Source organism: Mobula birostris, chromosome 3 (genome assembly GCF_030028105.1).
Source record: "Mobula birostris isolate sMobBir1 chromosome 3, sMobBir1.hap1, whole genome shotgun sequence".
In the NCBI taxonomy this organism is placed as follows: Eukaryota; Metazoa; Chordata; class Chondrichthyes; order Myliobatiformes; family Myliobatidae; genus Mobula; species Mobula birostris.
In genome coordinates, this window is record NC_092372.1 from 45082287 (window position 1) to 45154375 (window position 72089).

At 41.9% G+C, this 72089-nt stretch overlaps 1 protein-coding gene across 1 annotated transcript; it reads right to left on the reverse strand.

Moving 5' to 3' along the window:
- Positions 1 to 41562: 41562 nt before the first annotated feature.
- Positions 41563 to 46385, reverse strand: plk2b (polo-like kinase 2b (Drosophila)). The gene is made up of 15 exons (XM_072252555.1): positions 46146 to 46385; positions 45632 to 45739; positions 45341 to 45457; positions 45104 to 45233; positions 44902 to 44989; positions 44721 to 44816; positions 44290 to 44488; positions 44039 to 44186; positions 43767 to 43867; positions 43512 to 43656; positions 43314 to 43394; positions 43050 to 43209; positions 42835 to 42964; positions 42602 to 42712; positions 41563 to 42329 (listed from the first exon to the last, which is right to left on the reverse strand). Exons 1-15 carry the CDS (start codon positions 46332 to 46334, stop codon positions 42138 to 42140), a joined length of 1995 nt encoding a protein of 664 aa, XP_072108656.1. The 5' UTR covers positions 46335 to 46385; the 3' UTR covers positions 41563 to 42137.
- Between the last annotated feature and the right edge of the window lie 25704 nt (positions 46386 to 72089).

Below are 72089 nucleotides of genomic sequence, written 5' to 3' on the forward strand. Positions count from 1 at the left end.
AAGCAGCAGGAAGACTTCCTAACTCCAAGTTATGAAATATTTCCAGAACAGTCATACTGCAAATCTCCAGACTTCAAGGAACAAGCTCCACAACTGTGTCTTTGGGGTCATGTCGTATTGATTGTCTTAATGTTCTGAGCTGATGTCTGGCTGCAGACGAACAATAAAGGTACACCTCAGGGATGTTAGCTCCATCTACTTGCTCTACACCCATGACTGTGTGGCTAAAAAGAGCTCAAATCTATCTCTAAATTTGCAGATGACACCACTGGTGTTTGTAAAATCTCTCAGGAGGACTACAGGAGTGAGATAGTTCAGCTGGTTGGCTAGTGTCCCACCAGCAACCTCACATTCAACGTCAACATGATCAAGGAATTGATTGTAGACTTCAGGAAGGCAGAGCCAGCTCTCATTGAGAGGTTTGTGGTAGAAAGGTTGAGGCAACTTGAGTTCCTGAGCATCAACATCTTGGAGGATCTACTCTGGACCCCACACATTGATGCAGCAATGGAAAAGGCATACCAGTGGCACTATTTCATTAGGAGTTTGAGGAGATTCGGTGTGTCAGCAAAGACTGTTGCAAATTTCTATAGATAGATAGTGGAGAGCATTTATTACTGGTTGCATTGTTGCCTAGAATTGACCCTCTATTGCATAGGATTGCAAGAGGTTGGAGAGGGTTGTGGACTCTGCCTGCACCATCATGGGCACAATCTCCCCTCCATTGAGGACATCTTGGAAAGGTGGTGCCTCAACACAGTTGCATGTATCAGTAAAGACCCTCACCATCTGGAACAAGCCCTCCTCTTGTCACTACCATCAACGGGAGGTACCAGTGCCTGAAGACCCACACTTAATGACTTAGTAACAACTTCTTCCATCCTCTGTTAGATTTCCGAATGGTCCATGAACCCACGAACACAACCCCAATATTCTTTTTTTCTACTATTTATTTATTTTGCAATTTATACTTTTTATGTCTTTGCACTCCACTGCTGCCATGAAATAATAAATTTCACATCATATAAGTCAGTGGTAATAAACCTGATTCTGTTTCAGTACAAAAGGAAATCCTTCTGCCTGTCAAATCTGTGTCAGTTCACTTAAACACCAACTTCCAATAGCCAATAGGTACTTTCATCATTACCTTATCAACCTGCCATTCCATTTGCTTTTTATGAATTACAATGGATGTGGTTTTTGACAGGCATTCTTTAATTCGGACTTTTCTATCAAAACAAACTGACATTAAAAAGATTAGCATTGGAATTTATTGACTCAGCTATCATATTTTTTTCACGTTAAGGGAAAATTTATTGCTAGCTGTTTATAATTTACCAACAGCTTGTAGTCAGCTTGTAAGATGTAATAGTAAAAGAATCTTGCACATAGAAATTTCAATTCAATGGAAACAAAAAGAAATATGTAAATAATACAACATTTTGCAAAAGCAGTTATTAATATTTCCCTTCCACAGCAGTTGTTTACTGAATTATGAATATAACTTCCCTACAAAGTGACAGATAGTAAATGAAACTTTTAATCAATCTGAATTATATTTCTAATAAGCCGAGCTACTATTTCCCGAGGGTATTGCTAGATTTTCACATATATGATGTTATAAGCCTTGCATATGATGCTGCTCTCCTTGGGGAAGGGTATTCATCTCCGGTGGATACTAGCATCTGCTTGGGTTGAGTGAACAGGTGGTGAATGGGGCAGGCAATTTGTCTTCATAAAGGATATGAGAAGAGACAGAAAACGTGACATTGTATGCTGTTACATATGTACAAAATCATTTTGGCTTATGACTCTAGTTTAGTACTGAAAGTTAGTTGAAAAATTCAGTCCAAGGTTTTTTTTAAAATTCAGAGTTTGAAAATTGGTCTGAGAAGCCAGTCATGATCATCTGATTCCACAACACCACAGTAAAGCCCCTTTAAAGCCTCCACCACTCAGGCCTTTAAGATGCTGTTCCTTAAGTTCAGGTCCAGCCTCCCTGGAACAATAGCAGAGACTAAAGGTAAATAAAGTATCTAAATGGGACTAGGAGGGAGAGTTAAAGTGATGGGCAATGGGAAGCTTAAGATCACCCCAAGATTGATATCTTGTCTGTGTTTGGCTTCTCCATAGCAGAAGTCACAGCGTCACGGGCACTGAAGTTAAAACATTAAATCAGAAGAGGTGCGAGTGAAGCGCCTACTTCACCTGGGAAAACTGTTTGGAGCCCTGGATGGCAGGAAGGGAAGAGGGAAAAGAATAGGTGCTACATCTCCTGAGGTTGCATGAGGAGTGGCTGTGAGATGAATAGCTGTTGAGAAGCTACAAGAGTGGACCGAGGAGAACAGTCCCTTTGGAATGTAAGAAAGAGAGGGTAGATGTGTCTGGCAGAACCTCATTGAGTTTGGTGGAAACCTTGAAACTTGATCCATTAATGTTGAGACTAGTAATGTGGAAAATGAGGTTCAGAGTAACTTTATTTGGTTTCAACTCTTCATGACACTTAGGCCCTAATTTTCATAACTTTTATATATCCTTTTTGTTTCCATTTTATCTAACTCCCTTCGTAAACCTATCGAGAAAGCACCTCTGTAAATGGTGGAGAAGCCTCACCAACTTCATCGGATGACATTTCTCTCCCACTCTCTTTAAAAGTTGCAAGCAATATGTCATGTTTCTTATTTTGATGAAGGGTCTGCAACCTGAAACATTGACTTTGTTTCTTTTTCAACAGATCCTGCCTGACCTACCATGTCCTTCCAGCATTTCTGCCTTTATTCCAACATTCATTTGTCAGAAGGCTGACTGAGCCATTCAAACAGAACAACAAATTATGTAATGTTAAGGTCTTCAGAGTGGTATTCTTAATGATTCTCACTGTACACACTAAAGATAAAAGTGACCACCTAGGCTGATGCAGAGAGGCAGTGACATGTGGAATCATATCCTAGTATTGATTAAGGCCTGCTAGGATTTAGGAAAGTGATTTAAAATGTAAACAGGAAATTTTTTTTTAAGAACATAACATATTTAATTTTGTTCATTGTAGTCACAGGTTTAAATTATATTAATCAAGTTTGAAAGATCACTAACCAAAATTTCTCTGCAACATAAAAATAAAGATTAATGAACTGCAATGTTTTTAAGAACTCATTATAATCCGTTTTCTCCAGAGAAAAATAGTATCTCTCAAAGGTTTACTGTAATGTACAGTAAAGTATGAAAGACAATAAATTATTTTTACATTGTGGTCTGTAAAATCTTAGTGTCTATGAGGCCCTCAATTATGTTTTATCTAATTAAACACATGCCGCATGTTACAATCTCTATCCATTGTCTTTATTGTCAGAATAAACTCCAATATTGCCACAAAATTGATAACATTTAAGAAAGCTTATTTTACCCATTATGCTTATGGAGTTTCAGGTTCTTAAATGTTCTGTCTCCCTGGGCTATATTCACCAACACATTACAATCTATCTGAATCCTATTAATTATGTTTCCACCTCTCCAACAGCAGTGGGTTAGTTCTGAACAATATGACCCTGAAGCATTATTCATTCTTAATTTGCTTGGCAACTACACAATGTTTATATAGTTAAATCTCACCACCCTTCTTGTTCTACAGCTGAGCAAGACTGTCTTTCCCATCTGATCACTGCTTCTCTCATTCCACCCATGGGCTCCCAATGCTATATTGTCATTTCAGTAATCACCTAGGGTCTATCCTTCACCCTTTTCATCAACGTAATTCAAAGCCACATATCTGGGATATGTGTTGATCAATTATAACTAACTCTTTCCATTATCACCCTTGAGCCCTTCAGCTTATGTGGCTGTTTTTCACTCCGGCATCTGCCAGAAGAACTGCAACGTAGTCCTATCAGAAACTGCAACATAGTCTTTAGACTTTGAAACAGATTCCACCACTTCATCCATAACTTATGCCTTGATTAATTCAGGAAAAACCTAAAGGTGCAAATAGTATTTGTTCCTAAACTGCTCATTTAACCCTTTAGCCTCTTTCACCTTCATAAAACTGTGTACATTTCTCTTGCACCAGGCCAACTAACACTGAAGTTTTCATCCATAGCTTTGTCAGCCCTGAGACTTGGTTATTGCAAGGCTGTCTTGGCTGGCTTTCTATGCAACACCCTATGAACTCATATACCTTTCACACCAAGCCCAACTTGGGAGCCAGAATGAACAGGACCTGCAGTGGTTTACATGATTCAGCACAACTGTCTTTACTTTTCTGTGCAGGAATCACCAAAGGGTGTTAACTCTTAAAGGTACACATTCCACCACAGACAGACAGTCAAAATACATACTCGTCTACCACAACGGACAGAAAATCTATAGAGGAGAGGAAAACAGCTTTTACATTCAGTGTTTAAATAGATGGCTGAAAATGAACCTTGTGTCCAAGGGAGCCAAGAGACTTACCACAGCCATGCTTTGAAAAGCATGCCTTAAGTCATCACCTTCAGAAACAAGAGCCCCTGTTTAATGGAGAAGTGTCAAATAAAAATGTTTTCCAAAGATAGGCTACGCCTATCATCTGCAGAGTATTGAAAACACTATTCTTTATTCTGGTACATATATCCAAATGCAGTCATATGCACGCACAAAACGCGAATCACACAAGTATTGGTACTCAATCCACACCCTCACAAAATCTGTTCTAAGTCATCTGAGGTTTGGTCTCTGCCTTGAGGAGCAGCCTGAGGCTCTAAAAGAACAGCAATCTGCTATAATGCAGCAGATTGCTATTCGCATGGAGCAACCAGACGGCATTCATCTGCGGGATACTGCTCCTACTGGACACTGGGATGCAAGCAATCGGCTTGCTCTCCTGGAGAAATGGAAAGCTAGCTGTTCTTTACAAAATGAAGAATGCTGCATGTCAGCAGATAGCTTTCCTGAATAAACAAAAAATACCACAATTGGACAAATTGATCTCCAGCTCAAGAGCATAAGCAATAGCCAGGATCATATGTTCACTTTGCATGTCTCTTCTGTGATTGCAGGGTCATTTCTTGATTGCACAGGACTCTGAAAAAAATGGAGACAACAAGGATCAAACATCTATGATCCAGGGTCTTATCAGTGGGCTTAGATCATGGCCTGCAAATTAGGAAAATGTAGATGCAGGCAGCAGATCACTTCACCAATATCTACCAAGTCGTTTGAGAGGTTATCTGATGTTCGACTTCAGGACATGGATGACCCCCTCAGAAGACACCAGTTCACTACTAGAAACAATCAATCTGTCTCCCAGAGTTAGCCATCACGGACTCATCCATGAATTGACGGTGGGCAGCAACTTGAAACTGCCTCACCTAGAGTTGGAGCTTCTTGTTGGCTATCCATGATATCTGTGTGGATATCTGCATGAAACAGAGAAGAATTGTAGCAGTCAGACTGCAGCAGCTGTATAACTTCCATAACTATATAATTTCAAGTATTCATGTTCAGAACAATTAACATTCTTCGTTGGGCAGACATCTAGTATATTGGTATGGCAATTTCTGCCATTGATACACATCCTGCCACACCTCACCCAGAAAGGCTGCTAACATCAGCTACCCCCAGGGTGCAGGAGCAATGCTTATATTCCATCTGGTTAGCTTCCAACCTGATGTTATGAATATTGATATCTCCTTACTGAGAAAAAGAAATTTTCCTCCCTTCCCCTCACCTTCTATTCCCCACTCTGACCTTTTACCTTTTATTATCTCTCTATCACCTTCCCCTGGGAACCCTTCCTCCTTCCCTTTTTCTTCTCTCCTCTCCTATCAGATTTCTTCTTCTCCAGCCCTTTATCATTCCTACCCAACTGGCTTCACCTATCACCTTCTACCTATCCTTCTTCCCCTCCCTCCACCTTTTTGTTCTGGCATCTTTCCCCTTTCTTTGCAGTCCTGAAGAAAGGTCTTGGCCTGAAACATTGATTGCTTATTCACTTCCATAGATGCTGCCTGACCTGCAAATTCCCTCCAGCATTTTGCACATGTTGTTTTGGATTTACAGCATCTAGAGATTTTCTTGTGTTTATATATCAGATATGTCATGTGATGGTATTGGGTTTGCTGACCACAAAGTTTTAAACTCAAAGACTTTAAGCCCTATCATAGAAACATAGAAAACCTACAGCACAATATAGGCCCTTCGGGCAACAAAGTTGTGCTGAACATGTCCCTACCTTAGAAATTACTAGGCTTACCTATAGCCCTCTATTTTTCTAAGCTCCATGTACCTATCCAAAAATCTCTTAAAAGACCGTATCGTATCAGCCTCCACCACCGTTGCCGGCAGCCCATTCCACGCACTCACCCAAAAAACTTAACCCCTGACATCTCCTCTGTACCTACTCCCCAGCACCTTAAACCTGTGTCCTCTTGTGGCAACCATTTCAGCCCTGGGAAAAAGCCTCTGACTATCCACACCATCAATGCCTCTCATCATCTTATACACCTCTATCACGTCACTTCTCATCCTCCGTCGCTCCAAGAAGAAAAGATCGAGTTCACTCAACCTATTCTCATAAAGTATGCTCCCCAAACCAGGCAACATCCTTGTAAGTCTCATGTGCACCCTTTCTATGACTTCCACATCCTTCCTGTAGTGAGGTGACAGGAACTGAGCACAGTACTCCAAGTGGGGTCTGACCAGGGTCCTATATAGCTGTAACATTACCTCTCGGCTCCTAAATTCAATTCCACGATTGATGAAGGTCAATACACCGTACGCCTTCTTAACCACAGAGTCAACTTGCGCAGCAGCTTTGAGCATCCTATGGACTCGGACTCCAAGATCCCTCTGATCCTCCACACTGCCAAGAGTCTTACCATTAATACTATATTCTGCCATCATATTTGACCTACCAAAATTTACCGCCTCACACTTATCTGGGTTGAACTCCATCTGCCACTTCCCAGCCCAGTTTCACATTCTATTGGATATAAATAGCCATGAGTACCCTCACTAAAGGGAGGTGATACCGTAGCTACCCAACCATCAAAGACTAGTTTACTTTCCTGCTTAGGTTCTACGGTGAGTTTAGCTGCCAATACCCTCTATTTGAGTGGTGGGCTGCCTCTCCCTACCAAGGAGAAGGTACTTCCAGTTAGCAAAGTAGTTTAAAACAAAGTAGTTTACAATACTGCCACAATGAAGCCACACTCAGATTGGAGGAGCAACACCTCATATTCCATCTGGGTAGCCTCCAAGCCGATGGCATGAACCTCGATTTCTCGAACTTGAGGTAATGCCCTCCCCTCCACTTCACCATTCCACATTCATACTTTCCTCTCTCACCTTATCTCCTTGCCTGCCTACCACCTTCTTCTGGTGCTCCTCCCCCTTTTCTTTCTTCCATGACCGTCTGCTCTCTCCTATCAGATTCCCCCTTCTCTAGCCCTGTATCTCTTTCACCAGTAAAATTTCCAGCTCTTTACTTCACTCCTTGCCCCCATGGTTTCACCTACCACCTTATGTTTTTCCCTACCCTTCCCCCCACTTTCTAACTCTGACTCCTCATCTTTTTTCTCCAGTCCTGCTGAAGGGCCTCAGCCCGAAACGTTGACTGTTCTCTTTTCCATGGATTCTGCCTGGCCTGCTGAGTTCCTCCAGCATTCTGTGTGTGTTGCTTTGGATTTCCAGCATCTGCAGATTTTCTCTTGTTTTTAAAACACAGTTTATTTATTTTCAGTGATACACACTTAAATCTAAATAACATTCGTGAAGCAGTTTTAAAGCTCATGGAGGATTTCTATCTTATAAATAACATCCAAATTACAAACCACTTCTAACACACATAGGATTTCTACCACACAGATACAAAATCTCTAAGCTATAATGGCACACCAATGATGTGGGTGAACCAGTTGTCCATTGCAAAAGTCGAAGGCAGAGGAGTGGACCCTAGTTCATGTTTTTTTCATGGACCTTACCCCATTCCTAAAAAGCCTGGACTACTCTCTACATCTATAAAGTTTATTTGCCACCAGGGCAACTTCACACACATGTGATACTCCTTCAGATATTTTTTAACACAAATGGTCTACAAGGGTCTTAGAGACACATTTCCCAGCTACCCACAATTAACATTGTGAAGCTAACTTCCCCGAGTACATAAAGCTTCCTAACTCATTAACAGATCAGCTATTAATATGAAAGTGATTGCCTCCATCTCGTCTGCAAGCTTTTATTTGAACTAAATAACTTAGCCCGAGTTGTCTGTTTTGAAACAAGCCAAATTAAATAGCCCATTGTCTTATACTGTACCTCTCAACAAGAAGACATGAAATGACCCAACAAGTCTAAGGCTCTATACAGACCTTATTTGCAAAGCTGTGTTTTCAAAATGCTTTCCGTTTACATTTTAAGAACTGAAGGCTGGCTCCCATTTACAACCAGAAGCTAAACAATGAATACTAGTTGGAAGTTTATCTTACAACCGTTTGATCTTTACAAGTGGCAGTTGAAGTGTTTAGAAAGTTAAGCTTGGCAAAAACAAAAGGCCCCTGGCCTAGTTAGTGAATATCCGTCAGTCATTGGAAAAAACTTAAGCTAGATTGCAAGTGGATATTGACTAATGTTTTCCCTTTTGTAATTATAGTTTCACTCCAATATATCATATAATTTAGAGATATTAAGTATCATGTTATAACAGTTAGTGATTGCATTTGATCCTCAATGCAGCTGAATCCCATCCCCTGATATTTCTATTCCTGATTGTGATCATATCTGGGAGACTGATTTCTGTCATCTACAGAAACATGAGGTCATAAGCTAAAACATTTACACAGCTTTGTCTTTTCCCTGCATCCAGCCGTGCCCTCTACACCCATATAAAGCAACTGAATTAGATGAGAAAGTATTAATGACATGCAGAAAAGTCTGATAGTACATTGACGAGGCCCTGTCATAAGCTGAATGAAACGTGATGTTTCCATTGCTGATTCTGTCAGTTGCATGCTACTGTGTACATTGAAATAGTCAATGGTGCAATTACTTATATAAACTTCAACTGGAGTATCATGAGAGATTTTTAATTGCTGAATAATCATTCACTTCATTAGAATGAAATGCATTTCCAAGCCTATCCAATCAACATGTATTGGCCATTACACTCATCTATCGTCTCCACAGTGCTGACCAGCCACTGGTGATGTTAAATAGCACTCTAAGACTCTAAGCAGTCCAATTTCTTATTAATGTTTAAAACTGAAGAATACATTAGAGGAACATTTGTTGCATAGTTCTCTTCTGTTTGATAAAGTTGTGGCTCAATAAGAAACACAGAGACTGAGGAGATCCTACACCTCATTTGGGTTCTCTCCTGGCTTACTAATGATGTACAGTAAAGCTTGGATAAACTGCTCACCGAGGATTTCACTTGGTCTGTACAAGCCGGCTGTGCGGTGTAAAAAGCACAACAGTGCCTCTTTCACCTCAGACGGTTGAAGAAGTTTGGTATGGGCCCCGAAGTCTTAAGAACTTTCCACAGGGGCACAATTGAGAGCATCCTGACTGGCTGCATCACTGCCTGGTATGGGAACTGTACTTCCCTCAGGAGTCTGCAGAGAGTGGTGCAGACAGCCCAGCGCATCTGTAGATATGAACTTCCCACTATTCAGCATATTTACAGACAGGTGTGTAAAAAGGGCCTGAAGGATCATTGGGGACCCGAGTCACTCCAATCACAAACTGTTGCAGTTGCTACCATCCAGGAAATGGTACCGCGGCATAAAAGCCAAGACCAACAGGCTCTGGGACAGCTTCTTCCACCAAGCCATCAGACTGATTAATTCACAGTGATACAATTGTATTTCTATGTTCTATTGACTGTTCTATTTATTATAAATCACTGATTGCACATTACACATTTAGATGGAGATGTAACGTAAAGATTTTTACTCCTCATGTATGTGAAGGATGTAAGTAATAAAGTCAATTCAATTCATTTCAACTCAACATATGATTGTTCAAAAATCCCCATTGTTTGTCTCGCTTTTTCATGCACAAGGACCTGGTTATCCATATACTTGTGCAACTGGGAACATGGGTCACGCGCAGAAGCTTTAGAGAGGGTACAGAGGAGACAGGATGTTGACTAGATTAGAGACAATGAGAATAGGGTGAGCTTTTCTGTTTAGAGTGAAGGAGGATAAGAAATGATTTGATAGAGGTGCACAAGAAGATGAGAGACATAGATTAAATGGATTGGCAGATACTTTTACATAGAGCAGAAATGGCTAATACCAGGGGACATAATTTTAAGGTGGTTGGAGGGAAGTATAGGGGGTGGGGTGGGGGGTTGTCAGGGGTCCACTCTTCACACAGAGAGGGGTGAGTGCATGGAAAGCCCTGTCAGAAGTGATAGATACATTAAGGGAAACTCTTAGGTAGACACGTGAATGTTAGAAAAAAATAGAGAGCTATTAAGAGAGAAGGGTTAGATTGACCTTAGAGTAGGTTAAAAGGTGAGCACAACACTGTGGGCCAAAAGGCCCGTTCTATACTGTAGTGTTCTATGTTAAAGTGTGGTTGGAGCAGCGTCAAGATTGAGGCTGGCGACACTGTGGGGGGCTGGAGCCACGGTCCCCAGACAGGCCCAGCTGTGCAGCCAGAGCGTGGTCTGGAATACTTGTATGTCTGACAGGCTGAAACTCACCAGTTTCTGTTTTCTACACTTCCCTGAAAAGGGTTCTTTGGAAAATGTGTTTATTCTACAATGGAACTTGTCGTAGAAAGTGAAATGAAATGCATGTATTTGGTTACTATGGATAACATCTAATAATCTGGAATTCAGGACTGTTCCCACAACCTGCTGACTCACTTTCAAAAACTCCTGATCTCATTGTTCTTGATATTTATTGCTTAATTATTATTATTATTTTCATTTTTTTATATTTATTGTGAATGCCTGCAAAAAATGAATTGCGGGGTTGAATATGGTGACGTAGATGTACTTTGATAATAAATTTACTTTGAACTTTAAACTTTGAAGTTTGATCTCGGTAATAAACAGACATTCTCTCCTCAAATAATCCGTACTTTTGGCTTATCCCTTACTACAACATCTTCCCTTTGTTCCACCACTGGAACAAGTAACAGTTTATTTTAATCTTCCAAGTCCTGTCTTCTTTGCTTTCTACAGATCTCCGTGAAGTGCCTCGTCATGTCTCTATATATTAATATTATTATCAGAAATGCTGAGATAGCAATAAATCGCAGATCATTCATTTGCACTTTCGCAGCACCCTTCCCCTAATTTATCATCATTCCTGTAATAGTGAATGGATTTCATCTATTTATGAAGAATCCTGATGATTACTAATGCCATGAAGTCACAACCTTCTACAGATCTTAACTCAGGTTATATTACTACTAAATTCTTTGTAATAAATTGCAGAAGATTCAAACTCCAGTGGATCACCTGAGCAAGAGGTTCATTGTGCTCAATAGCAATACATCAAAGGAACAGTTGAAAGTAGTTTAATAAAATTAGTTCCATACCACATTCAAAATGTTAAGAAAAGCTCAGTTCAGCTATCTTTAAACTGCCAAATGGAAAACAATTAGCAATAAAGCTAAATCTGCTACATAGAACACTCTAACTTAAAGGTTACAAATAGATAGAAGATAATATCAGTGTGTTAAAAACATGCGCAAATGTGCATTTGCTGTTTTTGTATCAGGCTGGATCTCCTGGCCTACTGGATGTGAAAGAGTCCTTTGTATCATAAGTGTTTGAAGATTCTGCATACTCTGTACAACTGACAGATTTGTATTGACTCTTTTAGTGTATTGGACTCTGTTCTGCAAATAGTGGTAAGAAATTGGCTTCAAACTATTTATTTATTACAAAACCAAGAAATACTTTGCTACTGGCAAATGTTCCTTCGCTGTGGTTTTATTGCATATGATATGAACACAACATGCAAAATTTAATAACTTGACTGTCCCAAGGGAAAGTGCAGTCCCCTTGAAAAGCTGCACACACACGATCTGTGTATCCCAAAGAGAACTGTGCATCAGTTAAACCAAGCTTGTGATAAAAGAACCCAGCTTCGAAACTTTACTCCGTAACTGATGTTTAGGTGCTAAATCAGATCCGCATTGTGAACAGTTCACATATGTACACTAGCTTGCTAGTAATGGACAGAATTCTGTCTTCAATGGACAGAAGAGACAGATGGTGACATGCAATGTCTATTTATCATCAGCACTGCTGTATTAAAGCTTAGGTCTCCAACTGTTGCTGTCCTTTAACCTTGTTCAGCTGTTCAAAAAGAACCCAATACCCACCAGCAAGTTAGTGAAATGGATTACCAACCACCTAAAATTTCATTGCTCTCTGATTTCTGTGGGCACTTGTTGTGATTTTACTAGAGTTTGGTGCCTCATACCAACATAACCGACGCACAGATGATGCCATAGCCACAGCACTACACACCGTCCTCACTCAGCTGGAGGAAGGGAGTCGTTATGTTAGAATGCTGTTTTTTGACTACAGTTCAGCATTCAACACCATAACTCCCCCCAGGCTTGACAAGAAGCTCAGAGACCTCAGCCTGCACCCTACTTTGTGCAGCTGGATCCTGGACTTCTTGTTGCATTGCTGCAGGTGGTATGGATGACCTCCCTCACTTCTGCCCCTCTGACCAGGAGCCCCCTCCTCTGCTCCCTGTACACCCATGACTGTGTTGCCATGCATAGCTCCAATCTACTGATCAAATTTTTAGATGACATGACATTGATAGGCCTTATTTTCAACAATGATGAGCCAGGCTACAGAGAAGTCAATGTCCTGACACAGTGATGCAAAGAAAACAAGCTCTCCCTCAATGTCGCAAAAAAACGAAGGAGTTGATCATGGGTTACAGGAGGAATGGAGACAGGCTAGCTCCTATTGACAACAATGGGACTGTAGTTGAGAGAGTGAATAGTTTCAAGTTCCTCAGTATACACTTCACTGAACTATACATACTGGTTGTGTGGTGAAAAAGACACAACAGCACCTCTTTCACCTCAGATGGCTGAAGAAGTTCGGCATGAGTCCCCAGATCCTCAGGACTTTCTACAGGGGCACCATCGAGAGCATCCTGACTGTCTGTGTCACTGTCTGGTATGGGGACTGTACTACTCTCAATCACAGGGCACTGCAGAGAGTGGTGCGGACAGCCCAGCACATCTTTAGCTGTGAACTTTCCTCTGTTCAAGACATTTACAGCAACAGAATCAGGCTTAAAAAGGGACCGGGGGATCATTAGGGACTCCAGCCACCCCAACCACAAATTGCTTCAGTTGCTTCCGTCTGACAAACAGTACCACAGCATGAAGGCCAGGACCAACAGGCTATGGGACAGCTTCTTTCACCAGGCTATCAGATTTATCAATGCACGTTGATATGATTGTATATTTGACTGTACATGCATGTATACAAAACAATTGTATATACAATATTAGTATCCTCCCTTTATTGCTTGTATATTGTGATGTAGATGCAACATAAAGATTTTGTGCTGTTCTTTATTTGTAAGAGTATTTGAGTACAGGAATAGAGATGACTTTGTAAATAGCAACGAAAAGACTACATCTGAAATATTGTATGCAGGCCTGATCTCCCTATCTCAAAAATTATCAACTTGTGTAATGGACGGATGCAGTGAAGGTTCACAATGTGGATTGCTGGGATGACAGTTTCGTTGTATGAGGAGAAATGAGACAGGGCCCCCAATCAAAGAAGTTGAGAAAGGGAGGAGTGACCTCATTGAAATATACACATTTTTTTTATGTGGCTTGACAAAGTGGATTTGGAGTTCATGGTTCCTTGGCTGGAGTGTTTATGTGATATCTAGAAGCAAGCGTCATAGTTTTAAAATTTAGGATCTCCAGTAGAGTCGAGAAGAAATATCTTCAGTCGGAGTCAGAATCAGGCTTAACATCACTGGCATATGTTGTGAAATTGGTTGTTTTGTGACAGGGGCACATAATAATCTTTTAAAAATTTCTAAAGCAAATAAGAAATATGTATATAATTAAATAAGTCCTGCAAAAAGAGAGCAAAAAGTAATAGTGAGATAGTGTTCACGGATTCATTATCCATTCAGAAATCAGAGGGGAAGAAGTTGTTCCTGAAACAGTGAGTCTGTGTTTTCAAGTTCCTGAATCTCCTCCTTGATGTTAGCGGTGAGAAGAGGGCATGTCCTGGGTGATGGGGGTCCTTAATAATAGATGTTGCCTTCTTGAGCCATTGCCTTTTGAAGATGTCCTCGATACTGGGAACAGCTATTAGGCGTGACGGAACTGGTTGTGTTTACAAATTTCTGCAGCTTTTTCCAATCCTGTGCTTTGGCTCTTCCATTCCAGATGGAGATGCGACCAGTTAGAATGCTCTCCATGGTACACCTCTAGAAATTTGCAAGAGTCTTTGATGACATATCAAGTCTCCTCAAATTCCAAATGAAACATAGCTGCTGTCACGCCTTCTTTGTAATTGCATCAATATGTTTCACCCAGGACAGGTCTTCAGAGATATAGACACCCAGGAACTTGAAACTGCTCACCCATTTCGCTGCTGATTCCTCGATGAGAACATGTGTGTATTCCCTCGACTTCCTCTTCCTGAAGTCCACAATCAATTCCTTGGTCTTACTGGTTGTTGTAAAAGCACTCAACCAGCTGATCCATCACACTGACATGCCTCCTCGCCACCATCTGAAACTCCGCCAACAATAGCTGAGTCATCAGCAAATTTATAGATAGCTTTCAGCTCTGACGAGCTACAGCGTTGTGGGTGTAGAGAGTGTAGAGCAGTGGGCTAAGCTCGCACCCCTGAGGTGCACTAGTGTTTATTGTCAGCAAGGAGGAGATATTGCTTCTGATCCACACTGCCTGTGGTTTCCCAGTGAGGAAGTCAATGATCCAGTTGTGGAAGGAGGTACAGATGCCCAGGTTTTGGAGTTTGTTGATTAGAACTGAGGGTATGATTATGATAAACACTGAGCTGTAATTAATAAACAGCAGCCTGACTTACAGTAGGTATTACAATTGTTCAGGCGGTCAACGGCCGAGTGGAAAGCCAGCAAGATTGCATCTGTTGGAGACCTATTGTGGAAATTGGCAAATTGCAGCTGGCGCAGGTCCATACTTGGGCAGGAGTTGACTCTGGTCAAGACTAACTTCTCAAAGTACAGTACTTCATCACAGCAGATGTGAGTATAACTGGATGGTAATCATTAGGCAGCTCACTTTGTTCTTCTTAATAGGATAGTGGAACCTTTTGATTTGCTGCCCAGTAAAAATGTGGCTTAGCTGCTCAGTGTACTCAGAGAGCAATAGATTTTTAGTTTTCAAAGATTTTTAAGGATATGTTGCAAGTGCAAGGCAGTGGCATGGCAGTAAAATAAGTAATTGCTGGTGGAGCATAAGCAGTGTGTTCTTCATGCCTTCTGGAGGGAGTCTTTCTGAAGGTAGGCCATGATAACAAAGCTGAAGCATGGTCAGTAGACAAAGAATTCTTGAGTGACTTGCAGTGTATTTATCATGCTGAGCACACTGCTTTTATTTCTGCCCTCTACTTATCTTATCCTGACACTCGATTTAGAATCGAGTAATGTCAAAGAAATTCAATTTGCTGGAAGCTTTGTAATTATCCTGTTGTCTCTTTGGGAATCATTCTGTTGCCCTACAGCATGCAATCAAGAGAACAAAAAAAACATTTGTGGTTTAAAATAATCGAATGCATGGATAATTCTAATTCAGCAATTTAAAGTTAAGAGGAATAGTAAAAGGTAACTCTACACTGCTATAATTAAAAAAAGGAGTTCCAACATCAATAGTTGTTTGCTCAAAAATGGGTGATCCTAGCTCCGAGTTGGTCAGTAGCCAAATCAAATTGGTGCCTTTTAGTGTCAAATGATAATTCTCATAAATACTTAACTTATTCTTCCGCACTGAAATTATGTACTTCACTGAAATTACAAAGAGCAGTTCTACGATCAATTTTTCTATATGTTTCCATTTGTCATTGCTTTCTTGACATTAATCCCAGATGCAATTGCTTCTCTGTTGAAAATCACCATCACTGCATTGACACATTGAAAGCCCCCAGTGTTTTTCGATATTTACATCTCTGAAGCAATCATAAATGCCCTGAGCATCATAAAGTTACTGTAGATCAACAGAAAGCAAGTAGCCATTTGGTTAATCTTTACGAATAGATAAAGTTGTGGCACACAATTTCTCTTTCACGTCTAATCCATGTGCTTCCATTTTGGGTTTCAAAGAACAAGTCCGGAAACTGTTACATCATGTGATGAAACTTCCCGAAATAGATCCAGCCAGCGTTATCAACCCACCATACCACAAATACTTTGACAGCACTGGCGGTAACAGATTGAAACCAACAGAGTATCATAGTAACCCAAAAGTTTCCAGCACTTCCATTTCTTTGTTCAGTGAAATGTAAGAAGCACATTTTGGCTATTGAAAAGTAAATAGATACCACTTCAAACATTTTGCTGATAATTACACTTACCACATGAATGGACTTGTTTTATTATCTGGCTTCTGTGCATGACAGTTGTAATTAAATGGATTTTAACATGGTAAGGTATACAAAGACACTACTTCAAAGACTGTTACCTTGAATCATTGCCTAGATTCCATGTCTGGTAGCATATTTGTATTTATTTCACAGCTCTTTGATGATAGTAGTCTTATGAATAATAATACTCCTCATCAGTCCTTCAAACATACAGAATTCCAGCCTGGTTAAGCTTGTGTTCTAACTGCAAAACAGATGGGACTAAGATTTTATTACAATGGACGTGTCACATTCAGAAACAGAATAACTACACAATAAGGGTTGCAGTAAAAGCTAACACATTGCATATTTGTGCTGGTGTTCAGAATGTTTACTCCCAACATTTATTCAAAGCATTTTATGCTATCACATTATGTTAACTTCCCACAGAACAGAAACCTTATGCTATTAGTACTGAAACATTCAGGGTCAGAAATGGGAATGATGTGAGGTCAGAGCAAGGGATGACTGCAGAAAGAAAAACTGTATATTTCTTGTGCAAGGCTGTGTACAGTGAGAAAATGCATTGAGCTGCTTTGTAAAAGTATATACAACAGATCCTGGCAGACTGGAAACATCTCAGCAGGAATGTCAGTGGGGGGATGCAACAATGGACAAAATACGTCTTTTATGTGGAAGAAAATCAATGAGCTCGGCTGTGTGTTTGCAGATATGGGTCAAGGTCAGAATCGAGCCCTCGCATCCCAAAGCCTTTCCACCATGTACAAGATACGTTAGCAATATGGAAACAATAAAATACATGACTGCAGATGTGGAAAATGTGAAATAGAAACAGAAATTGCTGGATCCACACAGCAGGTCAGGTAACTGTGGGAAGCGAAATACTTTCAGGTTGAAGACTGAGAAGGAAACAGAAGAGATTTGTTAATATGCAGGAAAGGTTGGGGAGGGGGTTGTCTGATGGAGTAAAACTAGGGTGACCATTGAGATAAGATAAAAACAATATTATCTGATCAATGAATGAAAAGGAAAATAAAAGCAAACAAGCTAAGCTAATATCACAAATGGGCAACAAATGCAGACAGAAATCAATTTACTTGAAGTTGTAGACTTCAATGTTATGTCCAGAAGGTTACAACGTGCCCAGACAGGCGATGAGGTGCTGCTCCTCTAGCTTTCTGGCAAATATTATTGTAGAGAGAGAGTACCGGTGGCGAATCATTATATTGAATAACAGAAGCGTGTTATACTTTGAGAAATAACCATTGCAAGTCACTTCCCATTAATATAAAAAGACAGCAGAAATTGATATTAATGTGCCAGTGGGCCAAATGTGTTACAGCTGCTTTCTTACAGCTCTAACACAATAAGACCATAAGACATAGGAGCAGGTCAATACCCTATGAAGCCTCAGCATTACACACTTGCTTTTATATTCTAGTCCTCTTCAAATGAATGCTAACATTGCATTTGCCTTCCTTACTATTGACCCAGCCTGCAAGTTAACCTTGAGGGAATCCTGCATGAGGGCCTGCAAACCCCTTTGAACCTCTTATTTTTGAATTTTCTCACTGCTTAGAAAATAGTCCATGCCTTTATTCCTTCTACGCTATATTCCATCTCCCATTTCTTTGCTCATTCAGCAACATCTAAGTCCTTCAGCAAACTTCAAGAGTGTCAGGAGGCAGAAGTGAGCCTAATTGCTATTACTAGGGAGAAGGTGCTTGGGAAGCTGAAAGTTCTGAAAGTAGATAAATCACCTGGACCAGATGGTCTACGCCACAGGGTTCTGAAAGAGGTGGCTGAAGAGATTGTGGAGGCATTAGAAATAATCTTTCAAGAATCACTGGATTCTGGCATGGTTCCAGAAGACTGCAAAATTACAAATGTTGATAGGTTCTTGATTAGTTGGTACATGAAAGGTTATGGGGAGAATGCAGGAGAATGGGGGTTGAGAGAGAAAGCGGATCAGCCACAATGAAATAGCGGAGCAGACACGATGGGCCGAATGATCTAATTCTGCTCCTGTATTTTATGGTTTTATGGGTCTCCCTGCATCCTAAGCACTACCTGCCCCTCCATCTAACTTCAGATTGTCTGCCAACTTTGCTACAAAGCTATCAATTCTGCCATCCAGATCATTGACATATAATGTAAAACGAAGCAGTCCTAACACAAAACCCTGTTGACCACTAGGCATTGGCAGCCAATCAGAAAAGGCCCTATTTATTTCCACACCTAGCCTCTTGCCATTTAGCCAGTCTTCTATCCACGCTAGTATATTTTCTTTAATAACAAAGGCTCTTAGCAGTGTCATGTGTGGCACCTTGTCAAATGCCTTGGTTTTTAAAAGCTTCCCAATCCCTTTCCTTTCCACTATTTTTTGCTATGTTACGTGCCTTTTTTTGTTTTTATGCTGTGTTAGACTTCCCTTGTCAGCCACAATTACCTGATTCTCCCATTAAAAATCTTCTTCTCTGGGATGTTTTGACCCTGTGCCTTCTGAATTGCTCCTAGAAACTCCAGCCATTGCTATTCTGCCGTCATCCCTGCTAGCCTCCCTCTCCAATCAACTTTGGCCAGCTCCCCCTTTACTCCATTTTAATACAACTGATTATTGCTTCTTCCTCTCAAAATGCAGGGTGAATTCTGTCATATTATGATAATTGTCTCCTGAGGGTTCTTTTACCTTAAGCTCCCTAATCAAATCAGTTTCATTACACAACACACATTCAGAATGGCCTTTCCCCCTGTGGACTCAACCACAAGCTGGCCTAAAAACCATCACATAGGCATTCTTCAAGTTCCCCCTCTTGTGATCCAGCACTAATGTGATTTTCCAAATCTACCCACATATTGAAATCCCCCTTGACTATTGTAACATTGCTTATTTTTCTTGCCTTTTTTATCTCCCATTGTAATTGGTACACCATATCCTTTTTACTGTTTGTTGGTCTATATATAGCTCCAGTCAGAGTATTCTTTCAGTTTCTTAACTCTACCAACAAGGATTCTACCTCTTCTGATCATGTCACCTCTTTCTAACAGAGCCACCCTATCTCCTCTGCTTACCTGCCTATGCTTTCAATATTATCTGTATCTGTAGTGATGTTAAGCTCCCAACTATAATCTTCTTCCAGCCACAACTTAGTGATGAAGTGATGTGCACAACATCAACCTGTCAATCTTTAACTGTGTTACATGATCATCTACCTTATTCTGTACACTGCAAGTATAACACATTCAGTCCTTTATTCATTACCTTTTTCAATTTTGGCCCCATGTTACACTTCAAGTCATCCCACTGACTGCAATTTTGTGCTATTGTCTGCCTCACAGTCTTACTACATACTGCATCGACTTGTGTAGCAGCTACCTCATCCTCAGCCCTATTACACCAGTTCCCAGCCCCCTGCCAAATTAATTTAACCACCGTCCCCAAAAGCTCTAGCAAAGCAACCACAAGGATGTTGGTCCCCTGAGTTCAGGTGTAACCCGTCCTTTTTGTACAGGTCATACCTCCCCCAGAAGAGATCCCAATGATTCAGAAATCTGAAACCCTGCTCATTCCTCAGCCATACATTCATCTGGTAAATCATCATACTATTCTTACCTTCAGTGGTGCATGGCATAGGCAACATAATCATAGTCATAGTCATACTTTATTGATCCCGGGGGAAATTGGTTTTCGTTACAGTTGCACCATAAATAATAAATAGTAATAAAACCATAAATAGTTAAATAGTAATACATAAATTATGCCAGTAAAGTATGAAATAAGTCCAGGACCAGCTTATTGGCTCAGGGTGTCTGACCCTCCAAGGGAGGAGTTATAAGGTTTGATAGCCACAGGCAGGAATGACTTCCTATGATGCTCCGTGTTGCATCTTGGTGGAATGAGTCTCTGGCTGAATGTACTCCTGTATTAGTAACCTCTACAATGTAGAGATTACTAACCTTGTCCTGCTTTTCAGCTTCATATGCATCTCAGTATATCCTCTCTTCAGGACTATTGTGTATTTAACATTTTAATAATATTTGAGTAATATTGTAAATATGTTGTTTGATTAAGCATTCTGTGTTTTTTTAAATAATTCAATGCCGGTTATATGTAAAAGTATGTGAATAGCATACACCATCACAACACCTTATCATATGTGCGTGCCTTGCTAAAAAGTGAAAACCAAACTACAAACGTAGAATACATATGTTTACACAAATTATTCTGCAGATGCTGGGGTCAAAGCAACACTCACAACATGCTGGAGGAACTCAGCAGGTCGGGCAGCATCCGTGGAAATGATCAGTCAACGTTTCAGGCCAGAACCGTTCGTCAGAACTGAAGAGGGAAGAGGCAGAGGCCCTATAAAGAAGGTGGGAGGAGGGTGAGAAGGAGAAGGCTGGAAGGTTCCAGGTGAAAAACCAGTAATGGGAAAGATAAAGGGGTGGGGGAGAGGAAACAGGGAGGTGATAGGCAGGAAAGGTGAAGAAGGAATAGGGGAAAACACAATGGATCTCCTTCCCACCCTCCCCCCACCTTCTTTATGGGGCCCCTTCCCTCTTCAGTCCTGATGAAGTGTTCCGGCACGAAACGTTGACTGATCTTTTCCATGGATGCTGCCCGACCTGCTGAGTTCCTCTAGCGTGCTGTGAGTAATAAATATGTTTATCCTGGTTCTTCCATGTTTTTCTTTTGATTACTTTTAGAGTTACAAGTATGACAGTGGCAAAGAGTAAGATTTAAAACAAACCCAAGTTGTCTACCTACCTGGTGAAGTGCTACAAGACATTTGAGTTTCAAAAAAGTGCAACACATTTGTTTCTTTGCAAGAAGAAGAGAAAGACGGTAAGTTAGAAAAAAGGCAGAAAATGGACAAATTCACAGGTTCATAAACAATGAGTACTGGCTGATAATAATCATAAATTTAAAAAATAAGAAAGAACCAGCTGGCTACATCGGAAAGATATATGCATTTCATTGCACAAAAAATAACAGAATATTGTATATGGGAAAATTAAGCAGTTATTTGGAAGCCGATGAAAAGCGAGTGCCAGTTTTGCTGAGTGAATTGGATAGAAATGCATGCAGTTTGCTTAGAAGTTTAACTGCTCTAACCAAATGGCCGAAATGAGCTTTGCTGATATTGTAAAAGAAATGCAGGAGCATTTAGAACTGTAACCATTATTGATTGCAGAATACTTTTGTCACAATGGCGGGGGCTTTGGGAGCAAGGGTGGACCCAAATGCAAGACACATCTTGTGAGGTTACTTAGATTTAGTTTATTGTTCGATACCATGAGTGCTAGGCAGGAGCAGGAAATAGCGAACTGGACAAGGACTGAGGACTACGACTAGGCTGGGACCAAGGGTCTGGGCTAGGACTCGGAATCAGCTCCCAGAACTAGAGGAGACATGAAGAGACTAGGGTATGGACTCCGAGCCCGAGACTGGGCAAGAACCCAGTACCTGGGTCTTGCCTCGGGCTCAGACTCCAGAACCAGGCATGGACATAACATGGGCTAGGGAAAGGAGAAACATGGGAACACAGAGCCTTGGTCTTGGGAGAGCAGGTACATGGAACCATGGACACATACACAGAACACAGAGTCAGGACCCCTCCTTGGGTACAGGACATAGGGCCGGGACTCACACACAGAACAGAGAGCCGGGACCCCTCCTTGGGTACAGGACATAGGGCCGGGACTCATGACCCTCCGTGGGGCAACGGCAAGACGGCCTGACCTACCCCACGGAGGCGAGGACAAGACCAGACAAGACATGACTCCCCCCGGGGCAATGGCAAGATGGCCAGACTTACCCCATGGAGGCGAGGACAAGACAAGACAACATGAAAGAACACCAGACATTATCTATCTAGCTCCAGCAATAGAACTAGACCAAAGTGCAGGCGAGGGCTGCAAATGAGGGCTAGAGGTGAGAGGGGCAGAGAAGGGATACAGACGGGGGGTAGGACAGGAATCACAGACTGCCAGGGCCAGAACTTGACTCGAAACTGGGAAGCCGCCAGGACCAGGACTTGACATGGTACTTGAACGCTGCCAGGACCAGGACTTGACTTGGTGCTTGAATGCCGCCGGAGCCAGGACTTGACTTGGAGCCTCCGGGTAGTGGAGAGCTCTCGACTCGGCCCGGAAACAGTAGACAGCAGTTCTTGTTTCCCTCTGGCGGGTTAACTGATGGACCCACCTCGGTGAGGAAACTTTGCAGGCTCGCTTTGGCGAGGTAACTGGACAGGGTTGCTCCGGTGAGGAGAGGCGAATTACCGGCACTCACTTCTGCAGAGACTAGGCTTGCTCCGGCCAGATGACATCGGCACACCGTACCTTGGATGACTTCGCAGATGCTCCTGCCCGAACGGCTGAAAGCCGGAGACTATAAACTTTCAGTTCAGCTGAGTGTTAATTGCCTCTAATCACCAAAGTCGAGGGACACAGGAAAACAGGGAATCAACAGTCCGGATCGCAACATAAACAAGGTAAATTTAAAGGGACCCCGATCCAGACCATGACAACTTTAGGTTTCATAAGCAGAATCAAAAGGAAGGGGTGTCCATTTTAGCGTACATGGCTGAGTGAAGAAGTTGATTGAACATTGTCAGTTCAGTGATGGGCTTAATGGTGCACTGAGAGATCGTTCAGTTTGTGGAATCTTACAAGAAAGCAGTGTTCAAGGATGGTACTGGAAAACTCAAACATATTGAGGGTAAAATGGTATTAAATGAAAACGCCACCCTTGGGTCTTACAAAGCCTGTCCAGTTCCTTATACCACCTGTTATAAAGTAGCCAGTGAGCTAGATTGCATGGAGGCGGAAGGAATTCTTTCCAAGGTTGATTGAAGCCAATGTTCCCAGTGGCCAAGAAGGATGGGTCTGTTAGGACCTGTAGTGATTTTAAGGTTACCATTAACCCAGTACTGAAAGTAAATCAATACCTTTTGGCCAGGGTAGAGGATATCTTTGCAATCGTTTCTGAAGAAGAACATTTCAGCAAAGTGGATTCAGCTTCGGCCTACCTACAGATGGAGATGGAAGAAGAGTCCAAAGTGTCTCCTGCAATAGACACTCACAAAGGGTTTTATTGCTATAACAGGTTTATTTTTGTAATAGTGTCTGCATCTGCACACTGGCAGAAAGCTATGGACCAGGAGCTGCAAAGCATTACCTGGACGACATCATTGTTACTGGAAAGGATGGCAAGGAACATCTCCGAATTCTCAAGACAGTTTAAAAAGACTGGAAAATTAAGGGCTGATAGCACAATACGGCAAGTATGAATACTTTAAGCCAAGCATCACTTAGCAAAGAGGCCAGAAGTGTTCCCAATAGCCTCCATTGCAGCCTCGCACACTGTTGATGTGTTGAGAAGCCTCTTGTCAAGGACTGGTGTTCCAGAACATTTAGTCACTGACAGTAGACCACAGTTTGTTGCAAAACAGTTTCAGTTATTCTTGAAAATGATTGAAATAAGGCAGATTATGTCTGTACTGTACCATCCAGGTACAAATAGCTTGGTGGAATGATCTGTCAAGAGTCTAAAGAACACACTGGAAGCAATGTCAACAGAACATGCTACATTGACACCAAATCAAAAGCTTACCTATTTCCTCCTTGCATACTGCAATGCAGTACACTCCACAAGCAACTATACTGTTCCCTGGTCAGCACTTGTCACTTGCACTCACGCTTGGATCTCCTCAAACAAGGAGGTTTGACGTTTCAATCCTGGACAAGCAGTACGGATGAGGAGCTACAAAAGTGGGTGCTTGGAAAGATGAAGGACAGACCTGGACCACTCTCCTACACAATGGTGATTGTATCTGATGTCATCTGAAGATAGTGCTTCTATCAGTTGAGGAGATTAGAATCAGTTGTTAGTGAAGAAAGGTGTCCACAGCTGTCAAAACTGGGTCCTGCAGTCCCGCAGCCAACTCCTACAACCTCCACAGAGGAGGCCCCAGAACCTGAGATTGCTTCACAGTCACAAGTCTCACCTGCCAAGCAGAGTGACCCTCTTGTCAGGAGAGACATGATCCTACCAGAGTAAGAAATCCTTCACAGCAATTAAACCTTCAGGCCTGAATGGCACAATTTAAAATTTACTATGTTGTGGATATCTGTACAGTAGCTGTATTATATAAGTTGAGATATATATATAAGTTGAGCTGCATTCTATATTGAATTAAAGTTTAACCTTAAGCAGGGAGGAGTGTTGTGTATTTAATATTTCAGTAATATTGTAAATATACTGTTTGATTAAGCATTCTTTGTTTGTTTACATAATTCATTAGGGGTTATATTTAAAAGTATGTGAATGGCATATGTGATCACACCACCATGTAATATGTGCATGCCTCACTGAAAAGTAAAAACAAAACTAGAGAACACAGATTTATCCTCAGTTCACCTGTGTTTTTCTTTAAATTAGTTTTGGAGTTACAAAACATAACAATGACCTAATCCCTTTTCCTACCTGTATCATTGGCACCAATATATACCACGACTTCCGGCTGTTCACCCACTCCCTTTAGGATGGTGTGGACCCAATCCAAGGCATCCCTGATTCTAGCACCTGGGAAGGAACATACCAACCAGGTGTATCTTTCACATCCACAGAATCTCCTGTCTGATTATGGAATCCCCTACCACTACTGCAGTTCTCTTCTCCTCCTTCCATTCAGAGCCACGGAGCTGAACTCAGTGCCAGAGACTCGGTCATTGTGGTTTCCCCTGTTGGTTCAACCACCCCTCCAAACTATATTATACTATAGTATAATAAGTATAATAGCATACTTATTATCGAGGGGTATGGCCACAGGGGTATTCTGCAATGACTACTCATTTCCCTTCTCTCTCCTGACAGTCACCCAGCTACCTGCTTCCTACAACTTAGGCGTGACTACCTCCCTGGAGCTCCTATCTGTCACCTCCTTGGTCTCCCATATGAGACAAAGGCCATCCAATTGCAACTCCACTTCCCCAGCACAGTTTGTAAAGAGCTGAAGCTTGATACACCTCATGTAAATGTAGCTATCAGGAAGACTGGATGTCTCCCAGATTTCCCACATCTCACACTCTAGAGATCAATGGTTTGATCCTGACATCTTCTGATGTCTTTGCAGAGTTTGCACATTTTATCTGTGTCCTTGATGGTTTTCTCCAGCTGTTCCCATTTGCCCCCGTATTCCAAGGACTAGCAGAATAATTGGCTACTGTCAATTACCCTTGGTGCAGGTTAATGACAACAGAATTGATAGGAGAGTTTATTGACATGTGTTAGAGAGAATAAGTTATAGGGAGGACAGGGAAATAAGAAGTCGAGGCACAGGTCTAGGGGAATTATTACTCCGTTAGCCTTTGTGAACCGACGGGCTGAGTGACCTCCCTCAGTGTCCTCGTGTGTGTAAGATATCATGTCAGGCCAGTCTTCCAAAAGGCATGTCATGAAACCTCAGATCTGCCAACATATTTGCATGACTTGAGGATTTCATCTCCGACAATCTTTAACAATCATTAATTCTGACTAAATGATTACAGCAAGAAGCTCAAAGAAAAAATCTAATACAGTATTGCTTCCCCTAATAACTGAAATAATCAATGTTAATTTAAATGGCAATCTTTTTGCAAATACCTGTTCTTGTGGATATCGATATCCTACTATTTATCATATGAAAGGTTACAATAAGCGAACTAGGCAACTAGGTTTTTCCAGAAGGCCTGCGAGAGACTCTGAAGTCATCTGGGAGAAAGTTCTATGGTCTGATGAAACCAAAATTGAGCTTTTCAGCCATCAAACTAAACTATGTTTGGCGTAAGTCAAACACCGCACATCATCAAAAACACACCATCCCTACTGTGAACCATGGTGATGGATACATCATGCTGTGGGGATGCTTCACTGCAGCAGGCCCTGGAAGGCTTGTGAGGATAGAGGGTAAAATGAATGGAGTGAAATACAGGGAAATCCTGGAGGAAAACCTGATGCAATCTGCAAGAGAACTGTGACTTGGGAGAAAATTTGTTTTCTAGCAAGACAATGACATAAAGCCAAAGCTACACAGGAACAGCTTAAAAACAACAAAGTTAATGTCCTGGAGTGGCCAAGTCAGAATCCAGATCTCAATCCAATTGAGAATTTGTGGCTGGGCTTGAAAAGGGCTGTTCATGCAGAATCCCCGTGCAATCTGACAGCTGGAGCAGTTTTGTAAAGAAGAATGGAGAAAAATTGCAGTGTCCAGATGTGTAAAGCTGATAGAGACCTATCCACACAGACTCAAGGCTGTAATTACTGCCAAAGGTGCATCTACTAAAAATACCAACTTGAAGGGGGTGAATACTGCGTTCACCAGCAACTTTTATGTGTTACTTAAGCAATCTATTGTTTTGTGTTTTATATTTGCAATTAATTTTGTCAAGATCTGTTTTCACTTTGACATGAAAGAGTCTTTTTGATCAATATCAAAAAAGCTAAATAAAATCCATTGTGATTCAATGTTGTAAAAGAATAAAACATGAAAACTTCCAAGGGGGGTGAATACTTTTTATAGACACTGCAGCTGACTGTCCCTGTCTGCCTTACAACATTATTGATCCATGTCTCACTATCCTATCAATGGGAGCAAATTGAGGAAATGATTCACTTTAATAAATAGAATAAAATTGTGCACATTAACTGCAAAACATCATTTCTGTCTCCAAACACAACTAAACTCCACCTTGATTAAATTCTGCCTTAGGTGTGGCTTAAAGTACTTTTTGGACAGTATGCTGACAATATTCCATTTGTTTCTCTCCATATAATACTCTGTTTTCACAGTAAGCTACTGTCAGCACCACAGTCCCTTATCACAATAGCCTGTCTCCTCCTCTGTTTTCCTAATCCATCGTATGTTCTCGCTAGGAAATCCCTAGTCTCACAGCATCTGTCCTTAATTGCTCAGTAGTCTGTTTAACAGTCCTCTGGGAACTGCTTGGAAAGTTGTTTTTGTTTGTTTCCTTGCCATTTACAATTATTAGAACACTTCTCTTTGTAGACCACTAAATAGTGGAATCAGCCTGGTTTAGAGAATTTACGGAATATTACTGATAATTAAAGTAAAGGCATTAACTGTCATTCCCCAAGTTCATTTCTGGCAGTATTTAATGCATTCATACTAAATTTATTTCTATGTCTTTCCTCTCAACTAAATATAAGGAAGTCCAATGCATTCTTCTGGGTCTTGACCAATTTACACCAACTCAACAGACCAGCTTGTGACTGCAACATTGCTTTTCTGGAAGTTTGCTGTGCACAAGGTAGCAGCTACGTGTTCTACATTGTAGAAGCGACTACATTTTAAAACAGAAGATGACGGGGCGAAAGGCACCATACAAATGTACACTCAGTGGCCACTGTGGTGATATCACGGGTCACATGTAAGAATGTGATTGGACAGAGTTGGGAGCATGCATAGAACTGACAGAACGATCGAGAAGCTTGTATGTTAAACGTAGTTGCTGTTTGCTGTTAAATAAAAGTTCTAGTTATGCTCTTCCAGGATATGGTTTGTTCTTAGTAACCCACGGTACGTATGAAGAGCACAACAGCCACTTTATTAGATACCTTCTATACCTAATAAGTTTGCAATTTCATGGCCTTCTCCTGCTGTAGCTCATCCACTTCATGCTTTGAAATGCTGTGTGTTCAGAGATGATCTGCACACCACTGTTGTTATTTAAGTTACTGTGACCGTGTCTGAATGCTTTTATGCATTGAATTACTGCCACATGGTTGGTTGAATAAATATTTGCATTAATGAGCAGGTGTACAGGTGTACCTAATAAAGTGGCCACTGAGTATAAGAACTCATCCTTTTCCTTCCCAATATTTTACTGCTACTTCTAAAACAGGAGAGAGTGAAATTTAATGCAGTGAAAATTGTTCGAAGTAGTTTACAGCCTGACATATCCACGAGAGAGCCAGTGATCTAACAAAGAAAGTGAATATTTTTGCCTAGAAATCTATTCTGGTGCTATACAGCAGCTGCAGATTTACCTGTTAAAGGATCTTGCATTTCAGGACAACTTCAACATCTGTAAAGATACCTCGAGCAGAATTATAAAGGAAGAAACACCATAAAGACACAAGTGGAAAGTAATTGTTCTAAAAAGTACTGGAAATACTCACTAGGTCAGGTTGTACTCTCTGTGGGAAAAGAAACAGAAAGTTTCAGGTCTAAGTCACCTCCTTCATACCTACTGATTCCTGTCATTGGTGATTTTTTGGGTGTTGTTTTCTGGTGTTTATCTTTTATATTAAAAGACTGTATGTATACTTTAATTTTGTCCTATTTAATAATCTATTTTCACTGCAGCATAGTTGACAGAAGGAAAATGTTGGATTGAGTTAGGGAAAGATTGAAGAAACCCAAAGATAGAAACTAATAGAATAAAGCAATTTAAACAAAATATCTCTGCAATAAATTTCAATAGATAGAGTCAGGTATTTCCGATATCTCGCAATATCAGAGGGATCATAAAATCATTAATTTTGATAATGATTCCTTTATAGTATTGCATCAATTATTGACGCATTTCCATTAGTGAGGTGCAAAGTGATGACAGATTTCTTCTGTTATCTGTACCTTGTTCCGAACTTGTGGAATGCCCTTCCCCATCACCTGGTCACCAACTTCAATATTTGTGCTATGAAGAGAGGGAGAGAGAGAGAGAGGAAGAGAGAGAGAGGAAGAGAGAGAGAGGGAGGGAGAGGGAGAGGGAGGGAGGGAGGGGGAGAGAGAGAGACAGAGAGAGAGAGAGAGAGAGATAGAGATTGCTCCTTCACCCTGAGGGTGCTCTGCGCTTGGCATCACCATGGACTGCCATGCTCCACATTGGTGATTTTCCAGTTTTATTTCAGGAACTGCAACATTTTACTTTGTCTTAGATATCTGAGACATGTTGACAACATATTGGCAATGGGAAGCACAATTTCCACTGGCAGCTCTATCTCATACCATAAAGTTAAAAGCTGCTGATTAAGAAACAAGTTATTTACAGAGCACCCACGCCTCTGCCAAGCCGAGAGTGTTAGTATTCTCAGGGAATAACTGTACAGCTAATGTCTCAAGTCGTCTGCAGGATTAAAAAGCTTGAGGTGTCTGAAGCAATCATCAGTTGCAGCACTGTCATTGTTCAAACTCCAGTATCATTTTGTCTCTCACAGAGAATTTGCTTGATTGCAAAGATTGTTGAAGAGCTTGTAATGAAATTCAATGTGCCACCAACATGAAATGTACAACAGCTCTTTTATGGAGAAGAATAAACTGCTTCACTTTACAATAGCAACACAATTTGTTTTTATCTAAAGCAACCAGCCAAACAACTAGGTTCTCGTTATTAGAATTGATATAGAAATATTAACTTTCTAAAATTACTGATCCCAGTTCCAATTGGAATACAAATGGCTACATCCCCTATTTGTCTATTTATGCTGTGTAATGTTGTTTATCACAAAGAAAACAAGAAATCAGATGCTTGATGATAAGCGTGGTGGTGCCATGGAATGGGAAGGGGATGATGGGTGGAGCAGTAATTTTGGGAAGTTATTATCCATTTGTGTTGCTGAAGCACTTACATTGCTGCATACTGTATTAACATCAATTATCAGCAGATTTCTTTTGGGTAGCACTGGCTCCCTGAGGTCTGTGATTGTCTTGCAATTTTCAAAGGATAGTGATGCTTGAAGTTGCATTTATGCACTGCTCTTTAGAGAAACATCCTGTTGAAATTGCATGCAAGGCATACCAATAACATATTAATCCTGCTGTCTCAGGAATAGATACTTCAGTACTTTAAACAAATATATTTCAAGTTATTGAAAACAATTGAAAATATTTGTATAAACTTTCAAATTTCCTGTCAGCATGTATTAATAATGCACACTAGTAAGGCCATAATTAGCATCGTGTATTAGGAAGGTTACAAAAACACTAATTGCGATAGAACACCTATTCACCAAGATATTACCATTACTGTGACAAATTTTCACAAGTTGTCAAAAGTTAGTGATTTAGAAATTATTTGGTGACTGGATATTTTTACATAGTGAGAGATTTAAATGTGTAGAGAGGTACAGAGAGGGAAATAACACATTGGCCTTTATTTCAGGAGAAGTAAGGGTAAGAAGAAGCTTTTTGCTTCAATTATATAGAATCTTAGTGAGTCAAGATCTGTGTCCTGCTCTAGTTTCAATATCTAAGAAAGGATATCTTTGTTGTAGGGAGAATTCAGTGAAGGTTTACAAAACTAACTTATGATATGATGGTTTTGTTATACAAGGAAGATTAAGTAGAATGGGTATATTCCCTATTGAATTTAGAATAAGAGGTAATCTTGTTAAAAGGTATAAAATCCTTGTACTGCAATGACAGGGCAGGCACAAAGATGATGTTTCCCTGCCTAGGGTGTCCAAAACCAGGGACTCAAGATAAAGGTTGGGCCATTCAAGACATGAAGAAGAAGAAGAAAGCCTTTAACTCCGAGTGGAGTCATCAGGACGCCATCATGACGGCGTTCTTTAGGTAGACTTTCTTATTTTTACGAGGCCAAGTTGCTAACTCGACGCTCAACCCAGCACGGATGGAAAGTGTGCAAGGGAGCTGGCTGGGTTCGAACTCGGGAGCCTTCGCTCCAAAGTCTGGCGCTGATGCCACTATGCCACCAATGGATTCAAGACATAGGTGAGAAGAAATTTCTTCTTGCAGAGAGTTTCTAATTCCCTCTCAAAAGAAGTATGGAGGCTTAATCATTGAGAATATTCAAAACAGTAATCAATCAATTTTTAGATACTAAGATAATTAAGGGTTATGTGGTTAGTTCAGGAAAGTGGCAAATAGAAAATAGGTTACCCAAGATCTTCTTGAATGTCATGGGCAGCACAGGTGACCAAATAGCCCAGTTTTGGCTCTGCTTTTATGATCTTGCATTCTTAAAAGATGAATCACAACTCTGCACTGTGGAATTTAGTTGGTCTTGGATCTACTTCATTGTTCATGGTAACAAGGGAATGAAGTTTAGGAGTTGAATGTGTGGATCAGGTTGTCAGGGCTGAGTTAAGCCCCAGTGGGGGTGGATTTGAAGTCTAATTTGGCTCTGGTTCGAGGAAGTATTTGGGACCTGAGGGAGGCAAGAGATTAAGTTCTTAAATTGAAATATGCAGACAGGTTGAATCAAGATTCAGCTATTACGAAGATATGGTCCTGATGTTAAAAACATGTACAGGTGAATGAAAATCACAAAGTGACACCCACAATGTGGATTTCACAGAGAATTTGAAAGAAAAATTGTAAAGTTTATGATCTACAAAGTCTCCAATTTTATCTGACAATGTATTTTTTTTCTCACAGAAATACAAGTGCGGCACTGGGCTACATAAAGGCATTGTTAGGCCAATAATTATTTTCGCAATTGAAGCTGAGAAGTGGTGCCCTAATAGAAAAGTACAAAGGCAAGTAGTCATGCATTGCTTCCATTGATGGATAAAAAGCCAAATAAAGTAAAGAATCTCTAATCTTTACTCAGTAATTAGGTCAAGTGTGGAATACTCTGCAAGAAACTATGGATGATGCACAATACTTAAATACTTCTTCCAAGGAATTAGATTGGGGAGAGATTACCAGATATTGCATGGGCCTTCTCATTCTGACCAGGATTAGTAGACTAATACAGATGAGATTGATTGAATAACCAGTTCTAGGTTGTAAAATGTTAAGTTTCCATATAATTTCTAATTAAAAGTCATTACATACAATCAACATGATGATATTTTTGCACAGTTTATTGAAACTCTAACATTTAGTTTAAAAATTGGTGAACAGAAACCTCCTAAGCATGGTTAGAATGGCTCACCACCATTCAGGGCCCCAAACATTCCTTCCATGCGAGGTGACACTTCACCTGTGAGTCTATTAGGATCATTTACTGTATCTGGTGCACTATGTATCTGTGTGGCCTCCTGTATATCGGTGAGACCTGACGCAAGTTGGGAGACCACTTCACTGAGCACCTACACTCCATCCGTCAAAAAAAGCAGGACCTCCCGGGGGCCACCCACTTTAATTCCACTTCCCATTCCACTTCCGAACATGCCAGTCCATGGCCTCCTCTACTGTTGTGATGAGGCCACATTCAGTTTGAAGGAGCAACACCTTATATTCTATCTGGGTAGCCTCCAACGCGATAGCATGAACATCAATTTCTCAAACTTCCAGTAATGCCCCCCCCCATCACCATTCCCCATTCCCTTTTCCGTCTCTCATCTTATCTTCTTACCTGCCCATTGCCTCCTTCTGGTGCTCCTCCCTCTTTTCTTTCTTCCATGGCCTTCTGTCCTCTTCTTCAGGTTCCCCCTTCTCCAGCCTTTTATCTCTTTCACCAATTGACTTCCCAACTCATTACTTCACCACTTCTCTAAATACAGCTGTGCATTTAACAACAAGCCACAGTAACACCAACTGTGTAGGTGCATGGCTAATCACAGGTCACTACAAACCTAAATAATGCAGACTCATCACAATTGGAAGTTTATTCTTTTTGCTGGAAATATTTATTTATTTACTTGTTCATTGAGATACAGCGCAGAGTAGGCCCTTCTGGCCTTTCGAGCCCTGCAATCCCCCCATTTTAATTCTAGCCTAATCACAGGACAATTTACAATAACCAATTAATCTACCAACTGGTACACCTTTGCATTGTGGGAGGAAACCAGAGCACCCAGAGCAAACCCATGCGATCAGAACTTATAGGCAGTGCCGAGAATTGAACCCAGATCTCCTGTACCGTAAAGCGCCTTCTTGACTACTGTGCCTGTCAATCCCTGACAAGAGCAATCCAATTTATCAGATGTCTGGAAGACATTTTTAAACCCCGTGACGGCTGAAGTAACATTGCTCAACATCTTAAGACAGATACCAGGATGCTAATTTAAGAAGTGTACAAATTCAGCTGTTTCATTTTTTATTGTAAAACAAAATCCAAAAGATGATCAGGTTCATGTGAGGAAGGGACTGGCTGCTTACCATCCTGTACACTGTAATTGGCTTCGGATCTAGTAATTGTACATCAGTTAATTATTAAAAATCTTTAGCAACTGAAATTTTCATCCACACAGACACATTCTAAGGTAATCACCTGGAATACATTAGCACCGTTGTCAACCAAAGAACTACTTTGACAATGCTGCTGTTGTATTGCAATTGATTTAGCAATAAAAGTCATTGTTCAAGGTTAAAGTCAGTCAAGTTCATTGTCATTTGCACAAATACATGTAGATGGAATCTGTGTGTTCATCAATGTGTTTTGCAGCCTACTACTGACACAAGGCTGGGGGAGAGGTGGGACTGAGTACACCTCTCCTGATTTTCATTATTTGGTGTCCCATATCTAAGACAATGGAAAAATAGTCACTATGCAGTATATATTGTTATTACCAAGCTACAATGATAATAGGTGAATTTTCTAACCACAGTTCATTTTAAAGATCAGAAATTAATGTTATTTGAAGCTTCTAATCACAATTGTTCGTCCATCGTCGACGTCGATGAGAACCTCAACACCAGATGGTGTCGAGACTAGCGCGTGATTTGGTTTGAAGTGAGGGAGAGTTGCGTAGCGTCACCCTCACTCTCTCTTCCCAATTCCCATCTGGATCCAGTGGCAAGACAGAGTCGAGACGGCTGGAGATGGGACTAGGCGCAGTGGATGACCAGGACATCTTCTGTGTCTTGTCCTGCTCTACACGTTCCACGACGCTTGCAGAGACCGCCTTCTTGAACATTGGACCTTCCATGGGTCTCGTCCGCTCAATCCGCTGGAGTCTGTCTTCATATGCTGGGATAGACAATTCCCTATCTCACTGAGGGTTTGAGACCTGTCGGCTACCCTCACTTGGTTTAGTCACAATTTAAAAATTTAATTTAATTTAATCACTATTAATTTATAACTGACACACATTACAGCCAATTCAGTGACACCAGTAAATTACAACATCTGAAGGATTCCAGCTATCCTGATAACTTTGTGAGCCAATATCTGGCATGGAACTGACTAAATCAAATCAAATGTCATCCCTGATCTGTGTTGAGCCAACACAATCTGTGGAATTTCTGTCATTTGAAGGTTTTTTTATTATTCTGGGAAACTGTCAGTAGAGGCTGGAAAAATTGGGATAAACTCAAGAGAATAGGCTACAACTCAAGATTTTCTAACTTCCTTTCAGAGATACAGTTCAATCAAAGCAGAGGTTAGGGTGAGGGAGGGCAGTGGAGGTGCAAGGAAATGGCTGTGGAGCAAAACAGAACATCTTGGTATCCAGCTCATCTGTAATGTCCAATAATCCTCAGCTGTCGAGAAAGGTTTCATGAAGGGAACTTCATTAAAAGATGCAATGAATAAACCTAGCTAAGCGTTAGTCACAGATAAATCACTAACAAGTAATATAACGTCATAACAATGTTATATAATAATGCGACACTTAGATTCAATGTAAAGAACAGGTCTGGAGGTGAGCACAGTTTGAAACATCACAGGTTGAGTGTTTGCAGTTTCCTATTATTAAATGGTTTGCATGAGCAAGTTGTCATTCAGTGTATGATTTGTGCTGATGATGTATTCCGAACAAAAGACGAAGTGGAGATCTAATAAATGCAATGATTGTCTCCCAGTTTGATGAATACACCTCAGACAGAAAATAGCCCAAAAAACAGGTAATTATTGATGTAATTTTGCAGTAAGCAGTAAGCATTAAAAAGGCATTTCCTCTTCACATGCATTAACAAATCGTTGGAGTTCTTCTCTTATGCAATATTATCACAGTCATGAAAACCATCATTATGAAGAGCTTATAAATATTTCATCTTCTTTGCTCTATTCATACCTTCACTGAGGGCTGTTTATTTCTTACATTTCCAGTATATATTAGGCAACCAAATTCAGAACAAACGTTCAGTTTATATGTAAAATTGTGCAATAATTAAATAACGTTTGCTGCGGTTTCTTTGGAAATTCTCTGGATAAGGCACTCATGGGTTTTGAGAGCAATGCCAGCATTTGTTCCCCATCTCTAGCCTCTTTTGGGAGGGTGAAGGTGAAACGCTGAGATCCACTAAGTGATAATATTCCCACAGGGCTGTGGGATTTTGATGTAGCATTGGTTAACTATCTGATGAACATCACCATCTTTCTGTGTTGGAATGGTCCATGTTTTTGAGGGTAAGGGGTAAAGTGGGTACTCACCTTTTCTTTTCTTTTGGCTAGCTTTCTAAGAGAATGTGAAGGTCATGGACTCAAAGAATGATACAGACCAGGAATTGGCTCTTCAACCCTCCAAGCCCACTAAAAATTATCCAGTACCCATCTACACCATTCCTCCTCTAATCTCAGTTTATTCTTCACCGCCCCCTCACTCCCAAGAACTCCTCCTGATCATACAACTTACCTGCATTTGAAGGATAATTCATAGTGCCTGGCTTGTCTACCAGCATGTGTTTGAAATATGGGAGAAAACCAAATCATCCGGAGAAAACTCACAGGGTCGGAGGGAGAACATGCAGTATCTACGCAGGGTGTCAAGTGGTCCAGCCTCTTCCTGGAATGAAATATCTTGCACCTGTAATGACGTGACTGTTTTTGAACCAGGAGCTGCTCATACACAATCATCCTATCAGATGGGCAGGTATAAAATAACTTTAAAGAAAGTTGGGCAGATACGTGGATTGGAAAGATTTAGATTGCTATGGGCATGCTGACAAATGGGACTAGATTGGGTGGGGCATAGTGGCTGGCATGGACCAGTTGGGCCAAAAGTCCTATTCCCTCTATAATTTAGTGAACTTAGATTGTCCTTTGCACCAGTTGTGGTTTCCCTCCTGCATTCTGTCATATGGACCATGCATTGCCTTTGGCTGTCCATCTCGTGGAGGCTCCAAACACCATCCCTTATACACAGACATCCTCAGGAGGCGATAGTCTTCAGAGTAAATGTTTTGGGAGGAGGTGTACATCCATGTATTTTTTTACGTTTGTCCTAAGTTTAGTAGTCAAGGCTAGTGACCTTTACAAAGATATCACTTGTAAATTTGAAGCTTTTAGCTGGAGTTTTCCATCCCTGATGAGGAAGTAAACCAATCTGAGAGGGGTACCCCGTATAATTTTAATTAGGGAGCCTGTTAGTAAGGGAGTCCTTTCAAATGACTTCAGTTGAAAGCAGCTACCTGGACTAGTGTTGTGTAACTTCTTAAAAAATGAGGGGGAGAAAAAACATCATTCTTTGAATTCAGTGGCCTTCAGGCTTTGGTAAGTTAGTGGGTTTCAGTGATATTAGAACCTGAAGGTGTCTGTGTTATTCAACTCCAGTCTCTAGTTCAATGCAGTAATTTCCCTGTCAAATCAGTGGGTGGTGAGTCCTTTAACACTTATAGGTCAGACATACCACTATACCAAAGACCTGTAAAATTATAAACATCTTAGGCTCACTTGCTGCTTAATGTGTAATTAATAAGTAGAATTAGGTGGGCGTATCTACTGTTTCTGCTATTACAGTTTGTTAGACGTTACATTGTGGTAAGTAATACTTGCTATGGAATAAGGTCAACAGTGTGGTCAGTATACTTCAAGTTTCAATTTTACTTGTCATTTGACCATACATGAATACGGCCAAATGAAACAGAGTTACTCTGGGGCCCACGTGTCAAACACAGGGTCAACAGTCATACACAACTTAAGGCACATGTAGCACATACAATAAGCAAGCACATATAAGATTTCAGTAGAATACAGTCACACAAAAAAAATGATGGAAGACCCTGAGCTATAAGCCTTGCAGCAGCCGCAGTCGAAGACAATATGCCTTGTCTTCTGCCAAGTGAACGCTGAAGGGGCAGCAGCAATTCCAGTGTGGACAACTCGCCATACCATCCCCGGCATTCCAGTGGAGCATTGTGTTTAACCAAAGAGCTTAATTTAAGAGAAGTTCATGCCAGAAACGCTCTGACCTATGGGATCCCATTCCTGGCAAACACATGTTTGGGAAGTGTGCCCAGCTGGATAACCATTAATGAATTGTCCTTTTCCAAATGGATAGAATAATGCAGACTTACGGTCACCTTCTAGACCCACACGAGTAATTAGCCTAGACTTCTTAAAGTTTCCTATTCATTTGATGTTCTTTTTCAGGAACTTTCAACAGTGACTAAAGAAACTGTATTTTACATTAGTTAATTCTGCAAGAAAAATCATCGATTAACTGCTGTCAATATCAAACTAACGTTGATCTTCTATTCATGAAACAGCACAGAACAGAGGTTCTTCACTTATATCCATAACAGACAAGTTAATTGAATTGAATTGATATTATTTCTTTCGTCCTTCACATACATGAGTAAAAATCTGTATGTTACATCTCCATCTAAATGTGCAATGTGCAATCAGTGATTTATAATAAGTGGAACAGTCAATGTAACATGGAAATACACTCAGATCAGCGTGGGTTAATCAGCCTGGTGGCCTGGTGGAAGAAGCTGTCCCAGAGCCTATTGGTCCTGGCTTTTATGCTGTGGTACTGTTTCCTGGATGGTAGCAGCTGGAATAGATTGTGGTTGGGGTGAGTCAGGTCCCAATGATCCTACGGGCCCTTTTTACACACCTGTCTTTGTAAATGTCCTGAATTATGGGAGCTTCCCAACTACAGATGTGCCAGGCTGTCCGCACCACTCTCTGCAGAATCCTGCAATTAAGGGAGATACAGTTCCCATACCAGGCAGTGATGCAGCCAGTCAAGATGCTCTCAATTGTGCCCCTGTAGAAATTATTAGGATTTTGGATCTCATACCAAACTTCTTCAACCACCAAAGATGAAAGAGGCGCTGTTGTGCCTTTTTCCCCACACAGCTGGTGTGTTCAGATCACGTGAGGTCCTCGGTGATGTGGATGTCAAGGAACTTATAGCTGTTTACCCTCTCAACCCCAGATCTATTGATGTCAGTAGGGGTTAGCCTGTCTCCATTCCTCCTGTAATCCACAAACAGCTCCTTTGTTTTTGCGACATTGAGGGAGAGGTTGTTTTCTTGATACCACTGTGTCAGAGAGATGACTTCTTCCCTGTAGGCCTCCTCGTTATTGTTTGAGATAAGGTCAATCAATGTAGTGTCATCAGCAAATTTAATTAGAAGATTAGAGCTGTGGGTGGTGACACAGTCATGGGTATACAGAGAGTAAGGGAGGGTACTTAGTACACAGCCCTGAGGGGCTCCAGTGTTGAGAGTCAGAGGGGTGGAGGTGAGGGAGCCCACTATTACCACCTGCCGATGATCTGACAGGAAGTTGATCAGGCATAAACCTAAAGGTCCCCTGCACTACAAAAGCCTTAAGAATAGCTGCCAACATGCTTCAAAACAAGATCATATGTGCCTAGTCTACTTAACTTTTCTGAAAAGTATTACAGGTGGAGCAAGTGGGCAAACCTTACGACTTATGCACAGAGACCTTTGGAAATTCCTCGGCAAAATGGATGCTTAAATCACTGGGAATAATGGTAAGATATAGGACAAATACAATCAAAGTGACCAGGGAATATTGTGGGGACCTTTTGCTTCTACTTTGAATTATAAACATTTTATGTTGGATTCCATACAGAATTTAAGTATACAGGCAGTGCAAAGCTAACTGGTTTCAGTAATAATCAGGTTTGATGATGGAACCAAAGCAGGAAGTGATATGGTAGTAGATAATACACCTGCTGACAGAAATCACTACAGAAAGAACATAGAAAAGCCAAAGTCAATTACACCAATCAATTTGTTGATAAATTACCAGTGCTTCTTTGGCACATACGTTCTGCTCACGATGTCCGTAATACAATCTTTTGATTGTTTATATATAGACAGACACACTCAGTGGCCACTTTTAATAATGTGGCCAACTTATAATTCTTAAGTTATGCATTGTACTTCCACTGCAAAGCAACAAATTTCTCAACAAGTAATTGAATGGCAGAGCAGACTCAATGGGCCAAATGTTCTACTTCTGCTCCTGTATCTTATAGTCTTATGTCAGTGTTAATATACCTAATTGTGATGCTGAATCTGAAGAGCACAAGTCCTTGCCAATTTTTTCATCCATCTATATTAATACCACTTCCCCACATTAAGTCCATCCATCTATACTTTGACTATTTGAGTACCTGCCTAAATCTTGCATCTGATACCACACCCTTCTCTGGCAGCAAATTTCTGATATCAAGCACTCAGCTTTCCCTCATCTTAAACCCATCTCATTTTTGATAGCACCACATGGAAAAAGATTCTGCCTATCAGCTTTATACATCTTATTGCCCTCAGAGCTAGTTCTATGACTAAATTTAATTGTAACAGGCCAAGTCATTAGTTAAGAAAATTTCTCTTGTATTAAGATGCTATCTCAATCCATTTCAATCAAATCTTTGTCTCCAGTCTTTTACTTAAAATTACTTTGCACGTTTTACAAACTGCCAAAAGGCACATCATGTTCTTCACTCTTGTCTGAGAAACCTTTACCTACACTATCTTTTCTTACCTCAAACCTTACACAAATTGTCCACTGCACTGAACTGGTCTGGACTTCATTCTTTCCGATTTCTTGTAAACATGCTGTATAATTGTATTTCTTGTGAATGTCACTTATGATGTCATATACCTCTGATGCTGCTGCAGGTTTTTCTATTGGACTTGTGTGTATGTCAGTAAACTCATCTGTGAAATTTGCTGGACACTGATCAAATCTGTTTAATCCACTCCTTTAAAGCCTGTGATTTTCTTCCATCTCAAAGACTTTACCTCACGCTTTCTTGCAGTAAAAGCTTTTGAGGAACTGCTGAAAAAATGTGCTTATTTTGTTAAAGCACCTTAAGACCCATTCTGGTGGCAAATCATTGGCTTACATCATTTATCACTTTCCTTTTATATTGCAGATGCACAGCAAGTGCAACTATTTGCAACACCATTCAAGGTTAGGTAATGGAAATCCTTCAATTTATGTTTAATCACTTGACTTACCACAGCCTACTATCTGAAGCCTGCTGCATTCTAACAATTGTGTTTCACAGCCTCACATTTTTAAAAAGTTGAAACTACACTAACCACGCAGCTGACTTTAACCAAAGTTAATGGAAACAATTCCATTAGCAACAGGCTCCCCAACTAAAATTACAATGGGAGCCCTCTCAAGTTGGTTTACTTTATCAGAAATGGCAAGCTCCACTAAGGGGCAGCTGCTTAACCATGTGAGAATTTCAGGCTTAGGATCCAGGATAAATTCTTGTACATTCTCAGCTCAGTTTGATGTTCCTAATGACCATAGCACACAAGCAGAAAGTGAATAGCACAGAAAACCAGAGGGGAATAGTACATTTGAAGATTAGTTCAGCTAATTGCAATTGAGCATTTAGTTTCATGTTTCTATGCAGGAAATCATACATATCTGAAAAACCTAGCAAAGCACTGCTTTTGTAGGTGGGCACAACAAGATACTGATTCAACTTTCGAGATAAATAGTGCGCTAACAAACCAACAATCCCCAACTCAGGAATTGATTTGTTATTACATAGATAATTAGTTTTTGTTCATCTGGGAAATTCTACTTTGCCATGCAACAGGATTATATTGCCAACAGTATTAATTATTCAAGATTAACAAAATGAGCAAATGGAGATAAGGACAACTGAAAGCACTGTGCAGCAACTGCCTTGAAACTTTGATCATTGCTCAATTCTGCACCTTTTTACACAAGTTAAAACATTGCCCTTCGTTCACGGAAAGTTTTAGAACAGGAGTTCATTCAACAAGTTATCTAGTGAAAATCCCTTTTCATAATCCCATTGTCAGTTCAAGGCATATGTAAAGCAATGCAAGCTACCTATAAATAATAATCTTAAGTGCAAAATAAAGTTCAAAAACAGACAATTTCATTCACAATGAATTTAAGAACCTTTATTCATATTTATCATATCTTACTCAGCATTTCAACATTTCAGAAGTGTGAATCAGTGATACTTCAATAAATAATAAATATTCAGTGCAGAATAAATTATGGAATGAATTGTCCAGCCACAAGATGTGGTACAACAGGTGTTTGGATTGTCAGTTCTCTTCCAAGCACTCAAGTCTGGTTGCACTCAACAGCACAAGCTGTGGTTAAAAAAAGGTCTCTTTACAACTTGCAAATCCCAATTACTTTAATACTTTCTCAGCCTCACTTGCCACACACTTTCCTCTTGCTCCAAGTCTCAACTCATGACCTTTCTCTGCTGCAACACTGTTGCACTGCATTGTCCTCAATGCAAAAAAATACTGAAGTTCCTCAGGCCACTGCCACATTTCAGGTAGTCGTCCATTGAATGTCAGTCCAATGAAGCAGGATTGTAAAATGCACCTGTCTGGTACCAGCCCAGCACGCCAAAGTTCAGGTCCTTCGTACCATCTGGCAGACGGCCAGCCTGAAGCCCTTCCAAAACTGAAGGAAGGCATCGCCAGGTTGCTCAGTTCAAGCTTTAATTAAATCTTTGTTGCACCATATTCAATGCATACTCCATTCTGGTACGAAGTTCTTGTGAACATCCAGACATCAGCAGTGTTGATAGCTTGAATGTAGCAGAAACCCTATCTTCATTGATGTAAGTAAGTAGGTATTCCTCATTGTGGTTGCAAATAATAATTTTTGTATGATCATGATAAAAATTCACCTGCAATGAAATAACAACCGTCACTCATGGTAATTTTTCATAACCATCTTTAATAATTGAAATTCATAACAGCAGTACAAATTATTAGAATTGTTGTGTCTTTCCAAATTTAGTCTATATTTTAGAGAGATTTTTCTACAAATTGCAATATTAGCCAATAAGCCTTTGGTTGACAAACATTTGCCTCCAATTTCTTTATAGATAGGGAAATTCAACTGCGCCGGGCATTCTACATTTAGCTAAGTGATGGGAATAAAATATTTGATTCTTACCTGGAATGTGCCATCACTAAAGAGCATCATCAGTGCACGGTCTGACTTCAGCCACTGAAGGAGACACAATCTAGATTTCTGGGCATCCACAGAACTAGGCAGATCGCCACCCTAAGTAGAAAAATCAGAGTTTATTTGTGAGAAGGGTCACAGCCAAAATAAGAGTACAAGACAGCAAGCAAAATGGTATTTGCAGCTTTAGAAGCACAAAATGAATCTGTTAAGATTCTTACCTCCATTAGATTTTCTTCCATGTAGTGTGCAAAATATTTCAGAATAGTCATCTGACTAACAAACTTCTCAGGGATATCAACTGTTGAGAAGACAGAACATTGGCCCAGCTCTGCATAGTAGTGGATTGTTCTATGGGAAGACATGCCATAGGTTAATAACTCAGTTTTCCAAGCCAGTTGCTTACCAAACATAATCAAATCATTAGACAACTTACTTTTTATCTGCCAACAAGCTCATGTGGGTTCCATTATTGAAGAGGACGCCAACTGTGCGATCAGACAACTGATACCCAAAGCCATACTTATTAGAATAATCCACCCATTTGGTGACCCATTGGAAGGAGAAGCTCAACTGCTCTTTTGGAAAGTTGTCTCCTGAGAAATAAATCAGATGGTTAGTAAAGTGTTAAGGCCAGCAAAATGTCAATGCTCAGATTTTCACCACCACAATGGTGTAAAGTGATTGCAGTAGGGCTCACCTTCTGGCATATTTTCCAAGCAGCCCTTTAATACTCTTGTAACTGTGTCAGCCACACTTCCCATGGTACTGTCTTCGAGTGCTGAAATACAAACAAGATATTATAGCAATTTGCAGATAGTGAATTATTGTATTGAATTGTTCAGATTTGTATTTAAAAGAGTATTTCATTAAGACTTTATTTAATTCTTGTACTTACATTCACTGCTGCTACTGCAGCTTCCCAATGTTCCTCTTACTATCATCCTTATTGAATCTCTGATTTGCTGTTCATTATCCTTCATTGGCAAGGGGCTCTCAGGTTTAATGTGGGTAACTGGTGGCTTGCCAGTCAATTTTGACTCCTGACAGAAATAAAAGGCACATTTCAGCAGAGTCCTAGATCTCAAGGATACTTAGCAAAGCTCAATGTAAAGTTTACACAGTATTGTTAAAAATTTATAAATAAACCTACCTCATCTGACCGACTTCTGTTCAGTTGCTTACTTAAAGACATCTTCTTTAAGTCACTCTTCAGCTTGTAAATATCATCCACGTCATCTTTTCCCAGTTTGTCTGTTAAAAAAAAGCACTTATTGAGCCAGGTTAAAAGTTAATTTCTTCTAATTACTCAAATACTTCCCAATCTTGGGTGGAGATTATCAATAGACAAATTGTAGTCACCCCTATTACATTTTAGCTGATTTACTACAATTAATCAATAACATTTAGTCACTATACACTTACTGTGATTATCCAAGAACTTGGCCTTATCCTTCTTCCCACCAAACAGGGCTGCAGCTGCCTTCTTGAAAAAGTTCTTGGCAGGACTGGACAGGTGAAAGTCTGGCGCATAATGACAGCAGGATTCTGACAGTCTCTCGGGCGTAAACCCCTGCAGTACAAGGTCAAATTTTAGATTTCTGGCTGTTTGAAGTTCATTGGGTTTACAGAAAAGTAAAAATATGATTTAAACCAAGAATCTGTGCATCACCAACCTGAGTAAGGAAATCATAATGCAATATGTCATCTAGACTGGGTCGATCTTCTGGATTTTTTGCTAGCATACTGGCTATCAACTGTCTCGCAGATATCGACAATGATGACGGCATTGTGTATCTAGCTTCCTTAATACATCTGTAAGTTTCTTTTAGGTTAGTCGTTTCAAATGGGGGCCGCCCCAACAGCATTGTATACCTGCAAAGAATAAATTCAAGCATTAGTGCTTTTCTTGGGAACTGCAAAAAAACCCTGACATTATACAAATAATAACTTTCACAAGGCACCTTCAAACTTTCTGGAGCAGAAAGTCATTTAAGTAACACATGTGACTGAGCATAGAAAGCTCTGACTTGCATGAGGTAGGCAACTTATTTAATACAAAAAAAACAATTATTTCAAATGCAAGACATTCACGTGGGATACTTACATTACACAGCCCAATGCCCAAATATCAGATTCACAGCCATGTCCTTGTTTGTTGAGAACTTCAGGAGACAAGTAATTTGGTGTGCCGCAGATAGTTCTACAGAATAAAATGCTGGAGGTTATTACTGGTGTTTTGCCATATTGTAAGCCATTAAAATGTAAGCTGCAGCCTAATCCTTTACCTGCTTCTCTGCTCCACAGGTTCCAGCTTTGCTGCTAACCCAAAATCTCCTATTTTCAGTTCCATGGACTCATTGATGAAAAAGTTACCTGCAATTAAAAGATTATTAAAATTAGTTTTTCCAATTGATAATTAATTTTTCCTCTACAATTTATCTCTACCCATGCAGTTATAAGAAACATGCTGGAAAAAAAAACACATACCTAGCTTGAGGTCTCTGTGTAGAATTCCTTGTTCATGTAGACACTTTAGCCCTGAGACTATCTGTCGGAGGTAGTATCGTACTTCTGGTTCTGTCAGCACTTTCCGAGCTTTTAGCACGTGAGCCATCGACTAGATTATTTATTAAAAAAGGTAAAATTAATTATTCGCTCCCTTTAAAAACACGTAGAAATTGCTCAAGATTTTTTTGGGGACAGAGAAAATGAGCAAATGCTTACTCTTCGGCTGCAGTGTTCCAATAGGATGTAAATGTTTTCTTTATCTTCAAAGTGATGGTAAAAGTGAACGATATGCTTGTGGTGAAGCGTTCGGTGCAGCTCAATTTCGCGATCAATCTGAGTTTTGAAAAAGAACGAAAACCATCAGAAACTGGCATTTCCACATTACTGATTTTGCTTAAAAAAATGATTTGTGCAACTGAAGAAGCCTGTATCGTTCAGCGAGCACGGATCTACATCCGAATAAAGCGGCTGAAGCGCCCGATTTTACTTAAGCATAAAGCTACCCACCTTTTCTCTCTGATGGGGTTTGGCTACTCTAGTGTGTGGGATGATTTTTGCAGCATAGACGATGTTCGTGGTCAGGTCTGTCATCTCGTAGCACTTGGCAAAACCTCCCTGAACAAGAAAACAATTTGCATTATGTTCAAGTTAGAAAATCGTAACTTTCAAGTATTGTCTTTTAATATTTAAAAGAAACAGGCTGGGCTATTCGAACCTAATGACTATCAAAAACTACGGGGTCATTTGCAACATTGGAAATTATGCAGGTAATTAAAGTCAACAACTCTACGAAAGGGAATAGATCTGGAAGGCTAATTCTTCTCCTCACTACACCTACTGAGATTTTGTTATAGCTTCTTATTCTACGGAGACGACGTAATCCAGATTCAACAACTTTTATACATTTCAAACTTTGTAAGGATGCATTTGCTGTCGGAACCAGATGATGTAACACAGGTGCAAAGCCAGCGCGTCTGCCGCCGCTCTCTATCATTCGCTCCAAATGCAGATTTGTATTTACCTTTCCCAGCACTTTGCCTCTACAGTAACATTTGCCAGTAGCAGGATCAGTTATAATCCGGGACAACTCCGTACTGGTGCATGTCAAATCTTCCTGTCTTTTGTTGAAGCAGTGATCCGCGGATCTGCCGAGTGGCTGGTCGCACATCTTTGTGTTTTGCTGGTAAGTGATAGTCCTCAGTAAATCCATTGCTACAATCACAGAACACCCTCAGCCCGACTCAGACTGAACTGAAATACACAGCCACACTGCCTTTTATACCCTCGCCCTTCCGCGACGTCACAAGGCTGCTGAATTGTCGATTGGTACACGAAAATGTCAATCATTTCACAGCGCTCACGCTGCGGGTTACTCCGAAACCTGAATGGATCAAATGAGGGAAATTATCAACATTCATAGCAAACAATTACTTCAAAGATAAGTTTTACAAACGTGAGCACTTTAGATTGCAGCATATTAAATGCATCTATTGCCGATGAATTTGCTTATATCCGTTTTTATTGTGATACTGCTATGCAAATATGTCATACATTTGTAGTTAAAAACGTGGAGTTGTTGCATTTTCCACGAAAAACTGTCTGTGGTTAAAAAAAATCTAATCGCATATATATTCATATATCAGGTTAGGCAGTTAACGTTTCTCTTTATTTATCTTTTGCTTGAGCTATTTTCCAGTATTTAGGCGAGTATTTTTATGCATTGTTAATCAAAGATTCATATAAAATATCAGTTATTTTATCTTCTGATAATCTTCCATTCCATAAATCCATCTGTTCAAATTGTTCTTTGGCGGCGGCATATTTTTCCGTGGCCGTTTATTAGACAATAAATTGCGATCACGCTTTAAAGCAATGCAGTTTGAGATACAAAGCACCTCCTGAGCTACTGAATTTGCAACGTGTGCACGTTTGAAAACAAATGAGTGTCGAGTACAAACCACGCATGTTTCCTTAACCGCTTATTTTGTAGCGATATATTGTGCGCATGTTTAAAAACAGATGCCAAATAGACTGCAGTTTTACAAAATAAAAACAATTGAAGCCTAAATAATTTATTGGTTTTCCTATAAATCCATTCATTACCAGCTAGATCAATGCATTGCGCTTTTGCATGTGATGCTGACTTTCTCTGTCTTCGTTTTGCCCAATTAATTAACCTCTGGTAGAATCTCTGTAAAGGGAGAGACAAAGCAAAATCCAGCAAAGCTCATTAAAATCTCGATTGATATTCATTTAGAATGATCAATGTTGGATAAATATACACAGCATTGTTTTGTGGAGTTTTCTTTTGTATAAGGTATACGTGTTAAAATTAGAAAAAAATTGATAGATAGGGTTTGTGAATACCCCTTTCACACTGTGACAGTACTGCAGTTATAATTTTTCACCAGCGTAGCAGCGAAATTGCGTCTGCTGCACGGAAACACCACAGTTAGCCAAGTGTCACCAGACAACTAACGGCAGGTGGAAACGCTGCCCGGCCTCACTAATTGAAGCTATTGTGGAGAGCGACACCCGTCGACCCGCCCCAGAAGCACAGCCGCTGCGCCGCTTTGGCTGCAATTCGTCAGGTCAATGCACGTTGGTCCACCCGGGGGGTAAATGACAAACTGAACCATGTAATGCAGTCACTATAATACATGTGGAAAGCGGCAGGGTGTCTTGAATAAAAATCTCGACCCCCGAGTAGTCCGTGAACTGTTTTAAGGCAGATTTAAATTCGCACAGCAGTTTGGGATGAACCGAGAAAAAACAAATTGCACACCCCAAACACGGAAAATTTTATGAGCAGCTGATCCTCCAGCAAGGTCCTAGGCTCCAACAGCACAGATCTGCAACACCATAAGTTGCACAGGGTAATGTGCCTCACATCTACAAGACCCGGACTCAAAGGTGGTCTGTCTGGAGTTTACGTGTTCGCCTTCTATTATCACGTGGGTTTCCTCCCGCAACCCCCCAGAAATTGAACGAGCTAATGTAAATTGTAGATAATTGGTAAACGAATCAAAGAGGGGATGATAAGGGGAATGTGATAGAGAATGAGTTTAAGGGGAATGAGACAACGAGGGAATTGGGAGTAATTTGCTAGGAATCAACAAAGTAGATGAAACCCCGGCTGTGTATTACTGTATAGGTTTGTTAAGTTTAAACAAGCACCTAGCTCAGTGGAAGAGCGCCATCTAGTGCGAATATTAAGAACTAACGCACCTCGGCCCCCGTGACTCGAGTTGATTTTGCTCTTCAGTTCTGTATGCATGGGGTTGCATCTAATCCCTGTGGCCTGCGAGTTTCCCTAGTTACCGCCGGTTTTCCAGGTACACAGAACAGTAAAGCACAGGAACGGGTCCTTCGACCCACAATGTTGTGCCAAATCAGCTAACAAGTAAATGAAAAACCCAAAAACGAATCCCTCCTACCTCCTTCAATCTTCCTCATATTCACAGGCCTGTCTGAACGTCTCTTAAAAGCCTTGAATATATTTGCCCATACTAGGCAGCACATTCCTGGCATCCACCACTCTGAGTAAAGAATCTACCCCTCACATCCCATTTGAACCTATCCCCCTCTCACCTTCAACACGTCCTCTGGGATTAGACATTGAAATTACTCTTGGCCTAGGGCAGTAGTGGAAGAGTCAGAGAGGAGTTAGTGGGCATCTGAGAGAAGATAGGTTACAACAAAATATGTGGGGAATCAGATTAATCCAAGAGCTGCTACAGATTCTGTGGGCTGAATAGCCTCCTTCTACATCTCATGTTCTCAGTGTTTATGGCTTGCTTGCTTTCTTGCTTATTTATTTATTATTTTCCTTTTGTATTTGCACAGTTTGTTGTCTTTTGCTCATTGGTTGTTTGTCCTGTTGGGTGCAGTCTTTCATTGATTCTATGATGGTTCTTGGATTTACTGAGTATGCCCACAAGAAAACAAACCTCCAGGTTATATATGGTGACATATGTAAGACTGATTCCTAAGTTTGTCATAGCCAGTGGTGGCAGTGGGGATAAGCTCCCACTACCTATAAAGTGCTCCAAAAGAAATGTGACTCTAACAGCCTCTGACAACCAAGTCCCACTCTTGGCCTTCATGTTTGGCTTAGCTACTAGACCCAGCAGAACTGTTTCTACTGACAAGAGAAGGGGCAAAGGTGGACACTGGCGCCTCAAAACCAGTTTCTTCGGGCAGGTTGGGCTTGTCAGCCTTGGACGGCAGTCTGCCTAGGAGAAGAAAAACTCTGATTTTGAACCTCCGTTGCCCTGCGACCCGCCCATGGGAAAGGCTTCGGGAATAAACCCCGAGGAAGAAATCCAGAGCCGGGGTCCCTAAGGCAGTTTGATGTTGTTTACAACTTCCCTCTGGCAACCTCTGTGACGACACTGGTGTCAAGCTGGATCAGTGTTTGCCCTTCCCTTGGACTACATCAGTGACGTTCTTAAAATCTTCCCACCCAGGCTTGTGCCCAAGAGAGGACACAGTCCACTAGAGGTGCAAACCCATGACCCCTGGGATTGACGGCTGCCCACTACTATATAAGACCAGAAGCCCATAAGATACAGAAGCAGAAGCAGAATCAGAATTAGGCAATCTGGATTAATGCAGAGATTGGCAGCATCTCTAGGAAGAGGTACAGTCGACGTTTTGGACCGAGACCCTTCGTCAGGACTAACTGAAGGAAGAGCTAGTAAGAGATTTGAAATTGGGAGGGGGAGGGGGAGATCCAAAATGATAGGAGAAGACAGGAGGGGGAGGGATGGAGCCAAGAGCTGGACAGGTGATTGGCAAAAGGGATATGAGAGGATCATGGGACAGGAGGCCCAGGGAGAAGGAAAAGGGGGAGGCAGGGGGAAAACCCACAGGATGGACAAGGGGTATAGTCAGAGGGACAGAGGGAGAAAAAGGAGAGTGAGAGAAAGAATGTGTGTATATAAATAAATAACAGATGGGGTACGAGGGGGAGGTGGGGCATTAGCGGAAGTTAGAGAAGTCAATGTTCATGCCATCAGGTTGGAGGTTACCCAGACGGAATATAAGGTGTTGTTCCTCCAACCTGAGTGTGGCTTCATCTTTACAGTAGAGGAGGCCGTGGATAGACATGTCAGAATGGGAATGGGACGTGGAATCAAAATGTGTGGCCCCTGGGAGATCCTGCTTTCTCTGGCGGACAGAGCGTAGGTGTTCAGTGAAACGATCTCCCAGTCTGCATGGGGTCTCGCCAATATATAGAAGACCACATCGGGAGCATCGGGCACAGTATATCACCCCAGCTGACTCACAGGTGAAGTGTCGCCTTGCTCTGTCCTATGCTCTACCTACCTACGCTCTGTCCGCCAGAGAAAGCAGGACATCTTTGATGTGTGTTGCTTGAATTTCCAGCATCTGCAGAATTGCTCGTGTAAGGCAGAGATTGATAGATTCCACAAATGGATCGTGGCTGATCCAGCTCCCTCTCAGACCTAATCTCCTGCCTTCTCCCTGTGACCTTTCATGCTTTACTAATGAGGAATCTATCAATCTCTGCCTTAAATATACCCAATGACTTGGGGTCCACAGCCACCTGTGGTAACAAACTCTACAGATTCACCACTCTCTGGCAAAAGAACTTCCCCCTCATTTCCATTCTAATTGGATGTTCCTCTATTCTAAGGCTGCGCCCTCTGGTCCTAGACTCACCCATCAAACCAAACATCCTCTCTACATCTATTAGGCCTTTTAACATTCAGTAGATTTCAATGAGATCCCCTTCATTCTTCTGAATTCCAGTGAGTAGAGACCCAGAGTCATCAAATTCTCCTTATGTGATAAGCATTTCAATCCCAGAATCATTTCCGTGAAGCTCCTTAAAACCCTCTCCAATGTCAGCACATTCGTTCTTAGAAAAGGGGCTCACAATACTCCAAGCCAGCTGAGGCCTCATCAGTATCTTATAAAGCATCAACATTACATACTTCCTTTTATATTCTGGTCCTCTCAAATGAATACTAATGTTGCATTTGTATTCCTCACCACTGACTAAACCTGCAAATGAACCTTTAGGGAACCCTGCACAAGAACACCCAGGTCTCTTTGTACCTCAGATTTTTGAACTTTCTCTCCTTTTAGAAAATATTTGACACTTTTATTTCTTCCACCCAAGTGCATGATCATACAGTTCTTGACACTGTATTCCATCTGACACTTCTTTGCCCATTCTTCTAACCTGCCTAAGACCTTCTGCAACCTCCCTGCTTCCTCAGCACTACCTGTCCCTCCACCTATCTTTGTATCATCTGCAAACTTGGCCACAAAGCCAGGAATTTCATATGAAAAATCATTGACATATAACATAAAAAGAAGCGGTCCCAAAACAGACCCCTGTAGAACACCATTAAGTCACCGACAGCCAACCAGAAAAGGTTCCCTTTATTCCAACTCTTTGCCTCCTGCCAACCAACCAATGCTCTATCCATGCCAGTATCCTTCCTGTAATGCCATGAGCTCCTAATTTGTTAAGCACCCTCATCTGTAGCATTTGTTAAACACCCTCATCTGTCAAGGCCTCCTGAAAATCCAAGTACTTAACATCCACTGATTCTCCTTTGTCTATCCTGCTTGTTATTTCTTCAAAGAATTCCAACAGATTCGTCAGGCAAGGAAACCTACCGACTTCTGCCTATTTTATCACATGCCTCCAAGTACCCAAAAATCACATCCATTACAATTGACTACAACCACTGAGGTCAGACTAACTGGCCTATAATTTATATATGTACTTTAATAATAAATTTACTTTTAACTTTGAACTCCTGTGACACAAAGAAGCATGGAACGAAGTCAGATGCACTTAAACTAATTAGATCTCTAGAGCCAAGAGGGTGCGCATACAGGCCACGTTTGAATGACCTAAGGTTCACTGTTGAGTACCCAAGTTCAAATGTTATCAGATACTCCAGGTCAAACCTGAAGAGGCTGGTATGGCAGCCAATAAGGAAAGAGATGGATGAGGCAGCAGATCTAGGCACTAACTAGCAGCAAATGGAAAGTGATCTTGAGCTGGAAATAATTTCGTATTTCAAGGGGTCAAAAGCCAGTCTTATAGGCACATGAAGGACAAGATACAGAAGTACTCATGATCTAAAGAGCATATGTTGGGTGGAAGGAAATCTAGCATGTTGGCGATAGCAAAGATATGAGTGGTTTCCTTAGCACTGTCAGGATCAGTGCTGGCTCTAGGATCCGAGCATCCGAGAGCTAGCAGAGATGAAGTCATCATAGATGTAAAAAGTAGTCAGCTCCCACAGGTGGATGCATTTGAAAGATGTCAACGTATCCTCTGATTTTGCCCTTGACTCCATCCTGCAGCACAGTCTCCACTACAGTTTTGGCAACAGCCTCATTCCCAGCCCCAGCTGGAGACTGAGCCAGCCCCAAGCTAACTCAAGCTATTTTTTCTTCATCAAAAACATTGACACCACAGAGGTCTTCATATTGTCTGGATTCAGGACAATTTATACTTTTGCATCCTTTAATCTGCCTGGACAGTTCTGAAGGTTGGAACCTCTCTAAGAAATGATGGCAATTAAGCAGGATATAATGAATAGAGGGGAGAAAGATGGGTATTTAACGGACATCAGTGGTTACAACTTGCAGCATCAGCAGAACAATTAATCCTTTATGATACGGGCAAAATAAGTGCCCAAGTGTTATGTCTAGAAGTGCTTTGAATGTTATAAAGGGTAGAGATGTTATAAGGAAAAAACAGAAAAAGAGTTAAGCCTGTGATTAGAAGATCGGAAATAACATCAGGTGCCTGTGAAACTGATGATTTGGCCAAGGAACTGAAACAAATTACCGAAGAAGGTGACTACTCTCCTATATAAGCATTGAATGTAGATGAAACAGGACTCTTTTGGTAAAGGATGGTCTATGAAGGCCACCTTGAGAAATGGATATATTCTTGATCTTCTGAAAAGTCAGTTTCAAATAGGCCAGTGGGGATGGGATCAATGAGGTAACCTAGGATAATGGCAACAAAGCTTTTGGAAACATGAAACACCTTCTGAATGCAGATCTGTTAGAGTTTGATGTCCTGAGCCTTGTAGGTCTCTGCAGCTTGCCATAGAGCGTTAAGCTTCATGGTTTCTCGAGCACTTGAATGATCTTAACTATCCCTTTGTGCTTCCAGTTTAATCTTGTCAGGGTAGTTGTGAATGGCACAGCTTTTCCCACATTCTATGGTTATTTAAAGAGAATTCTGGTTTCGTGCCACTGTCTTACAGAGAATAATTTGTCCTGTGGTGTCGCTCAGGCTCGTTTGGGTTTAATATGCCTAAACTCTTGTTTCTGTCTCTTCATGGGGATTCCACTGTTCCTCTGCTTCTGGGTCGAGTCGTGAGCCTGCCGTCTGTCGTTCTTGGGTTAAGCTGGTGCCAGCGACCACTGCAACAGAGAGAATCTGCCATTCCTCCGCACTTGGGTCCAGTCCTGTGAATGCACACCGTGACACCTGAGCACAGAGGCCACAAGAGAAACAAGAAGCCATCAATATAGCTTCACTGCCAAACAATGCAGCCATTTTCAAAGGCAATTATTCCAGGTATTTATAGTACGAAATAGGACCCCAGAAAAGGTTAACATATGAAAAGCATTTGATACTTCTATTCGCTAGGGTATAGAAGAATGGGAGTGGGGAAGAGGATCTCATTGAAACCTACAGGATATTGAAAGGCCTAGAGTGGACATGGAGAGGGTGTTTCATACAGTTGGGGAGTTTAAGACCAGAAGTCACTGCCTCAGAATACAAAGAGGTCCGTTTAGAAAAGAGATGAGGATGAATTTATTTTGCCAAGCCAGAGAGTGGTGAATCTGTAGAATTCATTGTCACAGATGGCTATGCAGGCCAAGTCAAGATTCAGGATTGTTTAATGTCATTTCCAATACCCAGCTGTAAAGGAGAGCAAGATAATTGTTACTCCAGATCCAATTCAGGACAAAAAACACAATAAGATAAAGAACACAGTAATAAACAGCGCAATAGACATAAATACATAACATGGCTTATATACATCGATCCGATGGTATGTACATAAAGTGATGCCACGTACAGGAGTGTCTGTACATAAGGTGACAGGGAATGATGAAGTAGTGCTGGGGAGGGGTGTAGAGGAGTGGGTTAGTGGGTGGAAGTGTTGATCAGCCTTACTGCTTGGGTAACTGTTCTTGAGTCTGGTGGTCCTGGGCTCGATTCTAAGTAGCCTCTTCCCTGATGAGTCCATGAGCAGGGTAGGTGGGATCCTTCATGGCTTTGCAGGCCTTTTTTCCAGCACCTTTCTGTATGTATGTCTTTGATGGTGAGTAGGCTGCTGCTGGTGAGGCATTTGGCAGTTTTGACTACTTGTTGTAGAACCTTCCTGTCTGCCGCAGTGTTGTTTCCATACCCTGCTGTTAGGGTGCTCTCTACGTTCACCGGCAGAAGGTCACGAGCATAGATGCGCGTAGCCCAGCTCTCTTCAGCCTTCTCAGAAAGTACAGGCATAGGTGAGCTTTCCTGATTGTGCCGAACGTGTTCTGGACAATGAGATGTGCGAGATGTGCACTCACAGGAGTTTGAAACTGCTCAGTTTCCACTGCTGTGTCACTGATGTAAAGATGGTTGTGAGTGGGTCGAGTTCTCCTGGGGTCAATAATCATCTCCTTTGTCTTGTTGACGTTGAGGAAGAGGTTACTTGTCTGGCACCAGGACTCAAGCTGTTGCACCTCCTCTCTGTAGTCTGTCTCATCGCTGTTGGTGATGAGCCTCATCACTGTTGTGTCATCGGTGAACTTGACAATGCGATTACTCAGGCATGTGGTCGAGCAGTCGTGTGTGAGCAGAGTACTTGGCAGTGGGCCCAGCACACAGCACTGGGGGCACCTGTGTTGAAGATGAGAGAGTGGGAGGAGCAATCGTGCATTCGGACTATTTGAAGTCTGTTGGTTAGGAAATCCAGCACCCAGTTGCATGGTGGTGTATTTAGACTGGGGAGTAGGAGTTTGTCCACCGAGATCTGTGGGACAGCAGTGTTGAATGCTGAACTGAAATCCAGAAATAGCACTCTGACAACCTGTCCTTGTTTTCCTGGAGTATTAGGGCCAGGTGCATGACAGATGCTATGGCGTGGGATGTGGGGTGGCTTTGTAAATATCATGTCTGTTTGCTAAGACATCTGTCATAGAGCGGTTTTGTCAAGTTCAAAATACATTTATATCAAACAATGTATAAACAATGAGATTTGTTTGTTTGCAGGTAACCACAAAGCAGGAAACTTGAAAGAATCTAATTTTTAAAAAAATTAAAAGACCAACACCCGATGCGCAAGAGAAAGGGGGAAAAAAATCACAAATCATGTAAACAATTGAAGCGAACAACAATATTCCGGACCAAATTGACTTCTCAGGTCCGTACCCCAGAGCAGTCCAGAGTAGGCCCAAAGCATCGCTTATCCGTTCATCATATTAGCAGCACGGAGCACGGCAGCCGGGGCAGTCTTCACAGCCTGAGTGCCATGGAGAGAGGAGTCAGGTCAAGTGGAGTTTATTGTCATTTAACTACATGCATGTACTGTATATAATGTATTTAGCTGTATAATGTATATAGAAACAAGAGGTTTCTCCAAACCGGGGTGTAAAGCACATAACACACGATAACTTATGAAGGCGTAAAATATCTACAGATGAATCATGCATAAATGATAAACTGAAGTGCATTAATATTAAATATTATAAGGTACGGAACAGATTAACCAGTGACACTTTGAATATGATGCGACAGGGAGTTCAGAAGCCTAATGGCCTGGGGAAAGAAACTATTTCTCATCCTCAACATTCTTGATCTTTTTTTGCATCGGCCAGCATCTCCTGCCTGATTCCAGAAAGTCAAAGAGGATGCTGGATGGATAGGTGGGGTCCTTAATAATACTAAAGGCCCTGTGTATGCAGCCCTCCTGATAAATGTCCCTGATGGATGGTAGCAAGACCCTGAGCAAAAACAGCTCTTGCCTTGGATCCGGACACCCTGTCTTATCAGTCTGTCTGGGCTGGCATTGAAATTGACCAACCAACAGAATAGCGAAAGCCTCTGGCGCCCTGGAGAGAGGAGTGAACATCGCGGAGAGCGAGCGCAATCGGCTCTTGCCTCCAATGTGGGTCACTGTTTCAAATGTCTAAACAGTGGATCGTACCCTGCACTAGGACCCGGCTACTGTGAAGAGGCTCGGGGCCTAGACCACGCTGCCCAAAGACTTGCTATGGTTTCAGATTTCGCCGCTCGGCCCATAGCTGTTCTCAAGCTCTTCAAATCAGCTCAGCACCCAGAGCGATCCATGCTCACACCCTGGCCAGTTGTACGGGCATTAAATCTCCTCAGCCTCGACTTCTCCTCTCCGAATGGCTCACTCCATCTGTATCAATTCTGCAACACATCGTCTGGGCTCATCCCCTGAACTCGCCTCCCCATCACAAGCCCCCTCACTGTTTGCGGCGATAACTTAGCATAATTTCCCTCAGAAAAGCTGATGTTCTTAGTCGAATTTCCTGTCTTTTTAACTACCATTGAGCTGTCACACACGTTCGATAGCGCCATCTTAACCGGAAGTAAGCATATTGGTGTGTCCAATATGGCAGGAATGGGGCCATTACCAGCCATCGAAAGCACTTCATGTTGATTGGTATCAGTGCCACCGGGCAGAGGTCATTTAATTCTGAAGGTGTAGTGTTCCTTGGTTCAGGGACGAATGAGGCTGATTGGAAGCATGTGGTGACAGCAGCCTGGATGAGCGGAGTGTTGAAGGTGTCTGTGAAGATGTCAGTGAGCTGGTCACCACACTCATCCAGCCTTTTGGGGGTTGACTCTCTGCAGACTGCTTCCCATGTCTGCTGCTGTCGCAAACAGTGGCTGATCACCTGGAAGGGAGGTACTTTCCACGGTTGCATTGTGTGCACACTTTGATGCATGTATAAATGTTGTTTAGAGTGCCAGGGAGGAGGTGTCACTGGTGCACTTGACCTGAAGAAGGGTCTCAGCCTGGAATGTTGACTGTTTGTTCATCACTATGGATGCTGCCTGACCTGCTGAGTTCCTCTAGCATTTTGCTTCGAGCTTCCAGCACCTGCAGAATTTTTTGTGCGAAGAGTTGATAATGTTTTTCCTCGGGTAGTCAATACTGCTCTTGATGCTCAGCCGGGGACTGCCATTGGATAGATGTCCTGAATTTTATGTGCCTAGACGGTCTTTGCCCTCTTGATGCCTAATATGAAGCTTCTCCTGGCTGTTGTGGGGGCTGATCAGTCTCCAGCATCCTGTGCTTTTAGCAGGAGTGCACCTCTGCCTTCAGCCAGGTCTTGACAGTGAGTTGACCCTTCTTGAGGTACGGACATAGTCAACTCTCTTATAGATGTAGCTGGTGACAGGTGAGGTCTGTGTCTTCTACGTTTGTGGTGGCCTTCTTGAACATCTGCCAATTAGTCCCTTCAAAACAGAGTTGAAGAATAGAGATTGCCTCATCAGGACATGGACTGATGTTCCTCTTGACTGGTTGGTCTATTTTCAGCAGCGGTCAGTGTGCTGGGATTAACATTATGGAAATGTGGTCAGAGAGGCAGAGATGAGGACGTGGGGTAGCTTTTTAAGCATTGTGTCTGCTTGTATAAACATGGTCCAATCTGTTTGTTCCCCATGTTGCCACTGTGACGTTTTGGTGGAATTTGGATAAACTGCCCCGTGGGGTAACATGATTGAAGTCTCCTGTAATTATGCAGAGAGCATCTGGATGTTTGTTCTGCAGAGACCTAATGATACTGTAAAGCTTGCCAAGTATGTCCTTGACATTTGCACTCAGATGGATGTAAACAGCAATGAGCACACCAGTAAACTCCTTGCCATTGGGTATATTTAAAGGGGAGGTTGATAGGTTCTTGCTTAGTAAGACCATCAAAGGAGAAGGCAGGAAAATGGGACTGAGAATGATAATAAAGCCACCATGATGGAACAGTGACGAAGGTCCAATGGGCCAGACAGCCTAATTCTGCTCCTATGTCATATGATCAAAAATATAGTGCTTTGTTATCAGAGGCTTTAAATAGTTATTGGTGTCTTTTCTAAGCTTCATTAATCAGCCTTCCAGGAATGATCTATATCTTCAACAGTGCAAGCTCCATTGAGCTTAGAATCAGCAGCAGCACCGGGGAAAACTCTGCCTGTCAACTCCACTACTGACTTTCTGACATGCAAAGTCACCACTACCACTTGCATACAAGTGTACAAAGGTACAAATTAGGAGCTAGAGGCTCTTTCATTTCTTGAGCCTGCACTACATTTCAATAAGATCCTGGTTGATCTACTGCAACCTCACCACTGTGTTCCCACTTCCTGCAATAACCATACATCCACTGGTTGCCTGTATACCACTGCCTTAAGAATATTCCAAGCCTCTGGTTCCACCTGCCTTTTCAAGAAATGTTCCAAAGACTCACGACCATCTAAGGGAAGAATTTTTACCTTTTTCTGTTTTAAATAGAATATCCCTTATTTTGAAATATATAGTTCTAGATTCTTACACAAGTGGGAAAATTTCCACATCCATTGTGTTAAGAACCCACAAATTTTCAATTGGATTGAGGTCTGAACTCTGAACTCTGACTTGGCTACTCCTGGGCATTAACTTGGTTGTTATTAAACCATTCCTGTGTAACTTTGGCTTTATGCTTGGTTGGGACCATTGTCTTGCTGGATAACAAATTTCCTCCAAAGCCACAGTTCTCTTGTAGACTGCAACAAGTTTTCCTCCAGGATTTCCCTGCATTTTGCTGAATTCATTTTATCCTCTATCATCACAAGCCTTCCAGGGCTGCTGCAGTGAAGCATCTGGAATACTGTGTGCAGTTCTGGTCTCCATACTTCAGGTAGGATATACTGGCTTTGGAGGCAGTGCAGAGGAGGTTCACCAGGTTGATTCCAGGGATGAAGGGGTTAACATATGAGGAGAGATTGAGTCACCTGGGACTATACTCTCTGGAGTTCAGAAGAATGAGAAGGGATCTTATAGAAAGATACAAAATTTTGAAAGAGATAGATAAGATAGAAGTAGGAAAATTGTTTCCATTGGTAGGTGAGACTAGAACTAGGGGACGTTGCCTCAAGATTCAGGGGAGAAGATTTAGGACAGAGATGAGGAGAAACTGTTTTTCCCAGAGAGTGGTGATTCTGTGGAATTTTCTGCCCGGAGAAGCAGTTGAGGCTTCTTCACTAAATATATTTAAGAAACAGTTAGATAGGTTTTTACACAGTAAGGGAATTAAAGGTTATGGGGAAAAGGCAGGTAGATGGAGCTGAGTTTATGGATAGATCAGCTGTGATCTTGTTGAATGGCAGGGCAGGCTCAATGGGCCGGATGGCCTACTCCTGCTCCTATTTGTTATGTTCTTATGTAACCAACATAATTATAGGATGTGCTGGGGTAGTCCACAAGCATCACCACAAATTCTGGCACCCACAATGTTCAACAGAATCACATGCAGCTAACATAAAGCAAGCAGTAGCAAAACAAGCCCCTTTTTCACCTCCTCTCATCCACACACACACATTGAGGCCTCCAATTCCAGGCCTCCGACCTCCAGACCGCAGCCCCAGATTTGCAGAGGTTGAGCCTCCAATCTCTGCAATCGCAGACCCAGAGCTTTGACCTCCGGACTCACCGACCTCTGGGCTTCAACTCCAGGACTTGTTGATCATGGGCCTGTCTCCTCAGGACCTACCAACTGACTTCAGGTCTCCAATCCCAGGTCTTGCTAACCATGGACCTCTGACCCCAGGACTTGTCCTCCTAAGAGATCACCAGCCCTCATTCTTGGGGCCTTGAGGATAGTCATTTGCTTTGAAAATCATAATGTGGCATCTGTGTGGATGGAGCTAAGAAACTCTAAGGCTCAATAAACTTTGGTAGGCGTCATCTAATGACCTCCAGACAGTTGGGGTGATACAAGTAACAAAAATCAAACAAAAACTCAGAGATATGTGTAAATCAGCATACTGCTAAATCCATATGGTGGTTATCCATCATGTCTGACGATGACAGGAAATCTGTGGGGGAGAGTTTTTAAAGTGGAAAGGTTGTTGCACTGGGGCAGTTACACCCTCTTGACTGCAGAAGTCTGGGTCCAGTGGTACGAACAAGCGTCACAGACTGGGGTCTTCCTTGGTTGCAGTGGATAGCCATGACTCCTCCTGAGCTTTGTCACGTGCTTCGCTTTCCACAGAGTGACCCAGTACCACCTTCCTAGCCCTTGGATCTCACTGTAGATCCTATCCACCCAGTCCGCTGCAGCTGACTTTGCATGTAAGGGCAGCATTGTGCCTACCTGACTGGGGTATGAGGCTGCCAGCTACCCTCACCTGGTTTAGGCCGCCTGTTGAAGTAGTGTACTGGGGTGTGGCCACTGTCACATGCAGTTACTTGGAGCCAGAGATGAGAGCTGAGTGCCCAGTGGGGACCAAAGGTTAGTTAGCTGCCCAGAACAGACATGATAAGCCCCTTCATCTGCAGTGCTTACCCTCCCTGGACACACCATACACCCCATGATCCATGTATAAACTTTAACCTATATGCAACCTGATCAATTCAATTAGCAGTAATATTGAGGAAGATGAATCTTGTGTTGAAGATTATTCTAGAGTTTTAAAATAACAGATAGTGGATATGAAATGAAATAAAAATCAGTCTTCAGGAAATAAAATCTATTCTCAATTTAACATTAACTGATGCATTGGGATAATTGAAACCAGTGATTCGGTGTTAGGCATTGTGATACTGACCGCAGAAACTATGCAAGGAACCCTTAGGGGGCAGTGATCATAATGTGGTAGAATTCACCCTGCAGTTTGAGAGGGAGAAGCTAAAATCAGATGTATTTGTATTACAGTTGAGTGAAAGTTTTTATTATGGCATGAGAAAGGATTGGGCCAAAGTTGATTGGAAGAGGACACTGGCAGGCTTGACGGTACAGTAGCAGTGACAGGAGTCTCTGGGAGCACTTTGGAAAATGCAGGATTTTTTCATCCTAAAGAAGAAAAAGCCGTCTAAAGGGAAGATAAGGCAACCGTGTTTGACAAGGGAAGTCTTAGCGTAAGAGAAAAAGAAAAGGCATACGGAGGTGGCATGGTAGCATAACACCCTACAACACCAGCAATCTGGCTTCAGTTCTGTGAGGAGTTTGTATGTTCTCCCCACGACCGCGTGCACTTCCTCCAAGTGCTCTGGTTTCCTCTCACATTCAAAAGGTGTATGGATTATCAGGTTAATTGGTCACATATGTGTAACTTGGTGGTGTGGGCTTGTTGGGCCAGAAGGCCCTGTTACCATGTTGTATCTCTAGGAATACAAAGAATATGGCAAAAATCAGCAGGTAACTAAAATATTAGGAAGCATTTAAAAACCAACAGAGGCACTGAAAAAGTAATAAACTGAATTATACTGGTAAGCTGTACATAACTTACAAGAGGATTTCAAAAGACTTTTTAAGATATAAAAAGAGTAAAAGAGAGGCAAGAGTAGGCATTAAATGATGCTGGAGAGGTAGTAATAGGGGAAGAAGAAATGGCAGATGAACTGAATAAGTATTTTGTGTCAGTTTTCACTGTGGAAGATACCAGCAACATGCTAGAAATTTTGGAGTTGGGGGCAAAAGTGAGTGTAGTTACTATTATTTGAGGAGAAGGTGCTTGGGAAGCTGGAAGCTCTGAAGATGGATAAGTCACTTAGACCAGTTGAACTCCACCCCAGTGTTCTGAAAGAGGTATCTGAAGAGATTGTGAAGGCATCAGCTAGAAATCAGAAATATCACCCCACTCAGAGGCAGGAAATTATAGGAACCTGATTCATAAGATATTAGAGTCCATTATTAAGAATGAAACTTTGTGGTGTTTGGAACAATAAGCCAAAAGTCAGCAGGTTTCCTTAAGAAGAGATCACGCCTGAAAAATCTGTTGGAATTCTTTGGGGAAGTAACAAACAGGATGGGCAAATGAAAGACAGTGGATGTTGTTTACTTGCATTTTCAGAAGGCCTTTGATAAAGTGCCATACCTGATGCTGCTGAACAAGAAAGGTGTAAAGTTGAAACTAAATTTATTATCAAAGTATGTATATGTCATTAGACACAACCCTGAGATTCGTTTTCTTGCAGGCACGTTCAATAAATCCTGAGTAGAATCAACTGCACTAACTTGGGCATTCAACAAGTGTACAAAAGACAGCAAGTGTACAAGAAAGAAAGAAGCAATAATAATAAATAAATAACAATAAAGATTGAGAACGAGAGATGAAGTGTCATTGAAAGTGAGTCCACAGGATATGGGAACATCTGAATGATGAGGCAAGTGATGTCACTTTCAGTCTTTTTTTATTGATTTAAAAGAGTAAGGATAAATACAAACCAGAGGAGAGGTTATCTCAAGTACATACAGTATTTCAATAATAATACAAAGAGAGGAATATACACTGTCAAAATCATATATGATATTAAACTTATATAAAGAAAACAAAAGAACCACTTCTCTTAACAGTTCATAGAAAAAGACTCAAAATTTCTGTTAATAAGAGAAAAAAAAACACTAAATAACCCAAAACAAAAAGGGAACTGGGCAGTCCATTTTGAGGATACAGTTAAAAAAAAAGGAAAAATCCTTCTGGTCAAATCTAAAACTTAGCAGAGAAAAAAAAAATTAAATGAAGTAAAAAGAATTAGATCATATGAAAATATTGAATAAAAGGTCACCAAGTTTGCTCAAATTTAAAAGATGTATCAAATGTCTGACTCCTAATGTTCTTCAAACTTAAACATGACATAATGGAGGAGAGCCAAAAAAAAAACCAGCAGTAGGTGGATTAGGATCCTTCCAGTACAATAGAATGTCAAGTGAAGTTATCTCCTCTGGTTCAAGAGCCTGATGGTTGAGAGATAATAACTGTTCCTGAACCTGGTGGTGTGAGTCCTGAGGCTCCTGTTCCACCTTTCTGATAGCAGCAGTGAGAAGAGAGCATGACCTGGATGGTGGGGTCCCTTGATGATGGATGGTGCCTTCCTGCAACAATGGTTTGTGTAGATGTGTTCAGTGGTCGGATGGGCTTTACCTGTGATGGACTGGGCCATATCACAACTTTTTGTGGGATTTTCTATTCTAGGCTATTGGTGTTTCCATACCAGGCTGTGATGCAGCCAGTCAATATTCTCTCCACCACACATATACAGAAGTTTTTCAAAGTTTGAGATGTGTGCAGGTAGTGTATTTAATATTCAAGCAATAATTGAGTAATCTTGTGTATGTGTATGTATATATACACACACACACACACACACTAGTTTGATTAAGCATTCTTGTTCATTTCAATAATCCATTATGTATTATATGTAAAAAATGTTAATTGCATACATTATCACACTACCATGTGATACATGGGCACCACACTTAAGTAAACAAAGTTATACTCACGTTTCAGCCTCCCGTGTCTTCCTTTGAATTAGTTTAATGCTTTGAAGTTAGAAACCATAACAATAACAATCTGAACAAACTCCTAAGGCCTTGCTTTTTTCATAATTGCACTTAGGTGCAAGGCCTAGGACAAATCTCCCTGAATAATAACACTGAGGAATTTAAAGTTGCTGGCCCTCTCCAACTCTGTTCCTCCAATGAGGACTGGCTCATGGATCTCTGGTTTCTGCTCTGGAAGTCAATATCAGCTGACATTGAGCAAGAGGTTGTTGTCATGGCACTACTCAGCCAGATTTTCAGTCTCCCTCCAATGTGCTGAATCGTCACCACCTTTGATTAGCCAATCAGAAAAGTTTCCCTTTATACTTACTCTTTGCTTTCTGCCAGCCAATCTTGTGCCCATGCTGGTACCTTTCCACAATACCATGCAAGATGGTACCAGTCAACCACAGCGATGTTCTGCGGGATAGGTACAATACTTTCAAATATATTTCTTTTGAAATACTCTCACTACAATCTGCAGCATATAATTTCCCTTTAAGCAATGTATTTTTAAATCAACTTAATTATCTATAGATTCCATGATCTTTTGAAGGACTTGGCGGACAAGGCAGGTACGGCACATTTTAAGCAAACAAAGGTTTTTCACCATGGCTGGAAGTGAGACAAGAGGGGGATCTCCTAGCCAGGCTGAAACACAAAAGGATGATGCCCCGTCTACACAGCATCTTGTTAACAAATGTGCATTCGCTAGAGAACAAAATTGAGAGCAAGATTGCTGTATCAGAGGGAAATGAGAGATTGTCGTTTGAACAAGACATGGCTTACTCACAGCATGCCAGACACAGCAATCAGACCCATAATCATCTTGATTCACAGGATGGACTGAATTGCTGATTCAGAAAAGGCAAAAGGAAGAGGTGTGTTTTTCATGATAAACTCTCGGTGGTCCTCCGATGTAACAATTTTGTTGAACTAGTGCCCCCCCCCCAACCTTGAATACCTAATGGTCAAATCCCATCCATTCTAATCACCTAGGTAGATCCCCTCCATAATACTGGCCACAGTTTACATACCACCAGTGGCCAACTATAATCAAGCACTTGAGATACCGCATGGAGCTGCCTCCAAACAACAAACAGTCGATCCCAACATATTTCAAATGATAATCAGGGACTTTAACCAGGCTTGTTTGAAGAAAACCCTGACCATCAGCATACAACTTGTAGCACCAGAGGTCCCAACACACTCGACCACTGTTACAATACGATAAGGCATGCCTACCATTCAATGTCTAGACTGCACTTGGCTGTCCTCCTACCTGCAAACAGAGCACAGCCCCAGAGATTAGGACAACAAAGAGTGGACATGGGGGGCAGAGAAGCAGCTATAGGATTGCTTTCATTCAGAGTTTTTCCTAACCAGCCGCCCTAAAAAACCATGAGATCTGCAGTCTGCTGAGAGCCAGATGAGAGGCATTTAGGTTAGGTAAGCAAGAAAGTTACAAGTCGTTCAGGTATGATTTTTGGAAATCCATTTCACAGGGGAAGTGGCAATTTGGACTAAACTTGAATCAATGAAGGATGCTTGACATTCATGGCAGAGCTTGAGTACTATCACTTTCTATGAAACTAAACCAGCAACATAGGTGACAACAGAGTGTTGCATCCAGATGAGCTCAATGCCTTCTACATTCACTTTGACTGTCAAAATCTGGAGGAACTATCATGAACTCTCACAGTCCTCGGTCATGTGATCTTAGGCTATGAGACGAATGTGCAAGCAGCCGTCAGAAGTAAACCCCACAAACAGCATCTGGCCCAAACAGGGTTCTGTGTTTGGTCCACTCTTTTTCATGTTATATGTTAATAATTATGTTAATAATCTGGATGACAGAATTGATGGCTTTGTGGCCAAGTTTGTGAATGATACAAAGCTAGGTAGAGAGGCAGGTACAAAGCAGAGGCTCTGCAGAAGGACTTGGACAGGCTGGGAGAATGGGAAAAATGGCAGATGGAAAATAGTGTAGGGAAATGTATGGTCATGCACTTTGGTAGAAAGAATAAAGGCATAAACTATTTTTTTAAATAGGGAGAAATATCAGGAACTGTGGTGCAATGGGACTTAGCAGTCTTAGTCATGACTTCCAAAGGGTTAACTTGCTGTCATATGGAGGGCAGTGATGGCAGACTCAAATGCAAGACACAGACACTGAAGTTCTAGGAACAGGACTTGACTAGAGAGCTGGGACAAGAACACAGACTTGGGCTAGGACATTGGCTAGGCAAGCGAGACCAGGACAAGGAACTGGGAACTAGGAGCCTGGGCTTGGACTCTGAGCTGGAGACTGGACAAGGACCCAGAACCTGGGTCTTGATTCGGGCTCAGACCCCAGAACTAGGCGAGGAGATGATGTGGCTATAGGACTGGACATGGCTTGGGTTCTTTGAGGCGTGGACATGACGAGGCTTGGGTTCTTCCAGGCGAGGACACAATGAGGCTTGGGTTCTTCCAGGCGAGGACACAACGAGGCTTGGGTTCGGACTCCAAGCCAAAGACTGGACGTACCCAGAACCTCAGTCTTGACTCGGGGTCAGACTCCGGAACTAGACAAAGACATGACGTGGTCTTGGGAGACAGGACTAGGAGAGGCTACAGGACAGAACGAGAGACTCCTGGGCAATAGGAGGGAACTCCAGCACAGGACGAGAACACAAAGCCTTGACTTGGGGCTCAGGAACAGCCGAACCTTAGACTTGGGATGACAGAAACCTTAGAACCTTGGACTTGGGACGACAGGAACCTCAGAACACAGAGCCTTGGTCTTGGGGAGGACAGGAATACAGAGCCAGGACCACTGTAGAGCATGGGATAGACAATAGGTGCAGGAGTAGGCCATTCGGCCCTTCGAGCCAGCACCACTATTCACTGTGATCATGACTGATCATCCACAATCAGTATCCAGTTCCTGCCTTATCCCCATAACCTTTGATTCCACTATCTTTAAGAGCTCTATCCATCTCTTTTTTGAAAGCATCCAGAGACTTGGCCTCCACAGCCTTCTGGGGCAGAGCGTTCCATATATCCACCACTCTCTGGGTGAAAAAGTTTTTCCTCAACTCCGTTCTAAATGGCCTACCCCTAATTCTTAAACTGTGGCCTCTGGTTCTGGACTCACCCATCAGCAGGAACATGCTTCCTGCCTCCAGCGTGTCCAATCCCTTAATAATCTTATATGTTTCAATAAGATCCCCTCTCAGCCTTCTAAATTCCAGAGTATACAAGCCCAGTCACTCCAATCTTTCGACATCTTCCCGCCATCCCGGGAATTAACCTTGTGAACCTACGCTGCACTCCCTCAATAGCAAAAATGTCCTTCCTCAAATTTGGAGACCAAAACTGCACACAGTACTCCAGGTGTGGTCTCACCAGGGCCCTGTACAGTTGCAGAAGGACCTCTTTGCTCTTATACTCAATTCCCCTTGTTATGAAGGCCAGCATGCCATTAGCTTTCTTCACTGCCTGCTGTACTTGCATGCTTGCTTTCAGTGACTGATGTACAAGAACACCTAGATCTCGTTGTACTTCCCCTTTTCCTAACTTGACTCCATTTAGATAATAATCTGCCTTCCCGTTCTTACCACCAAAGTGGATAACCTCACATTTATCCACAGTAAACTGCATCTGCCATGCACCTGCCCACTCACCCAGCCTGTCCAAGGATCATGGAGCCTTGGACTTGAGAGACAGGAACACAGTGACATGGAACACAGAGCCAGGACCCCTCCTTGGGAACAGGTCTTAAGGTCAGGACTTGTACACAGAACACAGAGCCAGGACCCCTCCTTGGGAACAAGACTTGTGGCCGGGGCTCTACACAGAATACTGAATATGACAAGATGGTTCCTAACACTAGGTAGCGGCAAATGGCTGGACCTACCTAGCGAAGGCATGGACACAGACACAGTTCCGACTCAACGACAGATAGTTCCTTATCTAGACACAGCAAGGCTCTGTTCTCGCACCAGTGGTAGAACCTGACAAGGTTGCAGGCAAGGACTCCAGAAGGAAGGGGAAGGGAAGGGAACAGTCCAGCCTCAGGGTAACAGCAAAGACAGCCCAGCTTACCCAATGGAGGAGAGGATGTGATACTGACAAGACAAACCAGCAACCACACTTGAACCCAGGGACACATTCCCAGCATCAGGTGCCTATGATTAAGCCCAACTGAAACAAGGGGCAGCCAGAAGACCCGAAGTCCGGAGTCCATGGACCGGACCATGAATGCAGACTTCACGGACTGGACCATGACAGTATGGGAGCCTTCGGGCAACCGAATACGCTTTCCAGAACTAAGGACAACCTGGGTGGGGGGAGGGGGGCGGGTATACAATCAGGAAGGAACCCAGGATGACGAGAGTTAGACGACAGTGTCTGCATTGCTGGGTTCATGTATGGCGGGTTCGTTCTGGGAGCTGGGAGTGGACCCAAACGCAAGAGACAGACACTGAAGTACTAGGAACAGGACTTGACTAGAGAGCTGGGACAAGAACACAGACTTGGGCTAGGACAGTGGCTAGGCAAGTGGGACCAGGACAGGAAACTGGGAGCTAGGAGCCTGGGCTTGGACTCCAAGCCGGAGACTGGACAAGGACCCAGAACCTGGGTCTTGACTCAGGCTCGGACCCCGGAACTAGGCGAGGACAAGATGTGGCTACAGGACTGGACATGGCTTGGGTTCTTCGAGGCGAGGACATGATGAGGCTTGGGTTCGGACTCCGAGCCAGGGACTACACAAGGACCCAGAACTTGGGTCTTGACTTGGGCTTGGACTCCGGAAGTTGGTGAAGACATGGTGTGGTCTTGGGAGACAGAACTAGGTGAGGCTACAGGACAGAACAAGAAACTCCTGAGCGAGACGAGGGAACCTCAGCACAGGACGAGGGAACTCCAGCACAGGATGAGAACACGAAGCCTTGACTTGGTACTCAGGAACAGCCGAGCCTTGGACTTGGGACAACAGGAACCTCGGAACGTTGGACTTGGGATGACAGGAACGCAGAACACAAAGCCTTGGTCTTGGGGAGGACAGGAACACAGAGCCTTGGACTTGAGAGACAGGAACACAGGGACATGGAACACAGAGCCGGGACCCCTCCTTGGGACAGGACTTGGGGCTGGGGCTCTACACAAGACAAGACAAGATGGTTCCCAACACCAGGTAGCAGCAAACAGCTGGACCTACCTAGCAAAGGCATGGACACAGAGACAGTTCCAACTCAACGATAGACAGTTCCTTATCTATACACAGCAAGGCTCCAGTCTTGCTCTAGTGGTTGAACTTGACAAGGTTGGGGGGAAGGGGGAAGGGGGAAGGGGGAAGGGGGAAGGGGGAAGGGGGAAGGGGGAAGGGGGAAGGGGGAAGGGGGAAGGGGGAAGGGGGAAGGGGGAAGGGGGACAGCAAAGACCCAATGGAGGCAAGGACGTGATACTGACAAGACAAACCAGCAACCACACTCAACCCCAGGGCCACTTATATTCCCAGCCCCAAAACGACCATCAGATGCCTGTGATTAAGCCCAACTGAAACAAAGGACAGCCGGAAGACCCGGAGTCCACGGACCGGACCCTGAACCGGAACGCGGACTTCACGGACCGGACCATGACACTTGCAGGTTGAGTTGATATTAAGGAAGGCAAGTGCAAGCTTAGCATTCATTTCAAGAGGACTAGAATATAAAAGCAGGAATGTAATGCTAAGGCTTTAAAAGGTGTTGGTCAGACCACATTTGGACTATTGTGTGCAGCTTTGGGCCCCATATGTAAGGAAGAACGTATAGTATTGGAGGAGTTCCGCAGGAGCTTTTCAACAATGATCCTAGGGATGAAACGGTTAATGCATAAGGAGAGTTTGATGGCTCTGGGCCTGTACTCTTGGGAATTTAGAAAATGAAGGGGACCTCATTGAAATTTACTAAATATTGGAAGGGCTCAATAGAGTAGACATAAAGAGAATGTTTCCAGTCATGGTAGAATCTAGGACTAGGTACAACCTCAGAATAAAAGAACACCCCTTTAGAACAGAGATGAAGAGGGATTTCTTTAGCCAGAGCTTGATAAATATGTAGAATTCATTGCTGCAGAAGGTGTGGAGGTTAGTTAATTGGGTATATTTAAAGCAGAGTTTGATAGGTTCTTAATTAGTAAAGGTGACAAAGGTTACAGGGAGGAGGCAGAAGAATGGGGTTAAGAGGAAATAATAATTTAGCCATGATTGAAATATGAGCAGAATTTATGGGCTGAATTGCCTAATTCCGATCCTGTGTCTCATGGCTTTATAGACATTAGATGATTGTTCATGTTAATTGGTGCACATTGAAAGCTTAAGGACGAGATCAGGGAAGGTATCAAGAGCAACACACACAAAATGCTGAAGGAATTCAGCAGGTCAGGTAGCATGAATAAACAGTCGACGATTTGGGCCGAGACCCTTCTTCAGCAACCCAGAATAAAAAGGTGGCAGGAGGAGAGGAGGCTCGCTGGAAGGTGAAAGGTGAAGCCAGGTGGGTGGGAAAGATTCAAAGACTGGAGAAGAAAGAGAGGAGAGTAGACCATAGGAGGAAGGGAAGGAGGAGGGGACCCAGGGAGAAGTGATAAGCAGGTGAGAAGATGTAAACTGCTGGATGGGGAATGGCGGGGGGGGGGGGGGAATACATTTTTTTACTGGTAGGAGAAATCAATATTCATGCCATCAGTCTGGAGGCAACTCCGACAGAATATAAAGTGTTGCTCCTCTACCCTAAGGGTGGCCTCATCTTGCCACAAGAGGAGGCCATGGACCAACATGTCAAAATGGGAATTAAAGTGTTTAGCCCTTGGGAAGTGCTGTTTGTGGTGGATGGAGTGGAGGTGCTCGACGAAGCAATGCCTCCCATTTAAGATGGGTCTTGTTATTGTAGAGGAGGCCACAACGGGAGCACCAGACACAACTGACGACCCCAGTAGGTTTGCAAGTAAAGTGTTGCCTCATCTGGAAGGACTGTTTGGGGCCCTGAATGGAGGTGAGGGACATACTAAGTGGCCTTCTTCTCAATTAATGTATCCCCTACATAATGTATATTTTAGCATAGGTCTGTTTTGCCATTTAATATTCTGTGTTGCTGTATATTCAGGGAGCCATCGCTCAACACTGTAACAAAAGAGATTGAGCTGAGAAGTTTCTGGAGCAGCCACCAGAAATGAATATTCAAATGAGTTCTGCACAACACTGGAGCATGGATGCAACTTTTTTACACCAACACATTGAGGGGCTGACCAAAAAGCAAGATATCCTAGACTTGGTACCGTGCAATGAAAAACAAAATAATTACAATCTTGCTGTGCATGGTCTTTTACGGAAAAGTAATAGAATTCTTCATGAAGCTGGAGAGTGAAGTCATAGAATCAGAATAGGGTCTTGAATCTGGGCAAATTGGCCAAGAAAGGCATGAATTGGCCTTGATAAATTGGAGAACTTTATTAAATGGGGAATTATAGACTGGTTAATATTAATCATGGAAAAAGTGGAGAATCTGTTATAAAAGATGCAATAAGAGACAGCTGGAAAGTATTAATGGAGAGAATAAAGTCAGCATGAGTTTATAAAAGACTAATTATGTTTAGCTAACCTAGTGGAGTTGCTGCTAGAATAGATAAGGAACAACCAGTGCATGTGGTATATTTGGTCTTGATAAGGTCCCATATAAGGCGTTAGTGTGCGGAAATAAAGAGAAAGACTTTCGGGATTATATACTGGCACAGACTGAGAATTTGTTGACAGGAAATAAAGTGGGAAAACTGTCAATAGATTACACTATTGGGATGCCTGGATGTTAACATGTGTATGTCTGTATAAGAGAAAGAAAAGAGGGAGACAGTGATTGAAGTATTTATTTGCAGGATGAATAGAAAGCTTATGTAAGGTGCATTTGAATATTTGCCAGATCAATTCTTTGTATGAGAGCAAAATGTCAAAATGCCTGCAGTTTGTATTCATTGTTAGTTGCTACTAAACTGAAAGCTTGTAGATGGTAATCCTTTATATCTTGTCTGTTGTTGTGAGAATTCATTTCTATACATGAAAATCAACGTAAATGCTGATGCTGGAAGTCGGAAACAAAGAGAAAAATGCTGGAAAAGCTCAGCAGGTCAAGCTGCATCTGTGGAAAGAGAACCAGTTGATATTTTGGGTTTGTGACCACATTGTCAGAACTAGTTCCAGCATTTTCAGTTTTATTTAATTTCTGTACATGAATATTTAGTCTCTGGAGATCTATGCTCCATGTTTTGAATTAATTTAAATGGTAAGAATGTTTTCTGAGCATTATTCCCCAGATGTTCCTCAAAGTTGACGAACTTTTGGATTCGTAACGTATTACATGGATCATTGTCTCTGCATTATTAGAAGAGA

What these genes read in the sequence shown, in the direction of transcription:
- plk2b (XM_072252555.1), bottom strand. Translation starts at nt 46,334, where the DNA reads ATGGATTTACTGAGGACTATCACTTACCAGCAAAACACAAAGATGTGC. An exon ending in GAGGCAAAGTGCTGGGAAAG is followed by an intron (nt 45,740 to 46,145) that starts GTAAATACAAAT and finishes TTTCTTGTTCAG; the next exon opens with GGAGGTTTTGCCAAGTGCTA. An exon ending in TGGAAGAAAATCTAATGGAG is followed by an intron (nt 42,713 to 42,834) that starts GTAAGAATCTTA and finishes TTTTCTACTTAG; the next exon opens with GGTGGCGATCTGCCTAGTTC.